A 72,089-nucleotide genomic window follows, 5' to 3' on the forward strand; every position below is an offset into this window, starting at 1 on the left:
TAGTTTTTAGCGCCAGCCATGGAATTCTATGAGTATCGGAACTGTTACTGCCGTGGCCGATACGAAAAACTGCGCTACGGTTTTGTTTTGATTTTGTTGTTTTTTTTTTTAAATATTCTGCATATTCTACAATTCTATGTAAATTAGAAATTATTCAGGTACTCAAGCATTTTTACCTAACTGTCCCGGTGGGCTACCACTCTATCTAATGTACCTGGAGCAATGGAGGATTAAGTCACAAGGATTCGAACCCACAACCTCAGGGTGCTGAGGCTGTAGCTCTAAAAGGGAGTTTCGTTTTAACTTGTAAAAACCATTTAATCTGAAAAGAACCCTTTTGTAAAAACAAAAGGTCAGTGGAAAAAATAGCTTTTTGATAATGAAGCAACAGATCTCATTGTGGGGAGAATCACTGGTAGCATTTGTGCATTTGCTGGCGCCATTTTTTTTCTAAGTGCGGCATTTCGGATGTCAATTTGTTGTGAAATTAGGATTATCTTTCATCCTCGCAAGTAGAGGAGAAAACCTCTAGGAAAAACTGAGCAGTCAGATTTCTCATGTCTCAGATGTCCTTTAGACCTACCTTGTGTTCAACGATGTTGACCCCCCTTTGCTGTCTACAATGTGGCCCTTGTCATGAGTCGGAGATTTGAGCACTGGTGTGAATTACGGTGTTGCCATCGTATCAAGGAAAGCAGTGGTCGTGGTGTCTAGAGTTTCAATATGGAGGTCAAGATTTGCTGTGATCTCTAACCTAGAGAAGTTCTGGATTGCGTAGACCAGGGCTTTCCCAAGGGTGAGTGGTGCCCCTCCACCACACTCTTCTCTGCCTTCCCCCACTCCTTTCTGACCCCTCCTGCCACACATGCACCACCTTCCTTTCCCCATACCTCTTTAATTTTCCCACATGAGCAGCATCGCGAACTTGCTGCCCGCGCCCTGTAGGCTCTCCCTCTGACATAACTTCGTAGGCGCGGGACCCAGAAATGACATCAGTGAGAGCCGACACCAACGGGGGCAGCAAGTTCATGATGATGCTCAGGCGGGAAAATTAAAGAGGCACAAGGGAATGGAAGGGGATGCACGTGCGCGGCAGGGGGAGGAGCAGGAAGAAGAATGGGTGCCAGCGCCTCCACCAAGATGGTGTCCAGGGCAGACCGCCTCCCACCTCAGGGATATTGAGTGCCGGCACCTTTTCTATTGCTTGATATAAATGAGCCACGGTGCTGCATTCTCGTGGATTCTGTGGCTGGTTGCAGGGGGCAGGGTACTGTGGGGGTGAGTCCCCCCAGTGGTGTTGTAAGGGCGGTGGGTGGTGGTTTGCCCCGAGCATGGCACCTGTCCTCCTCTCCGCTCCTTCCCTGCCCCCCACTGCCGCACGCACATGCTGTTTCCCTTCCCCCGTACCTCAGCAACCGTTGGTGGCGTGAGCAACAACCCCGTTTCTTCAACTCCCCAACCCCTACCGCCTCCAGATCCTCCCAAACTCTTAAACTATCCTTCCCTTCCACAAAAGGTATTTCTCATGCAGGCAAACTTGGGTCATCCCTCCCCTTTAAAATCACTGAGACCTGGAATAACCTTACCTCCCCGCTCCGATCCTCAAGCTCCCTCCAACTTTTCCGTAAACACCTAAAAACCTGGCTATTCTCAAAACTGTAACATTTCCCCCCTCTTAGGCCTCTGCACCTTCCCCACCCTTTTACATCTAACTCTTAAACTCTCCACTGGAGCTCCTCTCTCATCCTAATTCCTGTAAACCGTGCCGAGCTCTGCATTTACTGAGATGGTGCAGTATATAAACCCAAGGTTTAGTTTAGTTTAGTTTAAGTTTCTTTATTTTTGATATACCGTTTATCATACAGGTATCTAAACGGTTAACAAGAAAATCGAATATGAAAATTAAAATAAAATAAAAACATAGCTCAGCTAAAAGGAGGGAAAGCGCTTACACAATGACGTACATGATACGAAAGGGAGACAATGGGGAGAGGAAGATTATTAAATACATCGAAATGGAAAATAAAAATAAAGGGAAGTAAATTTGGGTGGGGGGTCGATTCAAAAGAAGCGTTTTGGATTGTCGACCTACTGTCATGCCCACGACAGCTCTTTTGACGTCGCTTCCAGGACCCGCGACTAGGAAGTGAGGTCAGAGGGAGAGCCCACACGGGTGCGACAGCAGGTTGGGGGTTACTGCTTGAGTCACGAATGTTACAGAGGTACGGCGAAGGGAAGTGGTGTGCACGCGCAGCAGTGGGGGTTAGGGAAGGAGCGTGAAGGGGAGCGGGGGTGGGGCACCACTGCCCCAGGCGTCTCTCACCCTTACTACATCACTGGATCCCCCAGTGATCACCCCAATCTTGAAAATGCTCTGGTAGTCTTCATATGCTGAGGAAAGTGAGATCGTACTTTCATTACTCTCACTTCGTCGTCCTTGTTCAATCCACCATCCTCTCTAGACTGGATTATTGCAACTCCATCTATTTAAGCCTAACTAAAAAAAAAACTCCATAGACTTCAGCTAATCCAGAACACCGCGGCTAAGCTTATTTTCGCAAAAGGCAAGTTCGACCACTCCTGTCCAAACTTCACTGGCTCCCAGTTCACTCCAGAGTCCTCTTTAAATGTGCCTGTTTAGCCTTCAAGATCCTACATGGCATCCTCCCTCCCGTTATCCCACTCTTCTGGAATTCCTCTTACCCTAATTCCACTAGATCCTCCCAAAAACTGAAACTATCATTCCCCTCTACAAAAGGTATATCTCGCATAGGAAAACTAGGAACATCCCTCCCCTTTAGAACCACAGAACTCTGGAATAACCTCACATCCCCGCTCAGAGTTTCAAGTTCCCTCCAATCCTTCCGCAAACACCTGAAAACTTGGCTCTTTTCAAAAATCTAACACCTCCCGCTCTTTGGTTCTTTATCTTCCTAGCTCCTTTCCTATAACCCTTCATTGTAGCTCCTTTTCAACCTAACCCTGTAAACCGTGCCGAGCTCTACGCTTGTGGAGATGGCACGGTATACAAACCTAAGGTTTAGTTTAGTTTAGTTGAGTACTGGCACTTTTTAATGTACTGCTGTAGACCGGTATAGACCTTTAATTTTAACCTTCCATTGTACTGGGAAATTGGGACTAGAATACTCATATAAGCAACTGGGCAAATAAATGCTGGAAGATTGTGTCGAATATAGAATTTACAGCACTGCTGAATACTTTCTTGATTAAAAAAAAAAAATAAGCAATATTTGTTCAGTGCACTTACACAGATATAACTGCAAACACCATTTAATAAAATGAAATGTTTCCTACTGAGAATTAAGACCCTCAAACTCTCTTAAGGTTAAAACTGTAGAAATGTCATTTTAAAATGGTTCTAAAACTCATTAGACACAATGAAGTTTTCACAAATAAATGGCAAAATTTGGCTTCTAAATTAACCTCCAGAACGATTGGGAAAATTCATCCACCTGTTCTTCCCGCCGTCTTTTTTTATGTTGTATCCCATTTATTATTATAACTCATTTAGGGCCTCTTTGATGCAGTGTGCAATTGAATGACAACCCTCTGTTTTACTTAGAAGAAAAATAATGAGTTTTAGAACCATTTTAAAATGACATTATTTTTATCATCCTTCTCCGTACCTTTTCTAATTCTAATAGTTCAGCATATTAAAGGGCGTGTATATATCGTATATACTACCAGATATTTGCAGCAGTGCATTGCAAATCTGCAAATGTTGTAATTCTGGTACACAAAAGAGAGAGAGCTCTCCATGTTCCTCCAATCCAACTAGACATAAAAGGTTTTATCCCAGGACAAGCAGGCAGCATATTCTCACTGATGGGTGTCGGCACTGACGGAGCCCTGGTACGGACACTTCAAGGACTTGAAAAAGCTCTTGACGCCCGCACCAGGCATGCGCGAGTGCCTTCCCGCCTGACGTAGACGTGCGGTCCCTCAGTTTCTTAGTTTCCGCGGAGCTAAGAAGTCGCGTTTCAACGGCTGTTGAAATTTTTTATTTCGCTGCCTTCCCGCTCTCACGTTTCTCCAATCCAACTAGACCTAAAAGGTTTTCAGGGCTACAAAAACCTGTAGTTCTGAGCTGTTGAATTGAAAGGGGGCAATGGTTTGCACGTTCGGAATTGTAACGAGCTTTCGTGCTCTGGTTTCTCTGGTGCAATTCCTTCTTCTGAGCCACTAGGTGATGCTTTTGAGCTGGTGTTGAGTTAAAGATGAAACCGATGCTTGCCTTGAACAAAACGAGAGAGAAAAAAACAGTCTTGTAAAGATGCAGGCTGCAGCCTGCGGGCTTCCTATTAATCATAATTAAACACCAATAGATATAGAGTCTTCTCAATGTGTTAGACACAAAAGGGGGACTCGGAATCAAGGTAGTTGGCTTGGATTGTATGACCAAATTATCTAATGACAATTGTAGAGATTGGAATGAAAATAAAATTTCCACCTAATCGCAACATGTGGGGTCACTTGAATCCAGTCTGCTTCTTCTGGCCTTATCAGAAGCCAGTCCAAGGTTCACAAATGTCCCAAATGGCAACATTCAGATATACAGCTAATCATTTTACTTTTGGGCTGTATCTTTAGGATGATGCAAATTATTTAATTTTTTATGTTTCTGGGTTTATTTTCCACTTTGGGGGAGAAATTCACTCAAGGCGATGTACAGTGATAAAAGGCTGAATTTACTATTGTAGCAGAAAAAAAAATTCCACTAACCGTACACTTTATTGCTCCGTATTGCTCGTTCTTAGAGGGGGGGCTGAAAAGTTAATAATCACTAATACAGAAAAAGTTGGTATTTTGTATGTTGTGGTGCTGAAACTTCCTAAATCATGAGCATTATTTTGCCACTGTGGCCATAAAGAGTGTTCTCTTATTTCGTTACGTGCCAATTTGCAGAATTCTATGTTTTGACACTGTGTCAGATGATTGATTGAACCATAACCACGTCTTTCTCTTCTTGGTTGGGCTAAGAACTTTTCAGCACCCCCTCCTAGTGTGAAGAGTTTCAGCCTCTGATAACCAGAGCTGGTATTGTGACATCATAATGCCTCATTCCACCAATAAGAGCCAACCTCATCAGTGAGGTCACAATGGCTTGATTGTCCTAGTCTTGGCTGAAAAGTTCTCATCCCAACCAACCAACTTCCTAAATCCTGAGTATTATTTTGCCACTGCAGCTGAAAAGAGGGTCATCTTATTTGCAGAAACAATATTCTATGTTTTGACATACCCCTCCCCCTTTACTAAGCCATGGTAGAGGTTTCTACAGGAGCCCAGGAATTCTGTGGCTTGGTAAAAGACGACCATTGTTTCAGGTCATTAATGAACCATATCCATGTCATTCTCTTCGTGGAAGTGCTGAGAACTTTTCAGCACCCCCTCGTATAATGTCACCCCATGGAGGTGGAACATATCCAAGTTCCAAATTTATTAGCCAACCTATCAAGGTTGTCTAAGCAGTTTTTCCATTCAGGTACTCACAATCTGCCTAACGTACCTGGGACGTTGGAGGGTTAAGTGACTTGCCCAGGGTCACAAGGAGCAGCACTGGGCTCAAACCCACAACCTCAGAGTGCTGTAGGTAGAGTAACAGGAGTTAGGCAAATATGGAAAATTGCATCTGAAGAAAAAAAATAAATAAATAAAAAGGTGGGTGAGCATATTCTCAGCTAGGGTGAGAGTGGAGTAGGAAGGGGAGGGCAGGGTGGGGAAATCGCATGCATGAGTCTCTGCAAAATGAACCTTATGCAAGGACGGTATACCCTAGACCAGTGGTCTCCAACTCAAACCCTTTGCAGGGCCACATTTTGGATTTGTCGGTACTTGCAGGGCCTCAGAAAAAAATAGTTAACATCTTATTAAAGAAATGACAATTTTGCATGAGGTAAAACTCTTTCTAGTTGATAAATCTTTCCTTTTGGCTAAGTCTTAATAATAATATTGTCATTTATAGCTAAAGAGACATATGATCAAGAAACTGCTTTATTTTACTTTTGTGATTATGATAAACATACTGAGGACCTCAAAATAGTACCTGGCGGGCCGCATGTGGCCCCCGGGCCGCGAGTTTGAGACCACTGCCGTAGACCAATGTATCTCAAACTGTGTGCCTCCTGAGATTTCAGGTGTGCCGCGGTACACTGGGGAGGAGGAGAGGCGCTGGCTGTCTACAGGATGCGCCTCTCGTGGCGAGAGGCACGTCCTCTGTGCAATCAGTCCTGTCCTTCTCTCTGCCCCCCCCCCCCCACACTGGCATCTCAGGGCCCGCCTGGAGGGCTTCACACACACACAGACATCGACATGATGATATCACGTATGCGTGTGATGTCATCACATCGATATCTGCGCACTTCCAGGTGCCTCGAGCTACAGCCACTACCTTTAGCGTGCTGCGGCTCGAGAAAGTTTGCTGGACACTGCTGTAGACAAAGGGAAGAGCAAACTTTCAGCATAGAGGTCAAGCTTTATCATCCGTGTTTCTTTAGGGGGGGTCAGCTTCCTTTTTTATGCTTCATTTAATGACCCCTCCCCCTCCCCCCCCCCCCAGCTTCCCATACCTTGCATGCACAAATATTGAAAGCAATTTCAAAAGATGTTTCAAAAATAGCAAAAGCAGTTATCAATTTACATAAAATCAATGTATACTATAAACACTTACCATCCTTGTAGAAGTTGCCACAGATGGGATTAATGCCTTCTGGCTTCTAACTTCTGTAGTACTGTTTTATTTAAGCAACTTTGTTATATGTATTTGAAAACAGTTAAGAATTCAATGCCAGAAAAGTGCAGAACACAGCTCCACTCAGAGCAGACGACAACGACAGATGCGGATGACGTGAAAACGTACACACATCAGGCCTGATTCTATAAATGGCGTCTAACACCTAGGCGCCATTCTGCACAACCAACCGCTAAGCGCTGTTTATGGAATCATGCGGAATATCGGGCCGGCTGCATAAGGGTTTGTTTGTTTTTAAGCAATAAAAAGGAAAACCATGAACCCCCTTGCTCTCCCCCCTCCGAGCATGGCCCCCAGACTGCAACCCCACATGGAATGTCCCCCAACCCCACCTGATTTCTCTGTCCTATCATTCTCTCTTGCATTTCTGGAACTCCTCTCCCCATCTCTGCTTCATCCATCCCAGGTGCCTCTGTATAAGACTCTGGAAGCCGCACCTTCAAAAAGATATAAAAAGGATGAAGTCGGTCCAGAGGAAGGCTACTAAAATGGTGTATGGTCTTCGTCATAAGGCGTATGTGGACAGACTTAAAGATCTCAATCTGTATACTTTGGAGGAAAGGTGGAAGAGGGGAGATATGATAGAGACGTTTATATCAAAAATCTAAGAAAAATGTTATTTGCCAGAGTGGTGAAAACCATTTACATAGAAGTGGAGAAAAAGCCTCAACCATCCATAATATGCAGATGGCAACCCAATGAGTTTTTAGAACGGCTTCTTAGAACGGCTTAAAATTTCATTGGGTTGCCGTCTGCATATTATGGATGGTTGAGGCTTTTTCTCAACTTCTGTGTAAATGGTTTTCACCACTCTGGCAAATAACATTTTTCTTAGATTTTTGAATTAATTGGTATTTTGTTTTGTGTTCTTGAGAGACATTTAAATACCTATGTGGCGTAAATGTGCATGAGTTGAGTCTCTTTCATTTAAAAGGGGATAGAGGGGTATAGATAGAAGATTACTGCACAGGTCCTGGACCTGTTGGGCCACCGCGTGAGCGGACTGCTGGGCACGATGGACCTCGGGTCTGACCCAGCAGAGGCATTTCTTATGTTCTTATAAGCTATGGAATGAGAGGGCACAAGATGAAGTTAAGAGGTGATAGGCTTAGGAGTAATCTAAGGAAATACTTTTTTACAGAAAGGATGATAGATGCATGGAACAGTCTCCTGGAAGAGGACATGTCCAGGCAAATCTGGACATTCGATAACCCTACCTTTGACCCCATGTGGTCATCTTTCTATAGCATGGCCCAACATGTACATTGGAAGGCGGTGTGGGGATGATTGCGTTACTGCCGCGGTGGCTGGGAAAGAGAAGGCATCAGTGTGACACTCTGCTGGATGAAAAATCCTATCTTTCTGGTCTTTGTTCAGGCTGTCTGTCCTGCTGTATAACAATGGGATGTACTGTACATTGTGGTTTCTTTTTTTAATTCACTTTCTATAGTGGGTCACAATTCCAGACGTTTGGGGAAATGACTGGGTGGAAAAATTAATCATTGCAGCCAGTGGAGCATCCCAATTCATAATAAATCATGTCACCTCATTATCTAGGCTGACCTAATATATCCAGAAATTCTGCATCATGGATTTTTACATCTTTCTGTTCAGTTTCAGTGAGCTTGATATCTTCTTTCACCTGTCTCCATTTTTGCTTAATTTTTCTTATGTAAAGAAAAGATAAGTTTATTTTTCAAACTATCTGTAGGCATTTTAAAGAAAAGAAATTGTGCTACATTTCAGTAAGACGTACAGAGACCCCAGGTCTCACCAAAAGAATTCAGAAGAAATGTTTCAGTCCTGTACAAGGTCTCGAGGATGTTAACTTGTAGAAAGATCGTCATTCAAAATATATCAAGCTGCTGTATTGTACTTAGAGGTCCTTGGAAAGAGAGAAAGAGCTCAACATATCATAAGACAATTGGATTAGAAAGTTGCATGCACGCGAGATTTTAAGAGCTGCATTACTTTGAGACTAGACTCTGTGACCTCCAGCTAAATGATTTGCTTGGAATTAAATCTTGCATGGCTTCATTTAAATAGGAGGCTATCACAACGAAAAAAGAGGGCAATTCAGTTCGCAAAACTGCAACCAAGAGGCCTATCGCTTTCTAAAGACATGAGAATTTAAATATTTAACTTTTTTTTAAAAATGCATTGAATTGGCAATTTATCTAGGTGTATAGCAGCATGCTTTTTTGAGAAAACATCTATAGCATCTGATTGGCCATTGGAATGCATTACTGGGTGGCCTCAAGAAGACTCAGACCTTGACTGAGCTGCAAGGAGGCAATCGTGCAGCTGTTCTTTTCAATCACTCAAAAAGTTACCCAAGTCATGGAGGCACCTTTAGGCACACCGATGCTGCAGTTGGTGCCAAATTCATAAAGGCATCTATACACCATGATGTTATTATAGAAAATTGAATTAGCATAAGTTGGCATTGGTGCATGACTATTTATGCTATACCAATGGCAAGCACAAATCAACATGATACAAAGAAAGAAGGCAAAACTGATGTCTAAACACAACCAAGATAAGCTTTATTCATACAAATATAGTCCCAACAAGGTTCCTGGTTTCGGCAGAGAAACTGCCTTCTTCAGGGGACAAGGAAAACTGATAGAATATATAAGTGACATGCACATGTGGCAACTGAACATATTCTATAAGTGATGTGCATATCTGGTAACTGAATGTATTCTATAAGGGACACACAATAACAATAATATATAAGTGACATGCACGTGTGGCAACTGAACATATTCTATAAGTGATGTGCATATCTGGTAACTGAATGTATTCTATAAGGGACACACAATAACAATAATATATAAGTGGCATGCACGTGTGGCAACTGAACATATTCTATAAGTGATGTGCATATCTGGTAACTGAATGTATTCTATAAGAGACACACAATAACAATAATATATAAGTGGCATGCACATGTGGCAACTGAACATATTCTATAAGTGATGTGCATATATGGTAACTGAAAGTATTCTTTAAGTGATGTGCATATCTGGTAACTGAATGTATTCTATAAGGGACACACAATAACAATAATATATAAGTGGCATGCACCTGTGGCAACTGAACATATTCTATAAGTGATGTGCATATCTGGTAACTGAATGTATTCTATAAGGGACACACAATAACAATAATATATAAGTGACATGCACGTGTGGCAACTGAACATATTCTATAAGTGATGTGCATATCTGGTAACTGAATGTATTCTATAAGGGACACACAATAACAATAATATATAAGTGGCATGCACGTGTGGCAACTGAACATATTCTATAAGTGATGTGCATATCTGGTAATTGAAAGTATTCTTTAAGTGATGTGCATATCTGGTAACTGAATGTATTCTATAAGGGACACACAATAACAATAATATATAAGTGGCATGCACCTGTGGCAACTGAACATATTCTATAAGTGATGTGCATATCTGGTAACTGAATGTATTCTATAAGGGACACACAATAACAATAATATATAAGTGGCATGCACGTGTGACAACTGAACATATTCTATAAGTGATGTGCATATCTGGTAACTGAATGTATTCTATAAGGGACACACAATAACAATAATATATAAGTGACATGCACGTGTGGCAACTGAACATATTCTATAAGTGATGTGCATATCTGGTAACTGAAAGTATTCTTTAAGTGACGTTCACATGTGGTAACTGAATGTATTCTTTAAGGGACACACAATAACAATAATATATAAGTGGCATGCACGTGTGACAACTGAACATATTCTATAAGTGATGTGCATATCTGGTAACTGAATGTATTCTATAAGGGACACACAATAACAATAATATATAAGTGACATGCACGCGTGGCAACTGAACATATTCTATAAGTGATGTGCATATCTGGTAACTGAATGTATTCTATAAGGGACACACAATAACAATAATATATAAGTGACATGCACGTGTGGCAACTGAACATATTCTATAAGTGATGTGCATATCTGGTAACTGAACGTATTCTATAAGTGATATGCATATCTGGTAACTGAATGTATTCTATAAGGGACACACAATAACAATAATATATAAGTGACATGCATGTGTGGCAACTGAACAAATTATATAAGTGATGTGCATATCTGGTAACTGAATGTATTCTTTAAGTGACGTTCATATGTGGTAACTGATAGTATTCTATAAGGAACACACAATAACAATAATATATAAGTGACATGCACATGTGGCAACTGATCATATGCTATAAGTGATGTGCATTTCTGGTAACTGAATGCATTCTACAAGTGACACGCACATGTAACTGAGTGTATTCAATAAGTGACTCTATAAGTGATGTGTATGTGTAATAACTGATAGTATTCTATAAGTGGCTCACATTAACTGAATTTTTTCTTTAAGTGATGCACAGTAACTGATCATATTCTATAAGTGACATGTATAACTTGGAGCTCTGCCCATTAATATAGTTACTTGTTAAAGCATATAAGTGCTGCTTTATATAGCAGTGCCTAGTGCATATACATATGTAACTACCAATTATTGGTTCCTATGATGCCAATTTATAGAATTCTCTTCATTATGTAGAAATAACTCAGACCAGGTGAGATTGCTCAGTAATAGAAATCTAATGTTAGTGAAAAGACCCCTCCCTAGCTGAACTGGCTTAGCTAAGTGGTTTTAGCAGACATCACAAACATGTCACAAAAAGCAAATGTTTTGTTTTATGCATTAGAACATTGGCATGAAATGACACAGCTCATGTCACTGCTGCTTTATTTATTTGCGGCAATTTCTTTTTCATACCCTCATTATCATGCCCAATGTAAGTTAAATGGCATTTCCAGATGACAACACATCATTTCCAGATTACACTGATATTACAGGGACATTTTCTGCCCTTTTCAAAAGCAGCAAATACAGTATCACATTTTAACTGGGCAATTAAGCAAAGTATTCTCATTTATTCTTGATTTAAAACATTTTAAGGCCTGCATTATCTGAAAATCTAAGAAGATTACAACATACAAAGATTAAACTTAAAAACAAAACTAAAAATTAAAAATAACATAAAAATCTTTTTTTAAAATAACCCTAACAATAAAATAAAAAGCTACACTAAAAACATTGTTTCTCCAATTCTTCTATGCAATAGAAACAGTACCAGATAAAAAGTGCTATATTATTTGTACTCAAGAATACGATGGAAAAAGCCTGTCTAAATAAAAGAGCCTTAAGTTGCTTCTGGAAGGTAAATATATTTGTTATGTCTCAGCTCAACGCAAAGAGTTCCATAAACTGATATGTCCTCTACAATGGTCCAACTGTGACAACATCATCAGTTGAAAAACACATATAAAAATTACTGTTGCTTAAAGATGAATTTAAATGTTTTAGTAGGCATAACTTGAAAAGCATTGTTTGTATCAATATTTTTCTTCCATTTCAATTTCTTTATTGAATTTTACATTAGGGAACAACAAAGCAAGAGCAAAAACCGACACAGCCATATAATGTAATCGTGTTCAGCTGCCATATTCCCCCCCCCCCCCACGAAGTACAATTGAAATAACGATCCAGTTTCTCCCCAATTCATGAAAGCAAGCCTGGACATTGGCCTTTTCACTTGATCTTGCTTTTTTTTTTTTTTTTTTTCCAAAAAATGTCTACTCAAATCTAACATATTCCACAACTGGTCTTCCAGTTATCCACTATTAATTGAACAGCCATCGTTAATTTGCCCCAATATTTTAAGGTACATCCTCAAAACAGGAAATTGGCCAAACACAGAACCTGACAAAACATGAATTCAGTCTTCTAGACTTTCAAACACAACTTATTTATGGTCTTAAAGAAACATAGTCTCACTCACTGTACTATTTATTGGTAAAAATGTGTAAATCAACAGCCTATACCCAATACATCACTTCTATACCTGCTAACAAACATTTTTCAGCTGATCTTTTTGAAGCAGAGACGCTAACGCATTTTCACGCATCGTTCATAGTACACTTGCACATTCCTAATTGTCCCCTGAAGAAGCCGACGGTGTCGCCAAAACTTGGATCCTGGTTGGGACTTTCTTTGGAACTTCGCCTGTGTCACTCTTTGGGATTCCGTATGGAATGTTGCTACTATTTGGGATTCTAGAATCTTGTCACTCTTTGGGATTCCGTATGGAATGTTGCTACTATTTGGGATTCTAGAATCTTGTCACTCTTTGGGATTCCGTATGGAATCTTGCTACTATTTGGGTTTTTGCTAGATACTAGTGACCTGTATTGGCCACCGTGAAGACGGCCTACTGGGCTAGATGGACCATATGATGTATTGAATATTGCTATAAACCAGGAATATAATAAGGCTCACAAACAAAACAAAATAAAATAAAGTCTGCCTATAAACTATCCGATTCAGTGTTTAAAAAAAAAAAACCTTTGCATTTTTAGGCTCAACAAAAAGAAACTCATCAAATATATACTTACATTATGATACTTTATAAGATCATTTCCGTTTAGGGCATCCACACACTTGTTGCCCAGTGTTCAAATTCAAACGATGCAGGTGCTTCCTGGTTGTTTCTGCAATGCATTCTTCTGTTTGTCCGATCATTGTTCCACATGTCCCTCTGCAAATGTTCTTTTCCTTATCTCTTTCAAAATCATGTTGCTCATCTTTCTTTTGCTTTATCTTTCTTTGTTCTGTCACTGCCAGATGCTGAAACCCATCACCTTTTCTCTGCACAAAGTCACACCGTCCCCAGATGTGTATCTGCCTAACTCAAAGGAAATCTCACTTTAAAGGTTTCAGTTTCTTTAACTTGATTGTCAAACAAGACAGATTTAATTAAAGATTAGAATTAACCCTTTGGGCTGGATCCGGACCCGATCTGGGCAGGTCTGACAAATTCACTAAAGTAAAATATGCAGATGGGGCGATCGAAGGAACGCCCCCATCTGCCTGCATGGATCGTGCATGCGCAGACCATAGAAGCAGTGATCTTTTTAAAAAAAAAACTTTTTTGTAGTTTGTACAATGAAAGGCGGCAGGACTTCGGGGAGATTTTTAACTTGTAGATTCACGCCGACTCTCCTGCTTCTCCTGCCACAGACTAAACCAAATGCCGTCATCTCCACTGACCCCAACCTGCGTGGCTCCCAGAAAGCTGGTCCCGCTCTTGCCAGCTGCCGCCCTCACCTTGCCGCTGTAATAATAATAAAAAGATAAATGGAGCCTGTGGTTTTAACCCACTTAGAGCCCGCGGGTTAAAACCACGGGCTTGCACTGCGGGGAAGGGTGGGAGAGTCGAGGCAGGCAGGAAATCATGGCAGTTCAGGGCAGGCAGGAGAAGAGCATCGGAAAGATGAGCAGCAGGAGATAAGAAGCAGGGCAGCATTCGGGGCGAGCAGGCAGGAGGGATTGCAGGGCAGAGAGCAGGGCTTCCAGTCGGTTCTTCAGATGATCGGCCAGCCCAGTCGGATCAGAAATATGGTGTTGTGAATCGCGTCGCTGTCCAATTTGCATGCGTTTCATCTCATTTGCATGCACGGATTCAAAGCGGATCGCAGGAGAGGTAAGTGAATCAGGCCGGACGGATATTTGATAGTAAAAGGGTGGCACACCGATCGGTTTACTTTGCGAATCCAGCCCTTTATTTGGCCTTGTTACTCAGAAGCACCAGGCGATCTGTATCTCCAAATGCCTGTTACCTTGGCACAGTTGCTCTCGTTCAACCTCATGTTATGTAAAGCAGCCATTTCACCATCTGCCAATTAAAGGGTTAAAATGTCTAGGGATAAAAGGAAATGAAACAAAAAACCTATTTGTGAACCACAAGGAAAATCAGAAGCAGCCACTTAAACTTGTACAACTGGGAACCAGTGAAGAGCCTTTCAATCTGGAGAAATTTGCTTATTAATAACAAAGTACATATAAAATGTATAAAAAGATAGAAGAAAACCATAAATACTTAAGTGCAATGTGCCCATCGCTCATGGGAACAGAGGACCAATGAATTGGAGAACCAAGATGGGAAAAAGAGCAAAGCATATACAAAGTCATGCAGCAGTAAAGGTAACGATAATAGTAACAAGAATCAGAAAATGTAATCAAACAACTGCATTAGTAAATAAAGCCAAATACTTATCTGGTCGCTGCTCTGTTTGATACATATTCAAAACAGGTCATAAAGGATCAAACATCCAGTCCCCAAATTCAAAGTCGACATGGTCCAATGTCACACAGGTTTTAGTTGCCCCTTGCATCGTGGGTTTTCTGTTCAATTTTTGTTGGCTTAACCCGGTCGCTGGTACAGGATGTCCACAATGGATGTGCATCGCTTTCTCCTATTGCAAATCTTTCTCTTGCACCCTCGCATTGTGTACACAGCTGCCCGTGACAGATGTTTGACAACTTGTGCAATTTGTTCTCTTTCTCTGACTCTTCACCATTTTGTGCAGCTGAGGATGCAGAACTCCGCCAGTCCAACACTCCTTTCTCACCTCCAAGCCCTGCAAGACAGAATCCTTTTAATTAATTAATTTATTTATTTTTTAATTATTATTGAATACGAGAGGGTGCTGAAAAATTCTCAGTCCAACCAACCAACTTCCTAAATTCTGAACGTTATTTTGCCACTGTAGCTGAAAAGAGGATTATCTTATTTCGAAAAGTACCAATTTGCAGAAACGAAATTATATATTTGACAGTTTTCAGATCATTGATAAAACCATATCCACGTCATTCTTTTCTTGGTTCGGCCGAGAACTTTTTCAGCATCCCCTTGTAGTGTGAAGAGTTTCAGTCTCTGGTAACCAGAGCTGAGATTGTGATGTCATAATGCCTCATTCCACCAATAAGAGCCAGCCTCATCAGTGATGTCACAATGGCTTGATTGTCCTATACTTGGCTGAAAAGTTCTCAGCCCAACCAACCAACTTCCTGAATTCTGAGTGATATTTTGCCACCATAGCTGAAAAGAGGGTTATTTTATTTCGTTCAGTGCCAATTTGCAGCAACGAAATTCTATGTTTTGACCTTGTTTCAGATCATTGATTGAATCAAATCCACGTCATCTTCTTGGTTGGGTTGAGAACTTTTCAGCATCCCCTCGTATTCTCGTATTGTATTTGCACTAAATACCTGATGATGTTATTGTACTACAGTAATGTATTGTTACTGTGGCAACAGAAGAGTGTATTTGCTTTCTCAAGGTTTTCTAGGACTGAATACAAGGCCATCTCGTACACTATCAGAGTGCAGGAGCAAGTTTTCCAATAAATTAATGAATATTCACTGGAAAAACAGGACTGTTCACATTCTTCATTTTTGCATTTGGGACAGGAAAAGCCATGTTTCACTTCATTGGGAGGCAGAACCATTCGAACAGACTGAACAAAAAGCGTTTGCAAGAGTAGGCAGTTTGTATGGTCACAAATTGAGATGTCATCTCAAAAAGGGCCAGTGTCATTTAGACTTACCACACGAGCAGCTTCTCTTTAGCAATGAGAGGTAAGAACATGTTTGCAGGACTTACACGTTAAATGGTGAGACCTTAGTTAGGACCACGGAAGAACGGGATTTAGGAGTAATCATTAGTGATGACATGAAAACTGCCAATCAGGTGGAAAAGGCTTCCTCTAAGGCAAGGCAAATGATGGGTTGTATCCGTAGAGGTTTTATCAGCAGGATGCCAGAGGTCATAATGCCACTGTATAGATCCATGGTGAGACCTCATTTGGAATATTGTGTTCAATTCTGGAGACCACATTACCGGAAAGATGTGCTGAGAATGGAGTCTGTTCAGCGGATGGCCACCAGGATGGTCTCGGGGCTCAAAGATCTTCCGTATGAAGTAAGGCTGAATAAATTGCAGCTGTACTCACTTGAAGAACGAAGAGAGAGAGGGGACATGATCGAGACATTTAAATATATCACGGGTCGTATCGAGGTGGAAGAGGATATCTTCCGTCTTATAGGACCTTCTTCCACCAGAGGGCATCCGCTGAAAATCAGTGGAGGGAAATTTCATGGAGACTCCAGAAAGTATTTCTTCACTGAGAGGGTGGTCGATCATTGGAATGAACTCCCACGGCAGGTGATTGAGGCCAACAGCGTATCAGATTTCAAAAATAAATGGGATATTCATGTGGGATCTCTAATGAGGTAAGGGCAGGGGGTGGTGAGCAAAATCAAAGAGAAGGGTCAATAGAGTGGGCAGACTTGATGGGCTTTGGCCCTTTTCTGCCGTCATTTTTCTATGTTTCTATGTTTGGCTCGTGAGGAAGTGTTTTTCCCCTATGAGATAAAGTAGAAGTAGAGAACATAAGAATTGCCATACTGGGACAGATCAAAGGTCCATCAAGTCCAGTATCCTGTTTCCAACAGTGGCCAACCCAGGTCCTAAGTACTTGGTAGAAACATAAAGAATAGCAACATTCCAGAGCTATTTTGATGTCATAATACCTCATTCCACTAATGCCTAAGAGCCAAACTCATCAGTGATGTCACAATGGCTTGATTGTCCTATAATTGGCTCACAAAAGAACATAAGACTTGCCATACAGAGACAGACCAAAGGTCCATCAAGCTCAGTATCCTTTTTCCAACAATGGCCAACCCAGGTCCCAAGTACCTGTCAGAAACCCAAAGAGTAGCAACATTCCAGAGCTGAGATTTTGATGTCATAAAGCCTCATTCCACCAATTCCTAAGAGCCAACCGCATCAGTGATGTCACAATGGCCATAACGGGGCTCATTTTCATAAGAACATAAGAGCTGCTATACTGGGACAGAACAAAGGTCCATCAAGCCTTATTTCCAACAGTGGCCAATCCAGGTTACAAGTACCTGGCAAGATCCCAAAGAGTAAAACAGATTTTATGCTGCTTATTTTAGGAATAAGCAGTGGATTTCCCCAAGTCCATCTTAATAATAATGGCTTATGGACATTTCTTTCAGGATATTACAAGAGGAGTAGCCTAATGGTTAGTGCAGTGGACTAAACATCCAGGGAATTGGGTTTGCTTCCCACTGCAACTCCTTGTGACTCTAGGTAGGTCACTTAACCCTCCATTTTCCCAGATTGTGAGTCTACTAGGGAAAGAAAAAAACTACTTGCATATAATAAATATATATCAATTTTGTTGTACCACAGAAAGGCTGTATATCAAATCCATGACCTTTGGCTCTTTATTTGAGACCTCCTACTTTTCCAAAGGGATGAGGAATGACATAAACAAATCACCTAAGGAATGAAGGAAAAAACAGCAGGAATAGTGTAGAAGATGCCAAGTCTTTAATAAACATACATTAAAAAATGAACATAAAACAGTTTGTATCCAAGAAGGTTGGAGAACCCGGACCCAAAATCACCTCTCACAAAAACAAGACATCTAGTAAAAGTAAATTGGAATACTAGAGGGGAAGATACAGTGAGATGCTTATAAACCAATGCTGTCAACTTCATCCGGACATGACTGATCCAGTCCTTGGTTTATCCTAGTGATGCTGGGACTTGTAGTCTTGATTTTCTTAGGATTCAGAACTGCAATTTCCTACATGCTACGGAATAAATCCCAGGACCGGATCAACCCTGTCCTGAATATCTGGATCTAATTGTCAGCCTTGTTATAAACAATTCCAGGTCATAAAGTTTTCCCCTTTGTGTCTCTAGACTTGACGTGTTCTGGTTTGCAGTGAAATTGGAACCATAACCCTACTGCAAAAAAAAAGTTGCATTGGTTGAAAACATTCGATAAAACATGATCCAGTGGTGCTATATGGTTTATGAAGACAACAGATAATATTCCTGTGATGTTTGGCTCTTTAATTAAAAAGGAAATCCAAAGGGGGGGGGGAATCATTAAATAAATCTTTCAATGATGAGTAGTTCAGACTAATTTCATTCTTAGAAAAAAATGAATGCAAATTTCTCGCCCTATGAGGTACTCTGAAGCTCTGTGGCTTCCCACTCAAGAGTATGATGGGCCTAGATTCAATTTTGGTTGCTAGGAAACTAGTATCACAGACAATGCCTGAGAGGAATCCAAAACCTTTATCCCTGTGTACATTTTACTATCTTAATACAATGAAATAAGCATTGTAGGTTAATTCAAGTATCATTTTGTTGTTATTTAATGTTGTTAGAATTTGGAATATGTCTGATTCATTTTAAACTGGTTTTCAACTGGTTTTCAGCTTAGTAACCATTGAGAGAAGGTTTAACTTTGACCTGACTTTGACTGTTGTACTTGATCTGGGCCCATGCGTACGCAGCTCCCTAGGAAATTTGGAAATAAAAAGAAATGGAAGAAAATAATTAAGAACAGTCCCCCTTTAAAATGTTTTAGGGTTTGTGAGACGTTGTCTGGAAGATATTTGGGCAAAATAAGGAGCCTTGGTACCCTGTAATTCATAGATTTATAGTAGTCTTTCGATGTACCACCTGGAGTACAGCCAGTGCCTGAGGGATACCGGAGCATTGGGATTGACTTTTCATTGAGTAGGAGGGCAGGTCTTTTGTAGCCTTTAGAAAATTTGGAACCGGCAAATACTGTGGATTGAAGTCTACCAAATCCTGAGTGGAGTAGAACGGGTACAAGTGGATTGATTTTTCACTCTGTCAAAAAAAGGACTAGGGGACAGTCGATGAAGTTACAGGGAAATACTTTTCAAACCAATAGGAGAAAATATTTTATCACTCAGAGAATAGTTAAGCTCTGTAACGTGTGGTAAGAGCGGATAGCGTAGCTGGTTTTAAGGCAGGTTTAGACATTTTCCTGGTGGAAAAGTCCTTAGTCTACTATGAGACAGATATGGGGGAAACCACAGCTTGTCCTGGATCGGTAGCATGCAATGTTGCTACTCTTTGGGTTTTTGCCAGGTACTAGTGACCTGGATTGGCCACCCTGAGGACAGGCTACAGTAAGGCTATTCTTATGTGGATCTTAAAGTTACCCTGGAAGCCTCAAAATTACCCCCAAAAGGTCTATTTTCTGGGCAAAATCTGATGAAGATTTCAAAAGTCCATCCTTATATGCATACATACAAAATGCAAACCTTGATAAACCTGGTTATTTTTATGCACTATTGAGTATTGCATTTGTTTCATATGAATCAATGACCTTGAGGTATAATAATTTCACTTCGAAGCGTAGATTGCTGGGTTGGATTTCCTCCTGCTGTTTGTCATGACTGAAGCATTTCCAGCCATTATCAGCGTTTCAGTGACTAATTTCACGCCGCCACAGTAATTTGACAAACCAGAGAGGAAGCAATGTATTGATCATGTCGTCCTTGAGAAAATACATTCATTTCATTCTCAGAGCAACTTGTCACATCAAGACAGACAATTATAAATGCAGGAGGAAGTTATGAGATTTTAAAGCACCAGACCATGGGGACTGCTTTGAGGTAGACAGTCTGTGTTTTCTTAATAGGTATTTCAAGACAACACACCTGAGAAATGCAAAAAGATATGTCATTGCAGCTATGTGGGCCAAGACTGTAGTTTGTGTTACTTATAAATAAAAGGAGGTACATTTTGTACATTTGGTGTTTTGCGTTTGAGTAATTTTCCTGCTCACCACGTTCACCTGAATATTCATTGCCATTTAGAACACTGACAGATTTCACGAGTTCATCTAATCCTTCTAATTCTCATAACCTACGCTAATGCATTGTCTGCCTCTTGATACGGGGCCAATTACGTAGCATCCGATATTCTTTTTCCATTTTGTTTTGGTTTCCTTTTTTTTTTTTAGGATTCAGGGATATTTTTAACATCTTTTACAGTAATGCGACCTTCCATTAAGTGATGCGCGTAGATAAAGGTTAATGGAGGCCATTGAGTCAATGTTGTTTGTTACTAAGAACAGATTAATTTAGTGTTCTGGACAAGCTGTTGGCGATGCATTACTGCAATGTTGGTCATCTCTGTGTCTCCACTTAGGTGTGTTAGGAAAAAAAGAAGAATTTTGAATGTTTTTATTAAGATAAATTGACTAATTTATCAACAGGAAGCTCTAATTCAGCTAGCAGTTGCTAGATAAAGCTGAGTCAGAATTCATCCTAACTGGCTTTCCAATCGAAAGTCCTTTAGAGAAATCTATCCAGCGAACTTTAGGACAGGTAATTGGGCCTACCAGAGTTACTCAGACTTGTTTGATCATTCAGGGGATAATCTATAAAAAGGCCCTAACATTGACATGGGAAATATGTGTGTAAACGACCAGAATACTGGCATATATGCATGTATGTGTACACATATGCAATTAAAAGCCAGCAATCCAGCTATGAAATATGTGCATATCTTCAATAGCACTTAGATTGCACAGGATGGGGCACAAATTTGCACATATATCTTATGGGTTATTATACCTTACACCTAAACACATCCATCCATAGTAACATCGTATACGATGGCAGATAAAGACCAGCATGTACCAGAAAGGTGGCCAGGGCTGAATTTGTTGCTCTATCCAGATCACCCTCCCCTCCCCCTTTCCCCCCCTACACCTTTATTGTTAAGGTTGTACCTGTTGCTTCATGCAAATTATCTCCCTCTGTGCTCTCTTTTTTTGTGTAACTGTGAATCACTGGGGAACATTGAAGGAACAGCCGTGGGGATGACGCTGAAGGACCTTACCAGACAAGCACAAAACTGATCTCTTCTTAGATCTGCAACTCATCAAGTCGCTTGGACTCGAGAATAGCCTTACTGGGTCAGACCAATGGTTCATCTAGCCCAGTAGCCCATCTTCAAGGAGGCCAATCCAAGTCAAAAGTACCTGGCAAGAACCCAAATAGTAGCAACATTCCAGAATCATAGAATTGCAACATTCTGGAACCCCCAAATAGTAGCAACATTCCATACGGAATCCCTAAAAGTAGCAAGATTCCAAAATCCCAAATAGTCGCAACATTCCATACAGAATCCCTAAAAGTAGCAAGATTCCAAAATCCCAAATAGTAGCAACATTCCATACGGAATCCCTAAAAGTAGCAAGATTCCAAAATCCCAAATAGTCGCAACATTCCATACGGAATCCCTAAAAGTAGCAAGATTCCAAAATCCCAAATAGTAGCAACATTCCATACGGAATCCCTAAAAGTAGCAAGATTCCAAAATCCCAAATAATAGCAACATTCCATACGGAATCCCTAAAAGTAGCAAGATTCCAAAATCCCAAATAGTAGCAGCATTCCATACGGAATTCCTAAAAGTAGCAAGATTCCAAAATCCCAAATAGTCGCAACATTCCATACGGAATCCCTAAAAGTAGCAAGATTCCAAAATCCCAAATAGTCGCAGCATTCCATACGGAATCCCTAAAAGTAGCAAGATTCCAAAATCCCAAATAGTAGCAACATTCCATACGGAATCCCTAAAAGTAGCAAGATTCCAAAATCCCAAATAGTAGCAGCATTCCATACGGAATCCCTAAAAGTAGCAAGATTCCAAAATCCCAAATAGTAGCAACATTCCATACGGAATCCCTAAAAGTAGTAAGATTCCAAAATCACAAATAGTAGCAGCATTCCATACGGAATCCCTAAAAGTAGCAAGATTCCAAAATCCCAAATAGTAGCAGCATTCCATACGGAATCCCTAAAAGTAGCAAGATTCCAAAATCCCAAATAGTAGCAACATTCCATACGGAATCCCTAAAAGTAGCAAGATTCCAAAATCCCAAATAGTAGCAACATTCCATACGGAATCCCTAAAAGTAGCAAGATTCCAAAATCCCAAATAGTAGCAACATTCCATACGGAATCCCTAAAAGTAGCAAGATTCCAAAATCCCAAATAATAGCAACATTCCATACGGAATCCCTAAAAGTAGCAAGATTCCAAAATCCCAAATAGTAGCAGCATTCCATAAGGAATCCCTAAAAGTAGCAAGATTCCAAAATCCCAAATAGTCGCAACATTCCATACGGAATCTCTAAAAGTAGCAAGATTCCAAAATCCCAAATAGTAGCAGCATTCCATACGGAATCCCTAAAAGTAGCAAGATTCCAAAATCCCAAATAGTAGCAACATTCCATACGGAATCCCTAAAAGTAGCAAGATTCCAAAATCCCAAATAGTCGCAGCATTCCATACGGAATCCCTAAAAGTAGCAAGATTCCAAAATCCCAAATAGTAGCAGCATTCCATACGGAATCCCTAAAAGTAGCAAGATTCCAAAATCCCAAATAGTAGCAGCATTCCATACGGAATCCCTAAAAGTAGCAAGATTCCAAAATCCCAAATAGTAGCAACATTCCATACGGAATCCCTAAAAGTAGCAAGATTCCAAAATCACAAATAGTAGCAGCATTCCATACGGAATCCCTAAAAGTAGCAAGATTCCAAAATCACAAATAGTAGCAGCATTCCATACGGAATCCCTAAAAGTAGCAAGATTCCAAAATCCCAAATAGTCGCAGCATTCCATACGGAATCCCTAAAAGTAGCAAGATTCCAAAATCCCAAATAGTAGCAACATTCCATACGGAATCCCTAAAAGTAGCAAGATTCCAAAATCTCAAATAGTCGCAGCATTCCATGCCACTGATCCAGGGTGCTTGAATAGAAATCTTCTTCCCATATAGGGATCCTTTGTGCTTATTCCATGCATTTTTTTTATTTCCATCGTTCTTTTCATTCTACCTCCTCCAACAGAAGAACATTCCGGACAACCATGACCCGCTCCTTGAAAAACTATTTCCTGATGCTGCTTTTCAGTTTCTTCTCTTGCAGCTTCATTTCATGTCCTCTAGTTCTATAGATTGTCCATTTTTGAAAAAGTTTCATAGCTCATGCACATATTTCAAATATTCAAACATCCATGCCATATCACCCCCTCCCACTCCTCTTTTATGGTCAGGTAAGGGCTTTCGGTCAAAGGATGTAAATACAAGAAATGCCACCAGCATCTTTTATGATAATAATAATAATATTAACTTTATTTTTCTATACCGCCATAGTCAGTCGACTTCTAGGCGGTTCACATCGAAAGAAGGCTGGACATTCAGCGAATTACAAATGCATGAGGGGAATGTTACAGAAGAAAAGGGTTGAAGGGAAGGGAAAGTAAGGGGGGGTGAAAGAGGGGGAGGAAAGTGACGGGGGTAAGAATTGCCTGAAGATTGCTTAGGGTTTGAAGGGGGAAAAAGCGTAGAGAGTGCAGAATGGTCTGTTTAGGTGATGAATTTGTCAAACAGTGGTTTTGATAGATTTTCGGAATGCGTTGTAGGTCTGTCTGGTTTTATTTATGTACTTTCCCAGCCAGGATTGTTGTCTATTAGCTTGGAACAAGAAGGTTCAGTCAAGGTAGGATTTGTATTTGCAGCCAGTGATTTTAGGATAGGCGAAGATGTTTTTGTTTCTGGATGTTCGTGTGAGGTTGTGTAGAGCAAAGTGTGCTTGCAGGTAGGAAGGTGCTAGGCCCCAGATTATGGTAGAAAACTGCCCCCTGCTTTTACAAAACCATAGCGCAGATTTTAGTGCCAGCCGCGGAAATAACAGTTCTGACGCTCATAGGAATTCTATGAGCGTTGGAGCTGTTACTGCCACGGCCTGTGCTAAAAACTGCACTATGGTTATGTAAAAAAAAAAAAAAAAAAGGGGAGGTATATGTTAGCAAAGGAAGCCCCTATTTCTTTTCTTTTCTTTTTTTTTTTTTTTTAATTATCTTTATTAACAATTGCAAAGGAACAAACAACCAGGAGCAGAACAAGCAGAAACAGAGCATTCAATAGTTAAACAAATAGCAATGACAACGAAGGCCCACAGTACAAAGATACCCCCAGATGATTGCCCATCACAATTGGCATTTTGAATTAACAAACCCCACCAAGCAGACACTCCCTAAACCGCACTCCCACACCTCCAGCCACAACAAGCACGCCGCACTCACACCGCGAAACAGCCATACACTCAAATGCGCACTCCCACACCCCCAGAGATGGCGGTACCCAGAAAGAAACACAAAACAAAAAGGGGAAAGAGCAACAGCCCTCATATATCATATATATAGTCTTCCAGGCAGCTGAAAATCTACTTATGCTGATTTAACCAATGTATCTACGTAACTCCTTCTTCTATGCAGGTCCAAGTCATGTCTCAAATACGTACTGTCATGTGCATGAGACTGTCATAGCTTCTGGTCTTAATATCAGACTAATGTTGGAGAAACAAATGTCCCCTCCTGATCTGATTCTGCAAAATATAAAGCACAACAAATTTACAGGTAGGACAAGCCAGTCCACCTGGGGATCTGCCTGGCTGACTGCCCAATTGCTGCATTATAATGAATCTGTCCTCTAGGAGCGAGCCAAACAGCTTGCTACGCTCAGGTAATGTTTTCGACATTTATTTGCTGTAAACAAAATGCAAACAATACGGACATTAGCCATTAATGGATTTATGTTCCCCCCCCCCCCCCTCATGCAAAATTGCATTTCTGTGGGTCCATGTAATGAGTCATCTTTGTTCTTTGTTTTAACAATAACAGGGATTTATTAGGCTTATCTGCTGTGCTTCAGTGGAAAATTCCCACCTGACACAGTTCTTTCTTTTTTAGAACACCCCCCCCCCCCCTGACAACTTCAGAAGAAGCAGGGGATCTATACGTGCTGGATTTTAAAATGTCCATCGACTTTCATTGAAGCTGATGGGAACGGAAAATGTAAAAACACCTCCAGAGGTGGCTTGTTTGTGCAGGTCCTTCCTCCGTTACGTTTGACAATTCCTATATTGCCAAAATAGTCAATTGCGTCTCTCAGTAGTGGACAGACAACACACACACATTGCTAAGTTCTGCTATGGGGAAAAGGTTTGAAAGTTCTGTAAGTTGCACCTACCCGTGTCATGCCCATGCTCCGCCCCCCAGAGTTTAATTACAGGTTGTGTGAAAAAATATTTTCTCTGGTAGCTTCACCGCATGTCCCCTAATCCTAGTATTTTTGGAAAGAGTGGCCAAGTGATTCACATCTACTCTTTCTACTCCACTCAGTATTTAATAGGTCTCCATCATATCACCCCCAAACCAGCTGCTTTAGCCTTTTCTCAAAGGGAATAGTAATCATAACTTTATTTTTGTATACCGCAATACCTGGAACAGTTCAAAAAGAGACGGCATACAGACAGTGATATTACAGGAGGCAATACAGAAATGCATCAGCAAAGATATAAAATCAAACAAATTTGTCAGAAAGGTAAGTTTTAGCTGCCTTGTTCTCAATCAGGTCGCTGGACCCACTATTTACAAAGACAAACTGCAGACCTCACCGCATAGCCTGACGAAAGCCACAGCATGATGGCTGAAATGTTGGTTCTAACTGACAAGACGCAGCGAGACCCGGACACCTGCAACAAGCACGATGCTAGCTGTGGAAACCCGGAGAGAACATACAGTATGACCCAGCTTCACAGGAAGAACATCTTGAAAAAAAAAGAAAAAAGATACCCTTCCTAATGTGTCTTCCTTTTTTGTTTTCCTTTTTTTTTTTTTAATTATTAATATTGTAACCTTATCCCCTCATCCCTCCACATCCAGTTATGTCAGTTGGTCTGTAAGTCTAACCCCTTTTTCGTTTTGTTTTTATCATTCTTTTGTATTTTAATGTATGCATAAATTTGGATCTTAATGTAATTCACTTAGTATTTTACGTATAAGCGATTCATCAAATTTCTAATAAACTTGAAACTTAAACTTGAAACTTGAAACTTACCACAGACTTGCCCATTCTGTGGGAAAAAGAGACCAACTGGTTTTCCCGCCAAAATTCAAAGTGATGACCAACGGACTTTCCTGCCTCATTCACCTCAAGCCCCAACCAATCAGGTTTGAGGACCCACTACATATAAAGATAAACTGCAGAGCTCACAGCATACCCTGACGAAAGCCACAGACTGATGGCTGAAGCGTCAGTTTCTACCTGGCAAGGCGCAGCGAGACCTGGAAACCTGCAACACGCATTATAGTTTTATGTCTGTGGAACATTGCAAGCTCACGTTACATAGACTGCTTCTGTGCATTTCTGTGTTAACATTAAATATTTAACTCTGAAATTCCCTTTAGTATTATTTTTCATTTAGGACTTGCTCGTACTGTGGTACTGTGATCAATAAACTGCCAGTTTGGTAACTAGCTAATAAAATACCATTAATTACATGAATGAGTGGTTACGCATGGTGCAACTCTTTCACCATTAATTCAGTGATCATTTCTTTGGAAAATAAGCAACAACGTGTGCAGGTTCTGTGCAGGACAGTCATTTGGGCTTTCAAAAAGTAGGAGTGCAAGATATATATATATATATATATATATATATATATATATATATATATGAAGGAGCTGAAATACACACAGACCTCTAACCTAGCATCAGACAATATCATTTTCAATAAGCAGATATTAATATTTTATTGTCTATAGTCATACATATTTAAAGGTTTAATAAAAAGTGAGGAGAAATACAGACCAAAGACAACTGTCAGAGAGACCCCTTCCAGGCTCTTTAATATTTAATCCGTGTTTTCAAAAATGTTCTCACAGGCCTCACTTATGAACCTGGAAAAAAAAACCCAAAAGAATCACAGGACCTGCCACCAAAGAACTCTAATACTCAAGGCTAAAATATCACCTTTTTCTCTCTTGGGTGCTGCCAAAAATAGGATTACAATTGGGACCTTTTAGGATTTCGCCTAGACATATTGGGCCCAATATTCTGCTGGAGGCAATCAATGTTTTGTTGACCTCCAGAAAGTCAAAGCTGGGCCATGTCTGTGCACCGGCACTGGATTTCTGGGATTGCGGAGCCGGCTAACGCGTAAGAAAGATAGGACTGGACTAGACTGGAATAGACTGCAATTCCATCTATATAAGCCTAACTAAGAAAAACCTCCATAGACTTCAGCTAATTCAGAACGCCGCGGCTAAGCTTATTTTCGCAAAAGGCAAGTTCGATCACGTCTCCCCACTCCTCTCCAAGCTTCACTGGCTCCCAGTATACTCCAGAGTCCTCTTTAAATGTGCCTGCTTAGCCTTCAAGATCCTACATGGCGTCCTTCCTCCCGTTATCCCACTCTTTTGGAATTTCTCAAACCCACACTCCACCAGACCCTCCAAAAAACTGAAACTATCATTCCCCTCTATAAAAGGCATATCCCGCGCAGGAAAACTTGGAACATCCCTCCCTTTTAAAACCACAGAACTCTGGAACAACCTCTCATCCCCGCTCAGAAATTCAAGCTCCTTCCAATCCTTCCGCAAACCCTTGAAAACTTGGCTCTTTTCAAAAATCTAATCACCTCCCGTTCTCCAGTATCCTGCCCCTCTCTATCTCCTTAGTCCCTCTCCTATATCCCCTCATTGTAGTTCCTTTCCTCTTAACTCTGTAAACCGTACCGAGCTCTGCGCTGCGGAGATGGCGCGGTATACAAACCAAAGGTTTAGTTTAGTTTAGGACTGATTTTTATGCAATCCTATTTATACCATTAAGTTCATTAGGTTTTTATAGACCGCCTATCAAGGTTATCTACGTGGTTTTTACAATCAGGTACTCAAGCATTTTCCCTATCTGTCCCGGTGGGCTCATAATCTATCTAACGTGCCTGGGGCTATGAAGGACTGAGTGACTTGTCCAGGGTCACAAGGAGCAGCGCGGGGTTTGAACCCACAACCCCAGGGTGCTGAGGCTGTAGTTCCAACCACTGCGCCACACATTCCTGGCTGGTTAAGTGCTGACTATGAGTATGGGTGCTTAACAGGCCAAGCTTCGCTCCAGAACACCCCAAAAATAGCTGGTTTTCACTTAGGCGTTAACCAGTTATTTTCTGTAACACTAATTATGTAAGTGCTGCCGAAAATGACCGATTAACCCCACACACCTCTTCCCACTCCTCCCCTTATCACACGCACACCCCCTTCCCAGGTATTGCTTCCTTCTGCAGTTTTGGCTTTCTATACCTTGTTGCTCTTATCCACCAACTTAAATCATCTTGAAGTGCAGCTTTCCTAGCCAGACCCCTCTACTCGAGTTTCACTTTTAATTGCTTCGTCAGGAGGGGAGACATTTTGGCTACTGCATTTAGAAGGATCCGCAGCATCCACTATCTCCTCCTCTCCCTTTTGGCTAAGGTTCTTTACAGCTGTATTGTGATGTCATAGAAATTTATGGCTGTAGAAACATTGTAACATGATGGCAGATAAAAGGCCAAATGGCCCTTCCAGTCTGCCCATCCGCAGCATCCACTATTTCCTCCTCTCCTAAGAGATCCCACGTGCCTATCCCAGGCTTTCTTGAATTCAGACATAGTCTTTGTCTCCACCACCTCTACCGGGAGACTATTCCACGCATCTACCATGCTTTCTGTAAAAAAGTATTTCCTTCGCTTACTCCTGAGCCTATCACCTCTTAACTTCATCCTATGTCTTCTCATTCCGAAGTTTCCTCTCTTGTGCATTTATGCCATGTAGGTATTTAAATGTCTCTATCATATCTCCCCCTCACCTGCCTTTCCTACAAAGTATACCTACTGAGATCTTTAAGTCCATCCCCATATGCCTTATGACAAAGACCACATACCATTTTAGTAGCCTTCCTCTGGACCGACTCCATCCTTTTTATATCTTTTTGACGGTGCAGTCTCCAGAATTGTACACAATATTCTAAATGAGGTCTCACCGGAGTCTTATACAGAGGCATCAATACCTCCTTTTTCCTACTGGCCATACTTTTCCCTTTTCACCCTAGCATCCCCTCTAGCTTTCGCTGTCACCTACCTGTTTGACCACCTTAAGATCATCACATACAATCACACCCAAGTCCCGCTCTTCTATCATGCACATAATCTCTTCACCCCATAAACTGTACTTTGGGTTTTTGCAACCCAAATGCATGACCTTGCATTTCTTAGCATTAAATTTTAGCTGCCAAATTTTAGACCATTCTTCAAGCTTTGCCAGGACTTTTTCATGTCATTCACTCTATTGCAGATTTTGGTATCATGTGCAAAGAGGCAAATCTTACCTGACAGCCCTTCAGCAATATCGCTTATAAAAATGTTAAAAAGAACAGGCCCAAGAACCGAACCCTGATGCATACCACTGGTAACATCCCTGACTGCAGAACAGAAATATTTGTTAAGCAATTCAGCCTTATCTCTATTAGCTTCTATATATTTCTCCCCTTCGCCTTTGAGTCGCACAATGCCACTTTTGCACTTCTTCCCATCACATCTAAAAAATGCCTTGTCCCCCCCCCATTTCACCATGTCGGCTATTTTTCTTTCCATTTGCATCTTTGCTTTCCTGACTACTCGACCAGCCTCTCTTAACTTTTCCAGATATTTTTGACTGTCTTTCTGCGATCTTTTGTAGTTTATGAAAGCTACCCTCTTTTTCCTTACCTTCTCAGCTACTACTTTTGAGAACCAAAGTGGCCTTCTTTTCCTCTTATTTTTCCTTACAAAATTGTTTGATGCCCTTACAATAGCTCCTTCCTGTTTTGCCCACTGCTTTCCTATTTCTTCCAGATGTTCCCATCTACCCATTTACACCTGCCGTGGAACAAGCCTAAGTAGTAGCTAATTTCTGACTCACATTAGTAATTCTATAACGCATTAGATACACAGATTTGCTGCTCTAGAATAGAAACTTAGCACCTAGGTTTCAGGCATCTAACTTTTTGCTCCCTTTATTGAACTGCCCACTGTCCCCCCAGTAACATAAGTAAGAATAATTCAAAAAAAGGTTTGATTCCTGAGGCAAACGGAATTCGAAAATGACTGCTTACCATCCTAAGAAGCTTTTGATTGAATTCCCAGGTGGGAAAAAGCATTATGTGCCCTCCTGATTCCAGTTTGCATTTGTTTTAATATTTGGTAAGCTGTTTAATTGGATAGATCTAATTCTTTATTCAACAGTCAAATTAACAAATGAAATAAATGATCTATTTACATGCACCATCAGCCCATCTGCTTCCATGTGAGAATTTAACTAAGAATCTATTAATTGTTATCCATATTTATTCAGAATTCCTAATTTGAAACACCTTATAAATAACTAAAAAAAAAAAAAAGACCTTTAGCAAATAAACACATCTAGCCATTAGCAAGGAGCTTCTAATCCTACCACTCAAGAAAGACATTAATAGCCAACACTGCAAAAGTAAAAATGGCCTTTTCACAACTAGTAAATAATTGTTTTATGCAAGAATTAGACTCTGTGAAGAGTATTTTGCTACAATTAGTGCATTTAGCCCAGAAAGGCAGGATTCAGCTCTAGTTAGAGCTGCATCTTCCATTCTGTTTGGCTTTGAGAAGTGCACTTGAGCTTCACAACTCATCAAAGCTGGAAATCCTGTATCAGCAGCAATTCGGTAGGCGGGGGCCAATTGTAGATGTAAACAAGCAGTATGCCACTGTTCCCTCTAAGCTGAGCAAGAGTCCTCCAACTGCATTGCTGCCAGTAGGGGGTGGTGTTTCAATATTGTATTCTCAATGGCTAGAGACAGGCAGGTTCCCTGGAATCTTGTACAGCTTGACTGCTCCTCACTATTGAAATTGTGCCAGTGAAACAGCACCTCCCACTGGCAGGACTATAGCTGGAAGACTCTCACTCAGTTTACAAGGAACAGTGAATTGCTCCCCCCCCCCCCAAGTCTTTTATCTTAAAGGCACAGGGGTTTGCAGGCCAGCAATAAAAGAATATTGCAGTTTTCCCGCTCATGAGCTCCTGGTGCTTTTAAGAGGGCAGATTTGGAGAGGATATAAATCGTTGTTGAAACATTTTTACATGAATTGAGGCAGGGACTTGCAGCTGAAAGCATCATTTAGGTTAGGTGGGGAAGAGAGGAGAGAGACTGAGGGAAGAGGAGGGGCCGAGAACTGAATCTTCATGATCTGCCCTTACCTACAGGGAGCATGAGCCCGAGGCAGGAATGGAACCCAGACCTTATACCTGGCAGCACAAAGCATTAATTACACCAGCTCCAAATTTATAGCTGAGCTAGGGCACTTGAAATATCTGCATCTTTTCTGTGAAGAATCTCTTTGTAAGCAACTTTTGAAAGGGAATAAATTCTAGAAAAAAATTAAAGAAGTGAGAACCTTTTTTTTTTTTTAGCATATTGGAACATTTTAGATCATTCTTACACCTTTGGGGGAAACTTGCAAGGTGCCTAGTACTCTATTCTTTTTCTTGAATGGTGCTTCTTTTCCTCTCTGGAATATTTTTCCCTTCTTAGAGTTACAGCAAATTGAGCATTTGAATGTAGGGATTACACAACTGATCCAGACTGAAATATCTTTCATTTTTCATTTCACTGACATTTGAAGAGAATTGGGGGGGGGGGGGGGGAATTTGATGCTTTTTATTTCTATGCTTTTGGCATGAACTAAATTATTTTAGCTTATGCTGAAATGCAAGAATAAAATGAAAAAATATACAGTCAAACCTTGGATGGCGAGTAACGTGGTCTACGAGTGTTTTGCAAGACGAGAAAAACATTTTCTTAAATTTTAACTCGATAAGCACAATATATGCACAATATATGCACATCACAATCACTGATCGCGTCCGAACCTCCCATATGAGGAAAGACTGAATAAACTGCAACTATACTCGCTCGAGGAACGTAGAGAGAGGGGGGACATGATTGAGACTTTTAAATATATCACGGGCCGCATCGAGGTGGAAGACGATATCTTCTTTCTTAAAGGACCTTCAACCACAAGAGGTCATCCGCTGAAAATCAAAGGTGGGCAATTTCATGGCGACGCCAGGAAGTATTTCTTCACCGAAAGGGTAGTCGATCATTGGAATGAACTTCCATTGCAGGTGATTAACGCCAGCAGCGTGCTCGATTTCAATAAGAAATGGGATATGTATGTGGGATCTCTAGCCGGGTGAAGTCTGGGTGTGAGTCATTAGCGTGGGCAGACTTGATGGGCTACAGCCCTTTTCTGCCGTCATATTCTATGTTTCTATGAACGTAATACATGCACCTGCAGTTCAAGCCCATACAACATAAGCACATCTCACGCTGAGCGCGGCTGAACGTAATAAAAGCATCACACCCAATTCACCTGCAGTGGTAGTGACTTTGAAATGAGTGAGATCTTGCAATACAAGTACATACCGTACTGTATTTTCTATTAAAGTTTTTGGGATGTGGAATGAATTGTCCGAGTTTCCATTATTTCCTTTGGGGAAATTCGCTTTGATAGATGAGTGCTTTGGATTACGAGCATGCTTCTGGAACAAATTATGCTCGCAAATCAAGGTATCACTGTATATATACACTGGCCGATATTGAGCACTATATGTCTGTTGATGAACGGCTCTTGGCTGGTCAACTTGCACTTAGCCTGCTATCTCCTACTGAATATATGGCTTGGTGGATTGGCTGGTGACTGGCTATATCACACAACACAACTGGTCACTCGCTGGCTAAGTTTGGCGGCCAGAAACACCTGCCTAAAAAGCTGATCTGTCTTTAGCTGCTAAGACTTAGCCAGCCAGCTGCTGGGTATTGGCACAGCTGCCTAAAAATAACAGGAAATTCAATGCTGGGCCCAGGGCTGGCGTTAGGGGAGGGCAAACAAGACAGTTGCCCTGCACCCCACAGCTGGACCCCATGGTCCAAGCATCTCTTCCCTTTATCAGGCCTTCTCCCTCCCCTCCCCTTACCTTCGTGGTGCTTTTCCAAATCAAAGTTTTCTCTCTCAGAGGGGCCCTGATGCGGTAGCCGTTCTCACTAGTTGCACGCGGCTGCCCCAAAGCTTCTCCTCTGACGCCATCCAGCGGATAGAAGATGCATCAGAGAAGCTTTGTGGCAGCCTTGTGCAACTAGTGAGAATGACTACAAAATCAGGGCCCCTCTGAGAGAGAAAACTTTGATTTGGAAAAGCGTTTGCGAAGGTGAGGGGAAGGGAGGGAGATGGCCCGACAAGGGGAAGAGGTTGAATGGTACTTTAGGTTTACTGTGTGGAGAAAGAGGGGGAGCAGATGCTGAATGGAAGTGGTGAGGAGAGAGAAAAAAGGGCACATGCTGGATTGGGGGAAGAATATAGGATTAGATACTGTGGTGGGGGGGGATCATCATGACTGGAGGGAGTGGGCATCCCTCCTGCCATTTTCACTGCTGCAGGGGGGGGGGGAGGTCTTCGGAGAGGACTGTCATCAGCGGAGAGTGTTTTTTTGTGGTTTTTTAAAATGGGGCAGATATTTTGCATGTTCTGTGCCCATTTTTTTTAAAAGGGGCTAAACTATGGTTTGACAGGAAAGCAACTGGATCAGGGAATGAGCGATCGTGCAGAAAACCATGCGGAGAGTTGTTTTCTGCATTGGGTTTAGCGACGATCGTTGACTTTAGTGCATCTGGCCCAGAGAGAAGGGGAACGGTACCCAATGTTTTAAATCTAATCTCCCCATTGTAGTTTCCAACCCAATCACACCCTGGCCATCTGACCATGATGTGTAAAACCCTTGCCTCCCAAGACTGGCTCTGTGCAAATAGACCTCTGTATGGAAGGCGTTCATCCAGCAGCGCTGATTCCCATAACACAGACTCTACTTAAAATTCAGATTAACAGGCAAATTTGAGGTTGTCTGTTCCGTTGTTCAACATCTTCCAAACCGTGGTGCTGATAATGAGCGTAATGAGTGCGCAGACATTCACACAGCAGGTTCACCTATCTTTAGAAGAACCTCCGCTCTTAATTTTTTGGTGTTTTTTTTTTTTCTCTCTCTCTCTTTCGCCAAGCCTTCCGGCACATCTCTCAAATAGATGAGCTTATCGTGTCTGAGAAACACCACTTATAGTAATGTGGAGCATTAAAAATCCTCATTTCCCAAGGGTCAGGTTAAAGCATTTTGTGTGTTTCTTAGCAAAGCCGAGATCTATCACACATGTTGGTTTATAGCATTAGTTGAAGTGCACAATGTATGCATTTCTATCTGTGACTAATCCATGGCCTGACTAACCATCTCCCTCGGGGAGATAAACAATGCACATCTAGTTTTCAGCCATTTCGTGTTTGCCAGCTGCAGGGTATCTGTCTCTCTGTTCTCGTTCTATTCCTCTCCGATCTGTATCGCAGATTGCTTGACAACTCGGTGGTGACACCGCTGCCTTTCTCTAGAAAGCACTCCATTTCCGTTTTCCATCCTCCAAATTACGAGTGAAAATAAACTTTCCTTTTTCTTGTTCACAAATGTGCCATTGTAAAAGTTTAATACATAAGAACATAAGAATTGCCGCTGCTGGGTCAGACCAGTGGTCCATCCTGCCCGGAAGTTCGCTCACACGGCGGCCCCCAGGTCAAAAACCAGTGTTCTAAATGAGTCCAGCCTCACCTACGTACATCCCAGTGTAGAAGGAACTTGTCCAGCTTAGTCTTGAAACCCTGGAGGGTGTTTTCCCCTACAACAGACTCCAGAAGAGCGTTCCAGCTCTCCACCACTCTCTGGGTGAAGAAGAACTTCCTTACGTTCGTACGGAATCTATCCCCTTTCAATTTTAGAGAATGCCCTCTCGTTCTCCCTACCTTGGAGAGGGTGAACAACCTGTCTTTATCTACTAAGTCTATTCCCTTCATTATCTTGAATGTTTCAATCATGTCCCCTCTCAATCTCCTCTGTTCGAGGGAGAAGAGGCCCAGTTTCTCTAATCTTTCGCTGTACGGCAGCTCCTCCAGCCCCTTAACCATTTTAGTCGCTCTTCTCTGGGCCCTTTCGAGTAGTACAATCTCCTTCTTCATGTACGGCAACCAGTGCTGGACGCAGTACTCCAGGTGAGGGCGCACCATGGCCCGGTACAGCGGCATGATAACCTTCTCCGATCTGTTCGTGATCCCCTTCTTTATCATTCCTAGCATTCTGTTCGCCCTTTTTGTCGCCGCAGCACATTGTGCGGACGTCTTCATCGACTTGTCGATCAGAACTCCCAAGTATGTCTTTGTACATTATGTACGTGAACCTGTAATCCACTTAGTTGATAGGCAGACTAGAAATTTTTAAAATAAATAAACAGATCAGTGGTTCTCGGCCTTTTACTATTTTGACACACCTGACGGACAATATTCATGTGGGTCAATATGAAAAAAAACCCAGCCAACCATAGCACAAATGAAGTTGATCTCTCTCTCCGTGGCCATTTACTGCCACGTTCACCCTTATTTGTGATATTTATGTGTAAATACTGGCGTTTTAGGTGGAATTTATCAGGCTACTGTCAAGACATGTCAATTAATGTTAACCCCAGTTATTAGTAACTATGGGCCGGATTCTGTAACCGATGCACTTGCCGGCGGCCACCTTAAAAGCGTCCGTCGGTTGCGGGTCAATCACGCGACGGCAAAGGTAGGCGTCGGAAATTTAGGCCCAAGTTTTGCAGGCCAGCTTTTGATGTGAATGGCGCCTCCAGTCTTTGATTGACATAAATGCATATGCTTAGAGTTAGGCAGGAGAATGATGAACAAGCTAGCAGAACTTCCCTTATAGATTCTCACTTAGCACCCTCTCTCCCAGCTCCTATCTATAGGCACCATTTCTTGAATCTACCGCTATGCATGCATGTGCAGTGGCTTATGGATGTTTGCACGTGTGCAGTGGGCACCCTCTTTGCACACTTTCTCAAACAAGTGTATGCTAGTATCGGAAAACAGTAAAGACTGGACTTTCATGATTTTTATTTCTGCTCATTTTCTTCTAAGAACATGAAGCCACATACAATATGCTGTTCACGTTTGCCATATCATTATAAATGAATGTCCATCCCTAATGGCCCTGATTCTATAAACAGTGTCTAACGCCTAGGCACTGTTCAGCAATGCCTAAGCATTCTTAGGGGCTGGTAGGCATTGAATCTTAAGGCACACACTGCCGGGGTTTCTTGGCCCAAATGAGTGCACCTAAGGCACACTGCCAGGGTTTTCTTGGCCCAAATGGGTGTGCCTAAGGCCCACACTGCCAGGGTTTTCTTGGCCCAAATGGGTGCGCCTAAGGCCCACATTGCCAGGGTTTTCTTGGCCCAAATGGGTGCGCCTAAGGCCCACACTGCCAGGGTTTTCTTGGCCCAAATGGGTGCGCCTAAGGCCCACACTGCCAGGGTTTTCTTGGCCCAAATGGGTGCGCCTAAGGCCCACACTGCCAGGGTTTTCTTGGCCCAAATGGGTGCGCCTAAGGCCCACATTGCCAGGGTTTTCTCGGCCCAAATGGGTGCGCCTAAGGCCCACACTGCCAGGGTTTTCTTGGCCTAAATGGGTGCGCCTAAGGCCCACACTGCCAGGGTTTTCTTGGCCCAAATGGGTGCGCCTAAGGCCCACACTGCCAGGGTTTTCTTGGCCCAAATGGGTGCGCCTAAGGCCCACACTGCCAGGGTTTTCTTGGCCCAAATGGGTGCGCCTAAGGTATTCACTTACTGGCACTTAAGTCAATCCATGCCCAAACTCCACAATGAATCTGCCTCTAACCACCTACTTGCTGATAGACATTGGTAGGCACCTTCGTGTAGACGCCTACCAGGAAATTAATTTTTTTAATCATTTTTTAATTGGTTTTTAATGGCACTTTCAATTATCAGCACTGATTAAGCCAATTTAAAAAATTAAGTTTGGTGCCTAGATCGGCTAGGGGCACCAAGCTAGGCATCTAATTTTAGGTCTTTTACAGAACCAAGGCCAATGTGCCCACATATATGCAAATGTGCCAGTACGCTGGTGATTTATGCATTTAGGGATCATTTTACTAAGGCGCGCTGGCCATTTTAACGTGCACTAAATGCTAATGCGTCCATGATATCCTATGGGCGCGTTAGCGTTTTGCGCATGCTAATATTTATCACACGCTAAAACGTCTAGCATGCCTTAGTGAAAGGACCCCTTACTTGGTTACTGTTTTATAAAATTTCCCCTTTTGTGCTAATTCCTGCAGGTGTTGATGATGCCAACAGTTAACTATTTTCTTTTAGTATTTAAAAACGGTTCTTTTTATCCAGAGCAGTTTGCCAAAAAAAAAAATGGAGACCCCAAAAGTCAAGAAATCAAGTAATTATAAAAATGAAGCAGAAAAATGAATTGAGAAACTTGGGAAAGAGTTGAGTCTTCAAGACTAGCAGCTAGAACTCTTCTGGTTCAGCCTGATTTGCTACAAGGCAATCTGGGACATCGTCTATTAAACTCAATTAAAAAGAAGCTATTGTTTTCAAGAGGACTGGTGACGTCTGGGTGACGTAAAACCAGGTTGCACTGCAGCCACCTTGTCACAATTTAAGCCTCATGACAAGTTTGTAATTAGCTTTGTTCTCTGTAAGCCCAGTGGAAATGCATCACTTTTACAGTTAAAAAAATGCAAGTAATATTTTTATCAATGTCGGAACTAATATTCTGTTTAAATGACATTGGAGATCGACAAGCAAACAGGGTCGGAGTAAACGGAGGTATAAACAAGAAAATTACCCTGGGGCCCCAAATCTGCCTTAAGATGAAAGATGTATAAGCTATTGGTGGGCTTTGGGGACCCTTCCTGCGTTTCTTTCTGCTTAATAATGGCCCTGCAAGTCCTACGCTAGTCATGAGCTGCAAGAGTAGCTGAAGCTTTAATTTGATTGCGCCCTGAGAAATACTGTCAAATCTTCACTAGGAATAAACTGTAAATGAACTTTTGGCACTGTCCTGATGAAAGGAATAAAACTCTTGAGAGCCTGACACAAAACACATTAGGTTTAGCAGGGGTAGGCAATTCCGGTCCTCGAGAGCCGGAGCCAGGTCAGGTTTTCAGGATCTCCACCATGAATATGTATGAGATGGATTTGCATGCACTGCCTCCTTGAGATGCAAATCTATCTCATGCATATTTATTGTGGATATCCTGAAAACCTGACCTGGCTCCGGCTCTCGAGGACCGGAATTGCCTACTCCTGGGTTAGTGTAAGAAAAAGGTATCATATATAACTTGTTTGCTGACATTAATTTCCATAGAACAAAACATTAGAAATATGATTTAGAACTTTTTAAAATTTAGCTTTATACAAGAAGCAGAAGGTGAGACCTGTGGTATCCCCTGACTATAAGATTCAGTTGGAACCATATATATCAGGGATGCTGCTACGGTAGCCATAGGTGTTGGCTCTGTGGGCGCTTGAGCACCTCCAATATGGAACTCTTTGATTACGTCTAGGATGGAATGATTTCTATTGGGTTTAGTTACCTCCAATCATTTTGAAAGGCTTTTTTCTTTTTAATGTCCATAAACTAATTAGCACATGGCCATTAATACAAAAATGGGAAAATTGGCCATTTCCTCTTGCACTAAAAATGGCTTTAGCAAATGAAAAACCCATGCAAGGGCACACGGGACCCGTCAAACGCACGCAGGACAATGGCGTGCTGACACTTCCGCCCCGACATTTGAGTGCAGGAGAAATGTGCGCCACCCACTCGCCACCCCTATGGCTTCCTGTTAGCGCTCTCAGGGGGAAGTTGGAGGATGAACTCCCCCCCCCCCACTACACTTAAAACTCACGCTCTCCTCCCAAAGCCTTCCCGTTTCTACTCTTCCGCTCTGAGAGGGTGTGGGGGGGAAACCCCCCTACTGCAATACTGCTCTTGTTCAGAGGAATGCCAATGTTGAAGATTGCCACTAAACCCTCCACTACACTTACAATTGTTCCCCTTAAATCCCGCTCCCTTTATGCGTGCACTTGTTGGTGCGCGAATTTGATGGAACGGAATTATCGGGGCGCAACTGTCCTGCACACTATTGACGGTGTACCAGGGCACACACTAAGGCCACGTTTCACTGCAGCCTGGTAAAAGGGCTCCTTAGAGAATAATTTTAGGACTGTGTGCCACTTAAAAAGATCTGGCTTCAAGATCCCAGTCCCTAAAGTTTAAAAATCACACACTGAGCGTTCAAAGTAAGAATTCACCCGCCATCTGCATGTCTCTCAAATTCCAAGCGTGACACTGTGGTTTCTGCAAAATAAAGTGGGTGGAAATGGCGGTTACTGATTAGTGCATAAGATTGTACACATTACCATTGTAGCCAGGCGATGACAGTCCTCAGCACAGGACTTTCTTTCTTTTCCTCGGGGTAGAAATTAACCCTGACCAGAAAGGAGCGTCGGACTCCCGCAAAGAAAATCAGCCCTGAGTGATCGCGGTGAATTGCTTTCCCAGTTAAAAAAAAACCCCAACCTTTTTCCATCGTAATGAAGCAGTCTGCATTTTCCTCTGATTTTTGAATGTAGGAAATAAAGTCCATTACTGTAAATGGAAGGGGGATAAGCCACTTAAGTACTCTGCACCAGCAAGCAGCGTTACTTGGCTACAGATATAATGTTCTTTAACAAGCAACTTTGCTTTTCTTTTTCATTTTAGGAAAATAAATGTTCCTTATATTCTTCAATGATAATATGCTTCTGCCAGTGGCATAGCAAGGGAGGGCAGACCGCCCTAGGCACCGTCTTGGTAGGGGGGGGGCGCCTGCACCTCTCTACCTCCCATAACACGCTCACACCCTCCCTTCCTTGCCCCACGCACCTCTTTAAATTCTTCGCCAGATGCTCGCACCCGGCCTGGCTCCCTCTGAAATCACTTCCGGGTCGTGGGGGGGCCAGGAAGTGACATCACAGGGAAGCCAATGCCACCACAAGCGGCAGGCCGGAGAAGCTGCTCGCACTGGTGACGATTTAAAGAGGTCTCACGTATACTTATTCTGCTAATCCTGAAAACCTGACTGGCTACGTGTAAGTGTGTCTCCAGGAGAGGGTTGAGAGCACAGAACTCAAGGCGGCTTTTAGCTTGGTTTCTATTCAATTAGTTTCAGAGTCTCCATAGATTCGCTGAAGGAATTCACTGAGTTTGACCTGATTTAATGTAGATCAACTGTTGCCAATTTGTGGAGATCCAATCTGAATTTGCCTGAAATCTGGCTGATCGGAATCTCGATGCACATTTACCAATTAAAAAAGATACTCCTTGGGCTCAATATTCAGCCAGCAAAAGTTAGTGGTTTTAGGCGTTATAAAGCCCCTCTGTAGGATGGTGGCCATTTCGGAGCCACCCTCAGGTGCCTCCATTTTTAAGAAATCAGTTTTTAATTGGTTTTAAATGACACGGTCAATTGCTGAGCTGTTTATCACCAATTAAAACAATTAAGTTAGACAGTGATAGGACGCCTGCCACCACCTAACTTAGAGCGCCATTACTAGAATCGGGGCCTGAATTTCCAAGTTTACAGAGCCATTTAAGTGTGATATTCAGGATAGGAAATAACACGGGGACAAATTTTTCCCTGTCCCCATGGGAACTCATCTTCCAGTCCTCGCGAGTTCTTTCCCTGCCCCTGCCCCATTCCTGCAAGCTCCGCCCTCATCTGCACAAGCCTCCAACCCTTGAAAGTCCTAAGTGACAACATTCTAGAGCTCAGACTGTGATGTCATAATGCCTCATTCCACCAATGCCTGAGCTCCGTCCTCATCTGCACAAGCCTCAAACACTTTAAAATCCTAAGTAGCAACACTCTAGAGCTCAGATTGTGATGTCATAATGCCTCATTCCACCAATGCCTGAGCTCCGTCCTCATCTGCACAAGCCTCAAACACTTTAAAATCCTAAGTGGCGACATTCTAGAGCTCAGATTGTGATGTCATAATGCCTCAGTCCACCAATGCCTAAGCTCCGTCCTCATCTGCACAAGCCTCCAACCCTTGAAAGTCCTAAGTAGCAACATTCTAGAGCTCAGATTGTGATGTCATAATGCCTCATTCCACCAATGCCTAAGCTCCGTCCTCATCTGCACAAGCCTCAGACCCTTTAAAATCATAAGTGTTTGAGGCTTGTGTGGTTAAGGCAGATCTTACAGGAATGGGCAGGGACAGGGACAAAGCCAAAACTTATGGGGACAGGGCGAGGAAATTGAGTTCCTGCGGGGACAGGGATAGACTTGTCCCCGTGTCATTCTCTAATTCAGCACATAACCAGCTATGGGGCGTCACATAAAGGTAGGAGTGACTTTTATGTGATCTAAACTAAGCTAAACCTTAAGCTTATATACCGCATCTTCTCTTTAAGAATAGAGCTCGACACGGTTTAAAGTAAATTTAAAAAAAAAATACAATAGGGATAGGGATAATATAGAAGGAAAGAAAGATCACAATTTTGAAAAAAAACCAAGTTTTCAGATGTTTATGGAATGATTGGAGAGAGCCCAGATCATGCAACTGGACAGGAAAATCATTCCAGAGCTCAATAATTTTGAAAAGAAGAGACTTCCCTAGTTTTCCTATTTATGTGGTGAACTTGGCCACTTAAGTGCTGAATGTCGACACTTAACTGGCCAATGTTGAGTGCGTTCCTAGAATGCCTCCTAAACAGACAGTTTCGAGTTGGGCGCTAAAGGTCTAGGTGGATCGAGGGGGCGTAATTATAGAATATGGGCAGCTACATTTTGGTACAGGAATTTGCATCACGTTTTCCTTGGTGTAAATGGCGGCACGTAAATTTACTATTAAAACACAATTCATTCCTGAAAAGCTTCGTTAAATAACTTTCCTATTGCAGCTGTTGGATCCTCAGATTGCTGTTCCAGAGTATAACGCTAAGGGCTCCGTTTACGAAAGTGCGCTAGTGTTTTTAGCGCACGCACCGGATTAGAGCGCGCTAGCTGAAAAACTACCACCTTCTCAAGAGGAGGCGGTGGCAGCTTGCACGCACTATTCCGCGCGTAAGGGCCCTAAGGCGCCTTTGTAAAAGGAGCCCTAAAGTTTGGCTCAACTCGTCACTGATCCATAGTAGTTTTATCCTTATTAGAATAAAACATTTTGTATTTTTTCTTATTTCATTTTCTCCCTTAAATTCCTCCGTGAAAAAGTGAATTACCCGTTGAATTTTCAGACATCCAAATCGTAAGCAGTCTTTATTCACGCCGAAACCTCTCTCCCGACAGGACTTCATGTTTCGTGCACTTTGTCAGGGTCGAGGTAATCATTTCATAGCTGCAATAACAGAATAGGTTTGTAAAGAACCCCTTAAAACAATGTATATTTTACCTTCATTTAAGTTTCAAGTTTATTTAAAATTTGATTGTTCGCCTAATCATATATTCAAAGTGATGCACAATTCTAAAACCAGTTTATGACAATAGACAGAGAGACAAAAATTCATATACCAAATACATGACTTACAGGACAAACATGACCAATATGGAGTGTAGGGATGGAAATAAGAACATAAGAATTGCCGCTGCTGGGTCAGACCAGTGGTCCATCGCGCCCAACAATCCACTCACGCGGTGGCCCCCAGGTCAAAGACCAGCACCCTAACTGAGACCAGCCTCACTTGCATACATTCTGGTTCAGCAGAAACTTGTCCAGCTTAGTCTTGAAACCCTGGAGGGTGTTTTCCCCTCTAACAGACTCCGGAAGAGCGTTCCAGTTCTCCACCACACTCTGGGTGAAGAAGAACTTCCTTACGTTTGTACGGAATCTATCCCCTTTCAACTTTACAGAGTGCCCTCTCGTTCTCTCTACCATGGAGAGGGTGAACAACCTGTCTTTATCTACTTTGTCTTGAATCCCTGGAGGGTGTTTTCCCCTATAACAGCCTCCGGAAGAGCGTTCCAGTTCTCCACCACTCTCTGGGTGAAGAAGAACTTCCTTACGTTTGTACGGAATCTATCCCCTTTCAACTTTAGAGACAATCAAGAAAAACTACAAAAGGAGGTTTTTTTGGGGGGTGGTGTTGGGGTTTAAAAAAAAAAAAAAATGGTTGAATCTTCAACAGGGTTCTACGATGTCTAGCAGTCAAAAGCATCTTTAAAAAGAAAGCATTTCAACTGGCTCTTAAATCTATCAATATTTCTTTCTTCCCTCAAATAAATTGGCAAGGAATTCCACAATTGGGGAGCCACAACCGAAAAAATATATTGTCTCCCTGTATTAATAGTTTTAAGTGTAGGAACAGTTAGCAGATGTTGGTCTTTAGACCGAAGGATTCTAGTGGAAGCGTAGGGAATTAGAATCCTGAAAGCTGGGGACTTATAGAGCTGAGCCTTACACGATAACAAACATATTTTGTAGATTATTCTATGCGACACTGGAAGCCAATGAGATTTTTTAAGAAGTGGTGAAACATGATCAAATTTCTTTGCTTTCATGATGATTTTAATGGAAGCATTTTGAATTAGCTGTAAACGCTTGATCTCTTTTTGAGCGGAACCCTTAAATAGGCATTACAATAATCAGTTTTAGAAATGGTTATTAATATGTTTAGAGATTTAGGCATCTTCATAATTGAGTCCCCGTATTACTTACCAGACTTGCAATCAGTTTGAGTATTTCAAAATGGTTGCGGCCTCATTTAAAAAACATTTCAGCCTTATTAAATAGCGATTGAAGATATTCAGATACATTGGACACCTAAAGTTAGTCACAATTCCTGGACATAAGAACTATTCTATAGACCACGTTAAGTTTAAGAGGAAAGGGATGAATAATGCTGATCAGAACAGCGGCAGAACTAAGGAATAGACTAAAGGAGATATTTTAGAAATCACGCCTACACATAGGCACTGGTAGGCACTCTACCAGCGCTAAAGTTAATTAATCTAATCTAATCTAGTCTTCAATTTATATACCAGGTCATCTCCCAATGGAGCTCAACTCAGTTCACATGTAATTAAGATTAGTGTACATAAGAAAGAGAGCAGAGAGGAAAAAAAAGCTGGATTATCGCCAGTTCTTTGATACTATAGTTAAGCCATTTAAGTTTTGTGTAAACAGCAGAGTTTTCAGGGCTTTACGAAATTGTTGTAGCTGGCCTATCAGTCTAATGGAGTCAGGAAGTCCATTCCACACCTCTACCAGCTTGAAGGCAAAAGGTTGACTCAGCTTTCCTATAGATTTAATACCCTTAAAAGAAGGGAAAGATAGTTTATATCTCTGTGTGTTCCTCAAATGGCAAGATCTGAAGGGGTTACAATATAAGGGAACTAAAGGATCAAATGGCAAAAAATCCACGAAAGTTAAAGCGCCTACCGGCTCCTACATAAAAGGCATCAGAATCACGCCTACATGGGTGTTTTACAGTGCTTAATGTCACAATGGGCGTGACTAATGCCAGAAGGGGTATTAAGCACTATAAAGTGACTACATAGGCCTGATTCTTGGCAAAGATAGACACTGGAAATGTAGGCCTGGAAAACCTGGGCCTACATTTCCGATACCTATCTTTCCCGGAGAGGCGATTCTCTATATGGCACTGTTTCATGATTAAGCAAACATCAAAAGTCCAACAGGGCAAGGAATCCACGGGTTCAAAAACACAAAGACGAGAGTGGGAACGGACAATGAACGCTCCACTGAAGATCACTGTTGTAGAAAGATCTGTTTATTTCATGGACCCATCTATAAACTGTGTTTCGGCCACTGAAAGATGCCTGCATCAGGGGGGTCACTGCAACATTGTAATTCACAAAATAACAAGTCCTCTGTTAAAACAAGGCTGGATCAATCCAACTTGCGAAAAGGGCCAAGCAATGAGAAGCTGTCGAAACACACAATCAACGGAAGCCGATATACAAAGCAGCAGCCGATATTGGCCCTGTGTAGAGAATCCAGCAGTGAGTGAATGTCGCAATTCTGAAAGAAGTCAGCAGTGAAAAAAATAAGAGAGGGAGAAGGACCCTGCAACCTGCACAGCTATGGCTAAAATGTGCAAGATTAAGCTTCTTTTTTTTTTTTTTTTTTGGGGGGGGGGGAAGTGAAGAGAAAAAGTCAGCCAGCATGATTTAGTCATTTAGATCAATAAATAATAAGGAGTGAGGCTTTAATGTGAGCTCCATTAAATGCTCTTTCTCCCGACCCTACACACTCGCTACTCTTTCTAAAAAAAAAAAAAAAGTAGCAATCATCAGAGTTTAGCTATGATTCAAGCTGCAGGAGCTGATTTATTGATGAACTGTCATAAAGTCCGAATCTTCACAGTTAACCATAATTTCATAGGCATTCTCCGTCGCTACTTGTCTTTTCGGACACCGCCATCCTAGCTGTGCCAAGTCTCAGGTATGAGGACCGAACATCTAATCTTCCTAGTTTAGGTTAATAAGTCCGTCTTTATAAAACAAGCATAAAATGAGTCTTTTGACATTTTTAGAGGCCTCCTGCTATACGATAACCCCCCATCATTTTAGATTGCAGACCACCACCCCCTTACGATACCGCTGGGAAGGACTCTCATATGAGAGAAGGCTAGAGTTTAGGAAGAGACAGCTGAGAGCTTATAAAATGTGGAGTGGAGTGGAAGGAGCAACGTGATTCGATCGTTTACTCTTTCAAAAGTACGCGGACTAGGGGACATTCCATGAACTTACATCATAGCATATTTACAATACATAGGAGAAAATATGTTTTCACTCAACGTACAATTAAGCTGTGAAAGTCATTGCGGAAGCAAGTTGTAAAAGCAGTTAATATAGCTGGATTTTAAAAATATTTGGTCTAATTCCTGAAGGAAATGTCTATAAACCATTATTAAAGAAGACCTGGGGATAGCCTTAAGAGTAAGCGATATGGAATCTTTCAATTCTTTGGGACCAGAGGATTGGGCTAGATGGATCCTTGGTCTGACCCAATAGACAACTCTTAAGTTATCTCAGCTTGAATGCATCTACTCCCTTGTACTCCTTAATAGCATCTTTGTAGTATGTTAAGAAATCCAGGTCTCTCTGAGGCTTTTCTTGTAAGCTTTCAACATGGTCATTTTAACTTCAAAGATGTTACAGTCCTGAATTGATTTGCATTTCCTGAAAAGTTACCACTCCGAATGATCCTTGAAATACATTTCTGGAGACTCCTAGGAGTATGTTATTTATTTATTTGTTCATTTTAATAGTTTGTCCTCTCCGGGAGCCCAGAACGGGTTACAATAAAATAAATTTAGGTACTTAGAACTTCCCTAACTGTCCCAAAGGCTCACGATCCAGCTAAAGTACCTGAGAAAACAACTATTAAATAGTATAAATTCAAAGAATAAAAGTAATTTAAAAAAGTCCCAAAGACAATTGAACTCCTGTAGAAAACGGGGCATCCAAAGAAGGGACCTAAATCATGTTGAAAGTTGAGTGTATATCAATGAATTGCTGGGTCAAGAAAAGGGATCCCAAAGCAGTTTATTATTGATCTTAGCTATCTGTTTTAATATTTATGCAAATGTATGTATTTTTTAATACAGGTTTTTTAATGTTTTACTTGTCATTCTTTTATTAGGTGACTTTTAGTAAGGCGTGCTTGCCGATTTGGCACACGCTAAATTCTAACGTGCTCATTAGATTCTATGGAAGCGTTAGCATTTAGCACGGCCTAATATTTACAGCGTGCTAAATCGGCTAATGACCTTAGTAAAAGACCCCCATAATGTGTTCTCCGTTTTCCGTACACGTTTGGAAAATGTGGAATACAAAAATCTATAAACCACTTAGCTGTTAACAATTTTGCAGTATAAGTATTAAATAAATGTGAACTGTGAGCAAGCCTGCAAAATATTCTGGAAAATCACAGGAGAACATGGTGGATTTTACTTTCTAGTGCTGTTAATCTGGTTATTTTCACCCTAGCTAAATTTGTTTAAAATTTGCAAAGAAAAAAAAAAGAAGGACCCGTGGTTTGAAAGGCCTGTCGTAGCAATGAATTCTCTGGAAGCCACTGCAATGCCAATAAATATTAATTACATCTGAAATGTTCTTTATTGCATGTTAAACGTGTAATTGTTATTCAAGTCAACCTCCTTTTTTGGTAAAATAATCATGCTTGTATTTCACCTCTGCCTCGCTGTTTATTTAACCAATTAATTAGGGAAAGGGATATTCTGCATGCATTAGCATTTTAATCAAATTCCCCGTGGCTACATATGTTGAGTGTTTCAACTCAGTTTTTTTTTTCTCCTGTTGAAGTGATAATCATATATAATGGCACACATCACAGATGGAAAAAATGTAAAACACATGAGCTTCACGAAAGCTGGCATTAACCCTTTAAATGCTGAACAAAAATGAGTTAGAACAGGGAACATTAGAAATGAACACTATCACATTTGCGTGGAAGCTGATTCGCATATATTGAATATATGGCTGCGGGCACACAAGAAAAGTGATTGGAGCAGCAGACGTTTGGAACTTGAGATCAGTTAAATAGAGTTGAAGTCTTGAGACTTTTCACGGTTAATCACCAAAGCCAGAGGTGAAATTTTGAAAAATTGCTAAATAGAAAGAGGATATTCAGTGCCGATGCTGATCGCATAAGTCTTTTGAGCTTGAAATTTATTGTTAATATCAACGGACAATGTAACAATTTTTTATCAATTTTTTTGAGGGCTTCAGACATGCCATTTGGTCTCCCGTTTTTTTCTCGGTGACACCAATATCTTAATGGCTATGGCTGTGGCTTCTTCATTTGCCCACTCTATAAATATTTTCAGCGTTTTTTTGTTTTTGTTTTTATTTTTATTTTTCTTCTTATTTTTCTTATATAAAGTGCTTAGTGCTCTCATAAATACTCATAAATTAACTTATCTTAAAAGATGATTTCCTTAATCAAATCGGGTCAGGGACCTGTCACATCAACATGTTTCGCCGCAAGGCTTTTTCAAGATTAAGTCCCCATTTCAACGTTTTAACAGACCATCCCGATAGCTGTGATTTCTGATCTAACCAGCTATCGGGATGGTCTGTTAAAACGTTGAAAGGGGGACTTAATCTTGAAAAAGCCTTGTGGCGAAAAATGTCGATGTGACAGGTCCCTGACCCAATTCGATTAAGGAAATCATCTTTTAAGATAAGTTAATTTATGAGTATTTATGAGAGCACTAAGCACTTTATATAAGAAAAATAAGAAGAAAAATAAAAACAAAAAAACGCTGAAAATATTTATAGAGTGGGCAAATGAAGAAGCCACAGCCATAGCCATTAAGATATTGGTGTCACCGAAAAAAAAACGGGAGACCAAATGGCATGTCTGAAGCCCTCAAAAAAATTGATAAAAAATTGTTACATTGTCCGTTGATATTAGCTATAACTTATTGGTCAATGTTTGAGAAGTGACTGGGGTATTTACTGAAATTTATTGGTGGCATAGAATGGACTATCATGGGTTGTATGCATAAAACCTATGCATATATGAGGCATAGAGATGGGAGGGGGACCATGGTGGGTGCTGTTATATCTACTCGGTGCCTTTGCTCTCCATTTCCTTTAACTCTTTACGAATGATGAGATCAAGAACGTCCTTTTCCTTCATTTTAGGGACTAAAGGTACCAGGCTATATTTCTCATTCCTTTATACCAGGGGTGGGCAACTCTGGTCCTTGAGGGCCGGAATCCAGTCAGGTTGTCGATCTATTTGCATACACCACTTTCAATGCATATTCATTGGGGAAATCCTGAAAACCCGACTGGATTCCAGCCCTCGAGGACCGGAGTTGCCCACCCCTGCTTTATACACACCTTCACTTCAATCTGGAATGAGCTTCCTGTAGAGATCAGATTGATTTCTTCTCTTTATACTTTTAGAAAATCTCTTAAAACAATACTTTTTCAAAAAAACATTGTATAAATAGTTCTACTAGAAGATTTAGGATTGTACTTCATTATTATTTATGTAAACCGAGTCGAGCTTCTTTTTAAGAGGATGACCCGGTATATAAACTAAAGGATTGGATTGCAAAATTCAACTGCTAAATGGAACAAATAGTTAGCAGAGTTTCAAAAGGTTTGGCTAATTTCCATATGCCGTTATCAAGATGGTCTTGGGGAAATCCACTGTTCATTCCTAGGATAAGCAGCGTGAAATCTGTTTTACTCTTTGGGGTGCAGGAACATGTGACCTGGATGGGCCGTTGTTGGAAACAGGATATTGGGCTTGAAGGACCTTCAGTTTGTCCTAGTATAGCAACCATTATGGCCCAAATTCTGTAACAAGGCGCCTCTAAAAATGTAGGCGGCCTTCAAAAAAATAGGCGCTATGCATGTTAGGCGTGGGCGTGGCTTCATCTTAGGCGCCTTGTTACTGAATTGCTGCTCTTAAGCGTGCTCAGGCGCTCGCCTGGCCGCCTGTCTTTTAGCTGTGCCTAGAGCTGGCCTATTTCTTGGGCGCCTCCAAAATAGGCGCCGCTCAGCGTGATTCACTAAACAGCGCCCGATTGTACTTGAATCGTGCTGAACGGTGCCTAACATTTAAGTGCTTCTTATAGAATTTGCCCCTATGTTCTTATGATAAGTTCTCTTTTCCACGTGGCTCGCGTGGGAATTCAAAGATAATAATAATAATAATAACTTTATTCTTGTAAACTTTTATTCTTATATACCGCCATACCCAGCGAGTTCTAGGCGGTTTACATCAATTAGCAAATGACCTGCATTGACAAGCAGATTTACAAAAAAATTACAAGCAGATTTACGATAAATTACAACAATTTACAGCAGTCAGCAATGAAATTACAGCGATTTACAACAGTCTGCAATGAGGGGAAGATTTACAACAATTTAACAGAGATCGCAGCTTTGATCGAACTAGACAAGGGAAGTAGAGAGTGGGAAAAAAGGGAGGGTCTGGTGAAGGAGGAAGGGGGCAGGGGTGGAGCAAGTGTTATGTGGGGTGAAGGGAATATTAAGGGTCGTGTTTGCTGAATAGGTAAGTTTTTAGTAGTTTTCTGAAGGCAAGGTAAGTGGGGGCCTCGAGTATCATCTGGGCTAGCCATGGGTTCGACTTGGCTGCTTGGAAGGCGATAGTTCTATCGAGGAATCTTTTGAGAGGACAGTGTTTTGGCGAAGGGAAGGCGAACAGTTGAATTCTGCGTGATGTCCTGTTGTTGCAATAAAGGTTAAAGTGGGTATTTATGTAACTTGGAGAAGAACCGTTAACCGATTTGTAGCAGAAGCATGCAAATTTAAAAAGAACTCTAGATTCAAATGGCAGCCAGTGTAGTTGGTGGTAGAAAGGGGTGACATGTTCCCATTTCTTTAGGCCAAAAATGAGACGCCAAAGATTGTATACCACATTACCATGGAAGTTCTATGCGGTTAACAGATGAAGAGACTGTACATTTACAGCAAAGTTACAATTTCGTTAATGTTACATTTACAATTTTAAACGATACATATTCGGTTAAGTTACCTTTACATTCTAGACAATAAATATACGGTGAAGTCATTTTGGCATTGCAGTGGCTTCCAGAGAATCTATTTAATTCATTGCTACGACAGGCCTTTCAAACCACGGGTCCTTCTTTTTTTTTTTCTTTGCAAATTTTAAACAAATTTAGTTAGGGTGAAAATAACCAGATTAACAGCACTAGAAAGTAAAATCCACCATGTTCTCCTGTGATTTTCCAGAATATTTTGCAGGTTATATGTTCAGAGTAGTTATATTTGCTGTAAGCTCGATACAGCGGCGTAATTGATGGCGGTGTTACATGAGGCGGTAAGGGTCTAGGGAGGAGAGGTCAGAAGAGAAGGGAGGAGGAGGGAGGATAAATCAGAGGAATTTGTCAAAAAGGTAGGTTTTAGTTAACTTCCTGAATGTTTGATAGTGGGGGGAATTGGAGATGAGAGTAGAGAGGCATTTGTTCCATTTGCCCGCTTGGAATGCTAGTGATCGGTCAAGGAATTTTTTGTAGAGGCAGCCCTTCATGGCCCTCAGGGCCCCTAAGGGCCCCTAAGGGCTATAGCTTTTCAGCCTGGACGGGCCTTATGTTCCTTATATGCCATCACATTCAATCTTTCTTTGACTCTTGGTTTAACCAAGAAGTAAGAAATGTAATAAAATAAAAGCTACCGTCAACAGTCACCATTAATTTTCTCTATGACAGGGCATATACTGGCACGTCTAATTTTAAGGCAGAAAAAGGCCTCTCTTGGCGCTTTCTGAGTATCTCAAAAACATCGTTAATCTTTTACAGTGGAGCATGGAATGGAATTTCGAGCTCGCTGTAGAAGGTCCCTCCAAAATATATTTTCCAGCTGGCCACATTCAGTAGCTCGGAGCCATTAGCAATAGCTTGTGCATCTGATTTAAATACGCAAGCTCATAAATTCATTCTGACATCCCCCACCTTTTCCTTGCAGAAGATTGCTGAATTAGTCTAGATTATGATTGCTAAACTCTGAGCAGCAACTGGGTTAAAACCAATCAAACATAACAAAAAGTTAAAAAATATCAGAAATCAAACTTCTTTATATCTGCATGGGAAGAATCTTAAGAATATGACCAAAAGAGGAATGTGAGCTGATATAAGGAAGGTTCCAGCTAGCACTGTTGCTTTAAAAGACGTAAGACAGAAAAGGTGGTAGATGCGTGGAACAGTCTCCCGGAAGAGGTGGTGGAGGCCGAAACTGTTTGAATTCAAGAAAGCCTGGGATAGGCACATGGGATCTCTTAGAGAGAGGAAGAGATAATGGTTACTGCGGATGGGAAAATGGCCTTTATCTGCCATCATGTTACAATGTTTCTATAACCATAAAGTTATATGACATCACACTGCAGCTGTAAAGAGCCTTAGCCAATAGGAAGAGAAGATGCAAATGTTAAGAGCCTTAGCTAATAGGGAGAAGAGGAGATAGTGGATGCATCGGATGGGCCATTTGGCCTTTATCTGCCATCATGTTACAATGTTTCTATAACCATAAAGAGTTCTATGACATCACAATGCAGCTGTAAAGAGCCTTAGCCAATAGGAAGAGGAGATGCAAATGTTAAGAGCCTTAGCCAATAGGGAGAGGAGGAGGTACTGGATGCTGTGGATGGGCCATTTGGCCTTTATCTGCCGTCATGTTTCTATGTTTCTGTCTTAAGGCCACCTAGTCCCAGAGCAGAAATTTAGATAGGGCCCCAAACTCATTAGCAAGTTGTGTCCCTTTCAGCTTCAGACAGGCTTGGAGACCCCCCTGCAGCTGAAAGACCTAGGGAAAATCCCTTGTTTGCACCTCCCTAACACTGGTTCTGTCTATAACCGACATATTTCTATTAATAGTTCTTGGTAGTCAAGGAGTTAACTGATAGCACAATATAAAACATGAATATACAGTAGAATTTTGAATTACAAATTCTGAGTCAAGCTCTGATATTAGCTAGCAGGTTAGATACTATTTGAAGCCATAAGCTAAGAGCTGTTTAAAGATATAGTAGGCAATTCTGTTACAATCCACAATCATGCAAAGTAAATATCACCAAAGTGCAACTATGAAAGATTGCTGGTATTTCACCTCTGGGACACGATTGGTAAGTTTTGTGCATCGTCCAGTAAAAGACTAGAATATGTGCTATAGATTTTGTTGATTTGGGGACATATTTCTAGTCAGACATATGGTTTTTTTATTGCTTTCTATTTGATTAGTTACATAGAAACATAGAAATAGACGGCAGATAAGGGCCCACGGCCCATCCAGTCTGCCCACCCTAATGTCCCTCCCCTACCTTTGCCCTGTGAATAGATCCCATGTGCCGATCCCATTTGGCCTTAAAATCAGGCACGCTGCTGGCCTCAATCACCTGTAGTGGAAGACTATTCCAGCGATCAACCACTCTTTCAGTGAAAAAGAATTTCCTGGTGTCACCTCGTACTTTCCCGCCCCTGATTTTCGACGGATGCCCTCTTGTTGTCGTGGGACCCTTGAAAAAGAAGATATCTTCCTCCGCCTCGATGCAGCCCGTAAGATACTTGAACGTCTCGATCATGCCTCCATTTTTCCCTTTTTCCATATTTATTAAATGTTCAGTTTGGTGGCAAAGAAATTGATCTCTCCTGAACAAATTCATACATTCATCTCACCTCCTTCCCAGCCAACCCACACGTGACCTGACCAATACCAGTTCTACAAGAATCAGCACATTGCAAGATAAGATGTTACATTACATTACATTAGAGATTTCTATTCTGCCATTACCTTGCGGTTCAAGGCGGATTACAAAAGATTTATGGTAGGTGAGTTACAAAAGAAGATCATTGGTCATGTCTAGTGAAGGTAAAGAATAGATCAGGTAGTATCAGAGAGCCGGGAAGAAGGAAGGTATTTGTGATGTTAAGACTTTTTCAGGGATTTCTTGAAGAGTATGGTTTTTATTTCTTTTCTGAACATCTTGTAGTCTAGGGTTGTTATCAGTAGATCGGAGATTTGGTTATCTAGTTTTGCTGCTTGAATGGCTAGGAGGCCATCGTATAGTTTTTTCCATTTATCTTCTTTGATTTTACCGTAAATTTAAAATTGCTAAGCTTTTTGAATTCAGCGGACAAGATAAATTAGTTTTTTCAATGCCAGGTTAATTATACTCAATGAGAAAATTTTGTGTATCTCTTCAGACTGGTTTTGTTAAGAAATTAGTGCCTTTCACACAATCAGGAAGCTTAATTGGCTCAGTTTTAATTAGCTAATAATCCAGTTTTACCATGATCAAAGCATAACAGGAAAATTGAAAATAGCAAAATTGTAATTAACTTACACTGAGATTCGTAGCCACTTTTCTTTTCAGCAAAGGGTAATTGTTTGTGCGTCTGTAAGTAAGATTCAATTATTCATTGATTACTTTTCACACCAAAAAACAAAAGCATGTAAGCAATTAGGTGACTAATTTGAGGACAAGAGACTGGTATTCCGTAAGCTTTAATTGTAAGCGTCAGGTTCTGTGTCAGAGTTATACCACTCCTCATTCATTTATTTGAATAAAACCCATCCAAAGCCCTACATTCTTTTAATAAGGGCTAAATACTCTGCATTAAAAAATAGGACAGTTATTTTTTCTGAGAATACTCACCTGTTTATAAGTTAGGAAACTTTGATCAAACAAATTATAATTTGTGAAGTATGTATCACTGTAAAAAGATGCATTACACTGGCCAACAAAAATTTTTTTATTTATTTTTTGGTGCCTTGGGTTTTTGGACCTGTTCCTGGGGTTATTTGGGGCGCTGATTCAGAAAATTGCATTGGACAAAGAATTGAAAGAACAGAAAGGAGAAATAAAATTGATAAAACAAGATATATCTCAGTTAAAAACAGAGACACAAAACACAAGTAAAGAGCTAATATCACTAAAACAAAATCAAGAGTTGTTGGTTAAAGATAATATAATTCTCAGGAGGAAATTGGAAGCTCTGGAGAACAATGGTCGAGCTAACAATTTGAGATTTATAAATTTTTCTAAGATCTTATCAACTTCTCCTCGAGAAATGGTGAAACATTACTTTATGGAAATATTGGAAATTCCTGAAAGCTCTTTACCTCCTCTTACAAGAGTATATTATCTTCCTGCCAAATCCCAATCCAAAGAAGAAGAAAAAGTTGAGGAATCCCGGGATAGACCATTGGACATTTCCGCAATACTGGAACAATCGGATAGAGAATTGGCTGTTCCAGCCACTCTCTTGCTGTCTGTGGCCTTGGCTCCAGACAAGGATTGGATACTAAAACTTTTCTTTAAAAAGAGTAGCCCGGGAGCTTGTCTTACGGGCGGATAGTAACACGGGGCTGGGAGGCCTCATGCTGCCCGCAAGGCAAGCTGGGGGGACTGTTGGAGGAAAAAATTAGAATAGGTACAGGGGAGGGGTTCGCGCCTAAAAGCGAGTTTTGGATAGGTTAGTTTAAAGAAAAGGGGCGGTCTGAGGGGGCACAAGAAATCGGGACCTTGGAGGACTGAGTTGTTGTAGGTTCTCCAGGGCGTTTTTTGTCCCACCCTCCCACCCTTGGCTGGTGGCTCTAGTGGCTTGGATGGCGGGTATCCCGAGCTACTGGTTGCTGGGGCTCATCCGGCGATGAGCGGTGGGCCGGCTGGGAGCCGTGTCTTGGGGTCAGGTGACCTGAGTTAAATGGGGCATGAGGTCATGCCACCCCTCAGATGCTTGCTGTTGGTGGCGGGGTCGGGGGCAAATGGTAATGTTACACGGGGTAGCTCGGGAGGAGCTTGCTGATGTTGATTTTCAAGTTAAGAGTTATTATGTTAATGATGTTATTTATGCAAAGTTAATTTATTGGTTATTCTCATTTAATAAAGAGCTGCGGCTATTATACCATAATAAGTGTGTTGGTGTTATTTAGGGGAGGGTAAGGAAGAAAGGGTTTTTGGGACAGCAGCAGGGACTATCCAGATCCCACTGTTAATAGATCCAAGGACTTCCTGGGACATCATATTCAGATATTTCCAGAGAGACTCAAAAGAGAAGAAGAGAATTCTTAATCCTGAAACCTGGAGTGACTCAAATAGGGGGTATTTTCTTCTTGAGATACCCATGTAAATGTGTAGTTAGATACTCGTCCTTGAAGTATATTTTTACAGAGCCATCTCATTTGATAAGTTTTCTCTCAATGAGACGTCTTGAGAAAGGAATAGCTGCAGTAGACATATGGCTTTTCTTGATAAATTGTTTGATTTATTTTGCTCTACTCCTTAAAATCTTGGATCCAATTATTGAGGACTAGTGTACGACCAAATTAGTTTAGTTTATTTTATGTATTCTTATTTTAAGTTTAACTGTGTACTCCAATTTTGGGAATTCAGTTAATTTGTTTTTTGATCGCACTTTTCTGTACAAGATGTTCATGCTTGGTAATATTATAAAATTCTATAAATAAATAAAGGAAAAAAAAAGAAAATTGCATTGGATAGATCGCACCAGCTCTAGTTTCTTAGATATCATTTCCGTACTGTGGTTCATACATTGATCCTGAGAAGGGCGGATTATTGTAGTTCACTATACTTAGGAGTTGTGAAAAGGAAGTTGAGGGCTTTGCAAATGCTTATCAACTCCGCTGCAAGATTAATCACAGGGGTTCGTAGGAGGACCCATATAACTCCTGTGTTGAAGAAACTGCACCGGTTACCTATGCAACAAAGAGTGTGGTTTAAGACCTTGTATCCTGCTTCCCCAGAGATCTTACAAGAATTCTTTGAGATCTATAAACCGAGAAGAGCGCTTAGAGACGTAAACGGGATGAAATTAAGTTTGGAGGGTAAAATGTCGACCGTGCATGCTAGGATCGGAGCACCAATGATATCTGTGGCTGGCGTAGAACTATGGAATGCCTTGCCTGGTATCCTGCGATTTTGTATGGGGAGGATGAATTTTAAGAAAATGCTGAAAACTCAGTTATTTGCCAATGCCTCTTATGCTAAGGGATATTTCAGTTGATAATCGCCTTTTAGAATTTTTTTGACAGCAATGTACGACTTAAAGCTTGCTTGTATTTCTGAATTGATTGAATTTGTGCTCTATCCATATTATAACAGGGCCGATTAACCATGTTGTTTAGACATGTTATATGTGATAATCGTAGGGAAACAGGATTTTATGTATGTGATATGGAAACCGCAGAGTTGTATGCGGTATATAAATTTTTTCATAAATAAATACATTTTACCGCTATTTAAAAGATCTCTTCTGCAGAATTGGAATATCATAACAAGCTCCGCACAATACAGGAATCTCACTTGTCAGGATTGAAGATCAACAATCAATCAAAATCATAAATGGTGAAAAATAGAAGACAAACCAACTTAATGTCATTCTTTACTATCTTTTATTATATTGTAGTATGCTTGCCCCAATGCTTCTATGCCCGACGGGACCCGTTTCGCCACAACGGGCTTTTTCAAGGGTTCCAGCAGGGAGCACTATATAACACAAATTCAAAAAGACTTTAATATATAAATTTTCAATTAATCTATTAATACACAACATCCTAAAAACTGAACGAGATCTCCGAGAGAACGAGAGCCAGAAGGCCTTGAGCATGCGCAGATGCTCAAGGCCCAGCCCAGGAAAGAGGCGGGAGCTCGCATTCACCCTTACAACGAGCAGAAGGGGTGAGGACCGTGCTTGGGAGGAAGGGCGGGCGGATGCCGCTTTCAGCACGGGGGTGCTTTGCGGTTCTCGCGGGGGGCGTTCACGGGGGGGGGGGATGGTTGCGATGCCGGTTCGGGGGGGTGCGATGCCGGTTAGAGCGGGGGGAGGGGGTGATGGAGCAGCGCCGGTAACCTCGGGGGGGGGGAGGGGGGTTGGTGGAACGAATTGTTCAAGTTTCCATTATCTTCTATGGGGAAAGTTGCTTTGATATATGAGTGTTTTGGTTTAAGAGCATGCTTCTGGAACGAATTGTGCTCTTAAACCAAGGTACCACTGTATTTTATAAAGAAAAGTAGGTATCTGTGTTCCCTTATGGTAGGGCTGCCATAATTGAAATTATAAAATCCTGGACACAAAGCCCTATCCTGTTCCACCTGCAGCCCCGCCCCCACCTCACTTCAAGCCCCGCCTCAAACTCCACCCCTCAGACCCACCCCCACACGGCCGGGTCTGGAGGGCTTCCGAGCATACACGGATGCGTATGACATTATCAACGCATGCTCAACGGCCCTCCAGATGAAGTGGGGCCTTCTGAAACCCAGACAAACTGCCAGGTTTGGAAAGTCCGTCTGGGCACCCAGACATGTCTTCTAAAAAGAGGACATGTCCGAGTTTTCCCAGACGTCTGTTAACCCTACCATATAGATCCGACTCCTCCCTGGCCCTTTCCTACTGCCCTGCACAAGGCTGCCTTTCTGGGTTAACAACTCCAGCATTCTGGAATATACGTATATTCTGCACTTAAAAACTCCAGTTGAAATGGAATCATGGATTTAGCTGCAAAATGTTCATCATTAAGCATTATGACCATTTTCCTTGTGCTTAAAGGAGGTACATTGAATGTCTCACATTTGTAGAATTTTTAACAAAAGGAAAACCAGTATACCTCTGCTGTGCAGCTAAAAATATAAACACATTTAATCATTTTGTGGTGGCTGAAATTAGCATTTTCACAAATAACGAGCAATGATATATGACCGTTGCTTTCCTTGCGAAGCATGGAAAACCTATTATTTCGCTATAACCTTGCAGTGGGTAGGTGTCACCTTACAGCAAGCTGCTTTTATTGGTAAAAGCCTTCGCTATTAGCAAGTCTGTTAATGCAGTGCTGTTAATCTTCTGCTCATTAAATTAGAGGGGTCTCAGTTTTGTTCTCACCAAAGACAAATTTTGAACTTAATTAGCACAGAATTTGAAAGAATACAATACAGAAAACAAGCCAATCGTGTATAGAAAAACCAAGCATGCCAATCCCCCCCCCCCACCACCACCACCACCAGCAGTTCATAAGTGCACCAGGTAAACCTTGCACTTGAGTTCAAATCTCTTTATTCAAATTTAACAAAACTTACCAATACATAACAATGCAAAGCAATCAAGCTATTATGACATAATGATATCCATGAAATATATCACATCCCAGATGTGTAATTATCCAACAACCCCCACTTAAAATGCTGCTTCTTACTCAAAACTCTCTTATCCTTGCACCTGAAAAGAATTCAGAATACGTAGGGTATGTGTGATACCTGAATTTGAATAAGCATGCATTTCTCAGAGGCTCCTCTAGAGGCATCACCTTTTACCCAGATCTATGCTCCAGTTTTCATGTGACATTCTAACCGCTGCAATTCGTCATTTCTATAACCCTACTATGTTTATTAGAATTTTTTGGCCGTACTTCATTTTAGCTTCAGCGTGGTTTACAAATCTTAAAAGGAAAAGAACGCCATTAAAAACAAAGAAAAGCAAAAGAGAGTTAAATAAAGTTTAATAGTTGCCTAAGAAAGGACTCCACTCTCAATAATTTCAAGGGAAAGGTCAACCGAAAAGATATGTCTTCACAAGTGACCTAAATTTTGGATAGGAAAGTTCAGAACGAATCTCAATCGGAAGAGAATTCCATAGACTAGGAACAGATGCAAAAGAAAACAGAATTACGAGCTGAAGCCAATCGAACTAAACAAACCGAAGGTAAAGTTAATTGGTCTGCCGATACAGAATGCAAGTTATGAGTTGGCCTATAGGCACTATTTTGAGGCCCTCGGCATGTTTATCATAATCACAAAAGTAAAATAAAACAGTTTCTTGATCACATGTCTCTTTAGCTATAAATGACAATATTATTATTAAGACTTAGCCAAAATGAAAGGTTTATAAACTATAAAGAGTTTTACCTCATGCAAAATTGTCATTTCTTTAATAAGACATTAACTATTTTTTCTGAGGCCCTCCAAATACCTACAAATACAAAATGTGGCCTTGCATTTGCTTTAAGTTGGTTTGGGGATTAGCCCCTACCTATCTTTTGTCTCATTTTGTGCCATACAGCCCTACAAGGATAACCAGAAATTGTAATTTATTTGCCTTTCCAAGGATCGCTGATTGTAGATACAAGTCCTTTTTGGATAGGACTTTTATGTGTCAAGCAAGTAAACAGCAGTCCTGGTTAAGTAATTACATCAATGGAGCCAGGTTGACCTATTGTGCATTTCGGAAAGAAATTAAGACTGCATTGTTTGATAGATTCATTTCCTAAATAGAAGTCATACTAATTAGAATAATTTTACTCTGACTATTCTTAAGAAATATGTTGTACTTTTGCTATTTGTATTTTGTATTTCGCTGATTGTCCAACTCTCTTCATTGTAAACCGCCTACAAATCGTCCGATTGTGGCGGTATAGAAGAATAAAGATATGTTATGTTACGCAAAGGGTTGGAGTTTGAGACCACTGGCTTCCATGGAACTAATAATTCCCCCAAGTAATCAGGTTGACCTGATTGTAATACTTTAAGCATGACTGGTGGCCTTAACTGTACCTCCTGCAATTATTGCTTTGTTATCGTTGAAACGCAACATGGGGATATCAACATTTGCACTTGGCTTAATTTTATTTCCAAAACAGGATAGTGAAAGATGTATATCAACAATGACTATAACAAGTACTACAACAAGTTGATATTTAGAATTTTACCTATCAGGAGGAAAAGATCTCAGATTTTACCACATAGGGAACATGTTTTCTCCCTATATTTTTGTGGCATATGATTGTCTTTCATTGATCAAAAACCTCCTTTATAAAAGACTTTAATTTTTAATTTTTACATAAATATATTTTTATAATTTTAATCTTTTAATCTTTTTCTAATCTTAGAATGAGACTTATTTCATAACTATAATAGATACCAAAAGACTTAATCAAGTGCAAAAAACGTTACTTATCTGCTTCTTTGTAAATGTAGAAGCCTTAAGTGAAAGTGCTGAGTGCTTAGATGAAAGTGCTTCAATAGAAGGTGCTTCAAAAATAAAGTGCTTTATGCCTTCCCTTTCCCCGTACCTTTTTAACTTCCCCAGCATGAGCAGCATGCCCATGTCAGTGATCACTCGCCCTTTGACGTCATTTCCTAGGCACTGGTCCCGGAAGTGATGTCGGAGAGCGCGCCGATGCTGACGCTTGCAGCGACCTCACGCTGGGGAAGTAGAAAAAGGTACCGGAAAGGCGACGAGCACAAGTGCGCGGCAAGGAGAGGAGCAGGGGCAGAGAACAGTAGGGGTGCCGTGCCCTTAGGAAGACCGCCCCCTCGCCACGCCACTGCGTCTTATGTTAAACTGTGCCTGCTGTACACTGCCCTGGGTGAATCTCTTCATAAAGGTGATTAATAAATCCCCCACAATAAATACAAAATATTTTGCTTCTATTGGAACTCTATGCCATGATAATTCATTGTGGTTATTCTGAAATCCAGACTGATTAGACATCCCTCCAAGACAAAGTTAGAAAGAGAACAAGGTTCCGAACTGTTAGCAAATTTAAAAAAAAACCAAGAAGATCTGTCTGCAAAACTAATTTGATGTCAGTAGAAAGGTTATTCGATATGGGCCTATGCTTCAGTTGTCAGGGCTGCCAAACTAGGGGAGAGGTCTTAGCCATCATGTGTAATTCCAGTGTATAAAGAGGTCAGATTTCAGCACGTGTGTGCGGGAGGGGGGGGGGGAGACTGGGGGGAGAGAATTCTATAAATAACACCCCACGTAAAGCATTGCAAAGATCCAGGCTGAACTAGTATTCTGCAAAGGGCACTCTTTCTAGCAGTGACTCTCAAACTGTGGGCCCCAAAGAGATTCTGGATGTTCCACGAGAGATTCCAGAATTTTACCTTCTTTTTAAAAATTCCCTTCATAAGCATACACTAGAATAGATGATAAGTATGTCGCACACACAAGAGTCTGTCAATGTTATGAGCATCTGTGTAACCACCCAGACAAGCATTATTGTTTGACGTGATTGGTCCTTGAAAACTAACGGCATGTAATTTGGGTTTTTCTTTTGTTTTTTAAGCAGTAGTTATCCTAACTTGAGCAACAAAGCAATCAAGGCTTTGTTACCGTTTGGACTTTCTTTTCTCTGCGGACTTGGATTTTCAGCTCTGACAGAAATTGAATCGATAAAGAGAGAACTGCAGATGGTGGATGATGACATGACTGTTTGCTTGTTGACTATCGAGCTGCGTTTTGAGTTAATTTGCACTCAAAAACAAGCATATCCATCGCATTGATTAGCAATTCTATGTACTTTAGTTTCACTGTTGATACAATTACCCATACATAGATTAAAGCAGTGTTCTTCAACCGCTGGTCCGCAAAAATTTCCTGCTGGTCCGTGAAGAATTAGTGTCCCCTGCAAGTGCGTGTCCGTCATCCTTCCGGCATGGTTGCTCCTTATCTTCAGCTGCACTTATTTGCCAGGTCAGTGCACAGTGGCTCTTGCATGCTGTACGTGGCTGACCCGGAACCAGAACGAGGTCAGCAGCATTCAGCGTGCAAGAGCCGCTGCACGCTGTCCCGGCACACAAGTGCAGCTGGCGCTGAAGATAAGGGGCAGCCAAGCCGGAAGGAAGATGGATACGCGCTTGCAGGGGACACTGATCCGGCTTCGGCAGAGGCTGGATGGCCCTGAACAAGTAGGGAGAAAAGAGGAGGGGGGAGGAGCGCGTTGGGACATGGAAGGGGCATGAATTTGGGACAAAGGTTGGAAGGCAGGGAGGGGGGACACGAACTCGGGACACAGAAGGAAGGGAGGAGGCATGAACCTGGGACACAAGGGAGGGGATAGAAAGGGAGAATTATTGGGGATGAGTGTGTAAATGAGAGGGAAAGATGGTGCACATGGGGATAGGAAGGAGGAGGAAAATTGTTGGGCATAGAGAGAGAGAGGAGTGGGGAAGAGAAGGATGAAAGGGAGAAATGTTGGATATGGTGGTGGAGAGGCAACAGAGGGATAGATTGAAGGGGATGCAAGGGGGAGGAATGTTGGACATAGTGATGGAGGGAAAGGGGTGGCATGGTGCTGGAGAGGGGTGACAGAAGGAGAAATGTTGGGCATGGGGCTGGTGGGCAATAGTGAAAAATGCTGCACATGATCTGGGGGATGAGAGAGGGAAAAATGTTGGCTAGGGCAGTAGAGGGAGTGGGAGAGATGCACCATGGATCTCTCTCTATCTTTCCCCACTCCCTGTACACAGGATGGAGACGGGGACCAAGCTGTGGGGATGTGACGGAGACGGGAGGCTTTTATTTCAGTCTTAGTAGTTTGCCGGTCCACAAAATAATTCTTTAATTTCCACCGGTCCATAGGTGTAAAAAGGTTGAAGAACACTGGATTAAAGAACTTTAAATAACACTCAAATTTAATTTTTTTGTTGGTTTTGCAATTTTATCATTTCAGTTATAATGTGCCGCAAGAAACATTTGCTCCATTTAGTGTGCCAGCGCTAAAAAAGTTTGAGAGACACTGCTTTATAGAATTCTTGTGTCTGACTTTGTGTGCCCCACGTACTCCCCACTGAAACCTGATAAACAATCTGGCACGTAAATGAAGAAAGTTAGACACATAAATGACCCTATTCCAGTATAGAGCAAACGGTGTGCCTGCTGAGATTTCTAGGTGTGCCGTGGCACACTGGGGAGCAGGAGAGGCATCGGCGCTGGCTGACTGCCTACAGGATGGTGCCAGCACCTCTCCTCCTCTCTGGCCCTCTTCCCTGCTAGCACCCCCTTCTGGCGTCTCGGGACCTGTGCACTTCCGGATGCCTCAAGCCGCGGCTTGAGAAAGTTTGCGGGACACTGCCCTATTCTATAGCATCATGTCTAATTTTGGGGAATGCCTCTGACACGCCCATTGCCCTCCCATGACCACGCCCCCTTCTGAGTGAGGCGCTATAAAATTTAGGTGTGCCTTTTGTAGACTAGGGCGGATCTACGCACAAACCAAAATGACTGCCAATTGACGCCAATGGTTCATTAACTCAGACTGCACACTGATCCGAGATCCACGCCCAGATTCTGGCAACATTTATAGAATCTGGAAGAATAAGTCCATCAGTGGAACCTATGACAGGTGTAAAATTCTTGTCCATTAAAGAAAATGCCAGTAAAAAATCAATTTCCATGAATTGGGCCATACGGCTTGCAAAAGCAATTAATACCTGCATCAGTATTCTATTTTTATCACAGCTGGAAACTAAATCCAGGGCTGCAATGCTAAAACTGAAAGACCAGAGGTCCACCGAGGCCACGTCTTTTTAATTCTGTAGCAGTCATTCTAACCTGGGGTTTCCCGTGCATTGCGGATTCAAAATGCGCTCCTGGAATTAAGACATCATCTGACATGGAGGTTTTTGCAAGCCTGCCACTCAAGCAGTTCCTGACCCAGTCCTTCACTTTGGGGTCCATATCCAGGACACTCTATTTATTAGACGCCTGTGTGAAATACTGTCAAAGGCTTTGCTAAAATCTAAATCCATCACATCTACAACTCTCCCTCTCTTCGATTTTCTGAGCACCCAGTCAAAGAAATTGATCAGATTTGTTCTTTGAGCTTAAATCAAAATTTGTACACGAACAGCTACAGAGCTGCTAAAACTGGAAGACCAGAGGTCCACCGAGGCCACGTCTTTTTAATTCTGCAGCAGTCATTCTAACCTGGGGTTTCCTGTGCATTGCGGATCACTTCTGTGGGGTTTCTTGATTTATTCAGCAGGCAAGGGAAATATTACATGAATAACTGCTGACCATGGGAGGTTTTCTTATATATTTCATGATATCTATGACCTGTGAGGTTCTGCGTGAAAGGAGAGGGCGTGTTCTAGTTCTTTGGATTTTTCCCCGCTTAGCACCTCGTTTTCTCTTGGTCCTTAGCAACAGAGGAGAAACATTTAATCCCGGGCAGGCAGTCATGCTTACAAAACAATACATGAATGCAAAAAACCCTGAATGATGCCTGGCAGAGGGACAGAGTCTAAGTGGATCAAGTAACAAGAGTTCACTTAAGGACACATCAAGTTTCTTTTAAAAACTTTCCAGCATTTGCAAGACATTTGAAACCATTAGGTAGAGATAGCAAACGAGCTTCTTCGTTCACAGGATAGCTCTGGTTGAAAGGGTGTTGCGTGTCTCTTTCCCTGGGTAGACTAGTTTGCCTAGTCATTTCTTCTGAACTACCTAACCGCAAACCAAATTCTGAACAACCCCTGCTCTTTTGCTTTATTTTGCCAACTTGGCTTCCAGGCATTCATAGAAACATGATGGCAGATAAAGGCCAGATGGCCCATCCAGTCTGCCCATCCATAGCATTCACTATCTCCTCCTCTTCCTAAGAGATCCCATGTGTCTGTCCCACGCTTTCTTGAATTCAGCCACAGTCTTTGTCTCCACCACCTCTATTGAGAGATAAATCTACCACCCTTTTGGTAAAAAAGTATCTCTTTAGTTTACTGCTGAGCCTATCACCACATAGAAACATGAGGCAGATAAAGGCCAAATGGCCCATCCAGTCTGCCCATCCACAGTAACCATTACCTCTTCCTCTCCCTAAGAGATCCCACAAGCCTATCCCACGCTTTCTTGAATTCAGACACAGTCTATGTCTCCACCACTTCTTCAGAGAGACCCTTTCTGTAAAAAAGTATTTCCTTAGATTACTCCTGAGCTTATCACCTCTTAACTTCATCCTATGCCCTCTCATTCCAGAGCTTCAACCTCATTCTATGTCCTCTCACTCTGGAATTTCCTTTCAACTTTAGAGAGTGCCCTCTCGTTCTCCCTACCTTGGAGAGGGTGAACAACCTGTCTTTATCTACTAAGTCTATTCCCTTCAGTACCTTGAATGTTTCAATCATGTCCCCTCTCAATCTCCTCTGTTCGAGGGAGAAGAGGCCCAGTTTCTCCAGTACTACTCCCAACTCTAGAGAAGCATTGAAAAGGTCAGTTAGTGGAGCCAGCAGAACTTCCCTAAGTTCCTTCAGTACTCATCTCTTCAATTGAACAGTGCTAACGGACAACCTCCTCCAAGCTCCCCTTCCTGTCTTCTCTCTCCTTCTTCTCTCCTCCTACTCTCCTGTTCCCTGCTCCCCTTCCTTTCATTCCTTGCTCCCCCACCTCTGCGGAATCAAGAGTCTGTTTATAAATTCTGGCTGACCCTGCAACTCTAGTTTTAAATACCAACAGCATAATCTTATAGGTGATTCGGTGTTCAATGGGGAGCCAGTATGCTTTAACTAAAAGTGGAGTGACGTGGTCAAATTTTCTAGCATTAAAGATGATTTTTATTGCAGTATTTTTGAAAATTTGTAAACGCCTAATTTCTTTCTTGGTGATACCTTTGTATAGGGCATTCGTACGAAGAGAGACTGAGCAGACTGCGGCTCTACACTCTAGAGGAACGCAGGGAGAGGGGGGACATGATTGAGACATTTAAATACATCACAGGACGTGTCGAGGTGGAAGATGACATCCTCTTCCCCAAAGGACCCTCGACCACAAGAGGGCATCCGCTTAAACTCAGAGGGGGGAAATTTAGTAGTGACACCAGGAAATATTTTTTCACGGAAAGGGTGGTAGATCACTGGAATAAGCTTCCGGTGCAGGTGTTCGAGGCCACCGGCGTGCTTGACTTTAAGAGTAAATGGGACTTGTACGTGGGATCCCTACGTAGGACGAATCACTAGCATCTAGACTTATTGGGGTGGGTTAGTAGAGTGGGCAGACTTGATGGGCTATAGCCCTTTTCTGCCGTCATCTTTCTATGTTTCTATGTTTCTATTATAGTCCAGACATGACTAATGAATGAACAAGGGTGTTTAATGAAGAATGGTCAAGCAACTTGGCGAGAGAACGAATCATACTAGAATGTTTCATTATGACCCTTCCTTACAGTGAAACTAATTGCCATGAAGCAATGGCTGTTCTAGTAGAGACTGAGAGATTGATGTAGATGTGAAATTGGTGAATTCCACATCCAAAATGCTGACACGAATCAGATAATTGAGCAGTTAATTTGCAAAAGTATCCCTGATATTGGGTAAAACTGTAGTATATGCTCATTTCTAACAGTGCTATATGTTATATATGCTAGCTGAATTCACTACAGAACTTGTTTTAAAATAGGGGAGATGGTATTTCTTTTATCTTTTTTTTTTATTATTATTTTTCTGCTTGAAAAAAAAAATTGCTTGAGGAACTGACAACTGGAAGGAATCTAAAATTATGCAAAGAAGCCGGATGCCGTCAAACTGATGGGATAACTGTGGGTTCTCAAACCCTCCTCTGCCTCAGCTCAAGGAAGCGATGGCATCTAAATAGTCCATCATGGTGCCAACTTTAATAATAGTGAGAGATGACGTGCCAGCCTTCAACAAATTGGAAATTGGAATACTATTAAATGAAACGGAGAGAGCAGAAGCAAAACGCAGACCGTAAATAAATTCCACTTCGCTCAACTTGGCAGGGCTCAGCTCCCTCCCAGAAAACAATGATTTCACTATTGTGAAACAATGGACTAGATTAATTTCCTGGAAAGTGAGAGACTCGGCTCCGGCCTCTAAGCTGAGCAGGAGTCCTCCACCCACAGTCTCACCAATAGAGGGTGCTGTTTTACTGTCACATTTTTCAATTGTGAGGGACAGGCAAGTTCTGCAGGACTCCAGGGAACATACCTGTCCTTAGCGACTGAAAATATTCCACCCCCTAGTGGTAGCAATGCAGCTGGAGGACACCTGCTCAGCTTAGAGGGAACATTTCCCGAGGCGTGCTAGCTGTTTTAGTGCACGCTAAAACGCTAGTGCGCCTTAGGAAAAGGACCCAATAGTGTGGGGCTAATTTTATAATACCCAGAATAGTGAGAAGTGCATATGTGCATTTTGCTGCGTGGACTTTGTCAGATTTTCAAAGCAGAGTCCAACGCTTTCATCTTGAGAGTCACCACTGTTTTGTCACATGCGAGTATTGCCTTATTCTTCTGTGATAGAATCGGTAGGACTGCTAAAATATGAAGAAATTATGTGCAAGATGGAAGAACGGGACTTGGGTGGGATTGTAAGTGATGAACCAAACAGGTTGAAAAGGTGACGGCGAAAGCTAGAAGGATGCTAGGTTGCATAGGGAGAGATATGGCCGGTAGGAAAAAGGAGGTATTGATGCCTCTGTATAAGACTCCGGTGAGACCTCATTTAGAATATTGTGTACAATTCTGGAGGCCCCACCTTCAAAAAGATATACAAAGGATGGAGTCGTTCCAGAGGAAGGCTACTAAAATGGTGTGTGGTCTTCGTGATAAGGCGTATGGGGATAGACATCAATCTGTATACTTTGGAGGAAAGGCGGGAGAGGGGAGATAAGATAGAGACGTTTAAATACCTATGGAATATAAATGTGCCTGAGTCGAGTCTCTTTCATTTGAAAGGAAACTGCAATGAGAGGGCATAGGATGAAGTTAAGAGGTGAGAGGCTCCGGAGTAATCTGAGGAAATACTTTTTTTTCGGAAAGGGTGGTAGGGAAAAGGTGGTAGATGCGTGGAACAGTCTCCAGGAAGAGGTGGTGGAAACAGAGAATGTGTCTGAATTCAAGAGGGCCTGGGATAGGCACATGGGATCTCTCAGAGAGAGAAAGAGATAATGGTTACTGTAGATGGGCAGCTCTATGACCTCACAATGCAGGTGCACAGAGCCTTAGCCTATAGGAAGAGGAGATGCAAATGTTAAGAGCCTTAGCCAATAGGGAGAAGAGGAGATAGTGGATGCTGCGGATGGGACATTTGGCCTTTATCTGCCATCATGTTTCTCTGTTTCTTTAACCATAAAGCTCTATGACCTCACAATGCAGGTGCACAGAGCCTTAGCCTATAGGAAGAGGAGATGCAAATGTTAAGAGCCTTAGCCAATAGGGAGAAGAGGAGATAGTGGATGCTGCGGATGGGACATTTGGCCTTTATCTGCCATCATGTTTCTTCAAAGATTTTCAGCAAAGCAAAGTTTTTGATTCTGAGCCTTGAAAATGATGACTTAGCTTTACAAAGATAACTTATCTGTATAAAACTATTCCTGGAATGTTTGCGCTCAGGCATGAATGCATTTGATAGAGAGAGAGAGGCTGAATGGCCCCATTCTCTCTGTTTAGCTTCTGATCCTGCCCCCCAGGCCACCTCTAATCCCACCCACAGAGAGATTTCTACAGCCATAATTTAAGCATTATGGCCCACTTTAATGTTGGCACCTAAATTAAGTCCAAAACGCTGTTTAAAAGAGGACTTAAAAGACTTTTCAAGGTGCCTAAAAAAATTGCCTTTGGAGGTGCTTTATGGCACCAGTGTGGGCATGGCTAACAATGGAAGTGACGTTAGGTGCTGTAAAGCGCCTACGGAGGCATGATTCACATCAAAGGCCTTGAAAACCTTGGCTTATATTTCTAGTGCCTACCTTGCCGGAGGCGTGATTCTCTAAACAGTACAGTCGTGTGACTGACGCGCAATGGTTGGCCGCTTATAAGGTGGCCACTGACAATGGCGCCGTTTAGAGAATCCAGGTCTAGGAGCCAGATTCAGGACATGGTGCCGACAGGTAAGTACTGGTAAGGCCTGCGCTAAGCGTCAGTTCTTTCAAGACTGTTTAGTGCCAGTGGCATAGTAAGGGAGGGGCAGGAGTGGCGGTCGGCCCCAGGCGCTGTCTTGGTGAGGGCGAAGACACCTGTCCTCCTCTCCACCCCCTGCTCCTTCCCTGTTCTTTAGAGGTCATGTACCAGTTAATGTTTTCAGTTATATCAATGGGCTCTGCACGGAGATAATTCAGAGAAACAAGCAAAGGGCCTTAGACGTCTGATGGGCTAATTTTAAAGCACATTTCTAACAGGTTTTAAACCCAGGCATTTTTTCCAAAAAATATTTGGTCTATAAAATCACGTGTCCGGTTGGGCTGCGAGTACAAAAAAAGCAGGAAGAAAGGACCCTGTCAATAAATAATAAGAAATAAAATGAACAGCTTAGTCCTCGTTTTCAAACTTTTATTTCCAACAGAATGGAGAAAAGAACTTCTGATCGTACAAAAGAACTTCTGATCACAGAGGCCTTTGTGGCCGTTATTCACTTTACACCTTATAAGAGGAACCTACTTTTTTTTTTTAATTGTGAAGGGCGCATAGACTAACCATACTGTGCTAGGAACCAGTCTTTGAGTGTCCCAAATTCCCTTGCCAGCCCCCTTCTACCTATAGCCATGTCCTACTGTCTTCAATGGCCCTTGTCTTTGGAGTGTAACAATGTAGCCATTCTTGGAATACCTGACTGGATACATGCTGTTTCATAAAGCACGTTTTCAAGTAACGTTTGGTGGATACGATTAGAAATAATCAGACTGGTCTACAGAAAAGAAAAGCAACGAACTACAGACCCTAACTTTTAAAGCACACAAAAGAGAACTTCAAAGGGGCTTTTCTTTCATCTGGTGAGGGAGAATTGATCAATATAATCTATTTGCCGAGGACAATGGAACGACCGTCCTCTTACATCAGGACACTTCACGGACCTAATCGTCAGTAAATGGTGGCGGAAAGCCTTGTGCGAGTCTCCACAGAAGAGGGGAAAAGTTCAGCTTCGAAAATACTTTGATTAAGTGCAAATGTAATGGCAGTGAGGCCTGTGGAATGTTTTCGAGCATCTTGTGGAAGGACTTCTGACTGCTAAGCTGCACTCTGTCTGCCTAATCCATCATTTTCTGCTTAACTGTTTCAAAGTTTAGCTGTGCTATTAATCAGTCGACTTCACTCTAGATCTTACATAGCAATCACATTCCTTTCTTGAGCACAGATTATGAAAAGATTACTCGCTGCCATCACGGGTTCCTTTCCTTTTGTACTGTATACACCAACATTTTCCCCCAAAAGGGAGCCAGAGTGGTTTGCATCAGAAAATGCAATGCACTGCATAAAGCGTAACTCAACAATGATAAAATTAGACACCCTATCGCTGTCCTCTCTAGGTTGCAGAATGGAAGCATTCCTGCTTTGTGTTTGCGACGAGTGCTGGGTGCTGATGTGACAAATATCACTGACAGTGATGAACAAGCAGAAAAGAAAAAGGAGTGCATGGCATAAGAATATAAGAGCAGCTCTATTGGGATAGACTGAAGGTTCATCAAGCTCAGAATCCTGTTGTCATCAGTGGCCAACTTAGGTCCCAAGTACCTGGCAGAAACCCAAAGAGTAGCAACATTCCAGAGCTGAGATTGTGATGTCATAATGCCTCATTCCACCAATGCCTAAGCTCCGTCCTCATCTGCACAAGCCTCAAACCCATTAAAATCCTAAGTAGCAACATTCTAGAGCTCAGATTGTGATGTCATAATGCCTCATTCCACCAATGCCTAAGCTCCGTCCTCATCTGCACAACACTTGAAAATCATAAGTGTTCGAGGTTCATCAGAGAGCGATTAACTAGGGGGGTGGGTCAATGGAGTGGGCAGACTCGATGGGTCTCGGCCTTTTTCTGCCGTCACTTTCTATGTTTCTATGAGGCTCATACAGTTAAGGCAGAGCTTAGAGTACCTGCAACAAAACTTGTGGGGACAGGAAAATGAGTTCCCACGGGGATGGGGGAAAATATGTCCCCGTGTTATTCTCTAATCTCAGCAACAAAACTGGTACATAAAATGGGGGGGGGGGGGAATCCAAAGAGGCCAAATGCTCATTTAATGTTCCAGAAAAGAAGCCAGGCAAAGTCTAGATCAAGCGAAAACTTCATTTTTCTGTGTCTGTCACTAAAGATCACATAACCATCTTTAATAATACTTGTGGGAGATGAAGAAGTACAGTAGAGTACCAAGTGAAGATGTTCTTAATTAAAATAAATATGATTAAAGTAATTATAATTACTAAATTCAAGTGGTGGATTTTCAGCTCATCTATGCAATACTCATTATTGACTTCTTTAGCAATCAGTGTGCTCGAGTGTCGACCTTAAACCACAGTCTGGACTCAAAAACATTCAAATCAGTGTTGTTCCTTTTGCTGCTGGGATGCTTTACCATCTATAATGTGGCTTGTAGGGTTCACTCGGTGTTTACCACAAAGTGCATTATGGAATT

At 41.7% G+C, this 72,089-nt stretch overlaps 1 long non-coding RNA gene across 2 annotated transcripts; it reads right to left on the minus strand.

The window, feature by feature from the left end:
* Nucleotides 1–15,131: 15,131 nt before the first annotated feature.
* LOC117351549 lies at nucleotides 15,132–40,400 on the minus strand. Of its 2 annotated transcripts, XR_004537454.1 has the most exons (4): nucleotides 40,335–40,400; nucleotides 27,269–27,357; nucleotides 24,918–25,001; nucleotides 15,132–15,304 (listed from the first exon to the last, which is right to left on the minus strand). It is a non-coding gene; the product is annotated as an uncharacterized LOC117351549 (long non-coding RNA). The 2 variants fall into 2 exon arrangements; XR_004537453.1 differs by lacking the exon at nucleotides 24,918–25,001.
* Between the last annotated feature and the right edge of the window lie 31,689 nt (nucleotides 40,401–72,089).

This window comes from Geotrypetes seraphini, chromosome 18 (assembly GCF_902459505.1).
Source record: "Geotrypetes seraphini chromosome 18, aGeoSer1.1, whole genome shotgun sequence".
NCBI lineage: Eukaryota > Metazoa > Chordata > Amphibia > Gymnophiona > Dermophiidae > Geotrypetes > Geotrypetes seraphini.